General features: G+C 41.4%; 1 protein-coding gene across 1 annotated transcript; it reads right to left on the bottom strand.

Annotated features, from left to right (window-relative positions):
* Positions 1 to 19,545: 19,545 nt before the first annotated feature.
* SMC3 (structural maintenance of chromosomes 3) lies at positions 19,546 to 48,043 on the bottom strand. Its single transcript, XM_016212144.2, has 29 exons — positions 47,905 to 48,043; positions 46,861 to 46,936; positions 44,756 to 44,794; positions 42,959 to 43,026; positions 41,141 to 41,212; positions 40,699 to 40,778; positions 40,374 to 40,452; positions 38,333 to 38,450; positions 37,210 to 37,385; positions 36,612 to 36,692; positions 36,227 to 36,391; positions 35,816 to 35,937; positions 34,589 to 34,802; positions 33,502 to 33,605; positions 32,993 to 33,092; positions 32,428 to 32,588; positions 31,923 to 32,064; positions 30,377 to 30,527; positions 28,105 to 28,257; positions 26,752 to 26,903; positions 25,602 to 25,760; positions 24,683 to 24,790; positions 24,065 to 24,173; positions 23,297 to 23,544; positions 22,997 to 23,209; positions 22,299 to 22,490; positions 21,978 to 22,155; positions 20,535 to 20,641; positions 19,546 to 19,958 (listed from the first exon to the last, which is right to left on the bottom strand). The coding sequence occupies exons 1-29, from the start codon at positions 47,917 to 47,919 to the stop codon at positions 19,887 to 19,889; spliced, it is 3,654 nt and encodes a 1,217-aa protein (XP_016067630.1). The 5' UTR covers positions 47,920 to 48,043; the 3' UTR covers positions 19,546 to 19,886.
* Positions 48,044 to 72,089: the final 24,046 nt, after the last annotated feature.

Raw genomic sequence — 72,089 nt, 5'->3', positions numbered from 1 at the left:
TCAGGAATGCACAGCCAGACAGGCCTCAGGGGCCCCTCACCCTGCCTCCCCCCGCGAGGACTTGAGCTCAGTTCCAGCCCCAGGGCCACCAGGGGAGGCGAGGATAGGATGCTTGGACCAAGCAAGAGGCAGAAGACTAGGGTCCATGGGCCAGGGGGAAGGACTCCGATGGCCATAACCCTCCACAGCTCCTGCTGGTCCAGCCTCCAGAAGCATCTCCTTTCACATTAAAACGCTGGCCACGCTGGTCTAATTCTTCCCTGGAAAAACACCTTCCGCATTCGCCCGCCTGTGTCTCCTCTTACCCCCCTCTGTTGAGTGTCCTTTTACCTCTATGTCCTGCCTGTCTGAGCCCACTTCCAACCCCGGGGCACACTGCTGATCTGTGCAGCCCACCTGGCAGCTAACTGCTCATCGGTAAATCACATGGTTTTTCTTCTATTGATTAGAGAGAGAGAGAGAGAGAAACTCGATTTGTTGTTCCACTTGTTTATGCAACATTGATTGATTCTTGTATGTCCTTGACCAGGGATGGAACCTGCAACCTTGGCATATCAGGACGATGCTCTAACCAACTGAGCTACCCAGCCAGGGCTCACATGTATTTTTTTTTTTAAGTTGATAATGTGATCTCTTTTTAATGTCTTGTGATTTAATTTGTCATGTGTCATGTCTTGTTCTCCTAACTATCAGGAAAGCCTGGGCTGCAGAGACTAGACATGCCTTTCTTAGTAGCCCTTTTATCATCAAACTCTGAGATTTTGTCACAGTAGAATGTACATTTATTTACTTATTTATTTGATTAGTTCTGCCATCGGTTGGTTTATAGCAGTATCATAAGATTCAGACGGACCTGAGTTCAAATTCTAACTCTTTTGCTTAACAGCTGTGTGACAATAGATAGTAACCTGACCGCTGTGTGCCTCTGTTTCCTCACCTGTTAAATGGGGTTCATGGGTTGTGAGAGCCACAATGCTGTAAGTTTGGCACATAGTATGTCTTCAGAATTCATCTGTGAATGAACAGTTTATGTAAGTGCTTAGCACCACGCCTGCCAGTTGGGTTCCCTGTGAAGCAGACTCTGAAACAGAGACAGGGTTTGTTAGAGGCTGCTCCTGGGATCCACACGTGGGGAAGAGAAGGGAAGGAAACAGCACTGAGCAGAGACAGCAGGTGGGCTATGACGAAAGTCGGGACGGAGGCCTCAGCCAACCTCGAGGAAATGCTGGAGCTGGGGTGACCCTCCAGAAGCGGGAAATGGCTCTTAGCATTCCCACTTTTCCATCCCCCCGGGCCCAGCCTAAGAGGAAAGTGCATGTGCCTCGCTTAACGGTCCTAACGAAGTCCTTGTTACATTTGTTCGGCTCAGACTTGATCGAGTACCTGTTCACGAACCAGTCTATGGCCGTAAAATGTGCTAATCTCATTGGCTGAGCCAGAGTCATATCCTCACCCCGGGTGCCAGAGGTGACAGTAACTCCACCTGAAGCATGCACATGGAAAACTGGAGAGTCTGGGACTCCCCGAGTGGAAAATCCAAGGGTGCCAAGAATGAATGGATGCCAGACGGTAAAAGCCTGACAAATGTCTATCCCCGACCGAAGGATGTTAACACGCAAACAGCCCCCGGCAGGGCAGGTGCATGAAGGACGCAGTAATGTGGAAAGCGACACGCCTCCGGGTGTCCGACACAGGGGAGGTATTAAACAATGTTTGCTGGAAAAAAATTAATATGCCAAGTGAACATGGGAAACACGCATCCACGAGGGGATCCTCAAGCTGAGTTTTACCCTGGGCTGTTGGACTGTCTGTTCCTTGAGCTGGAGGCTGGCTTCATGGATTTACTCACGTTGTAGACATTCAACAAGCTACACGTGTAAGATCTGTGTCTCTTCCTGCATGTATTTACGCTTGAATGAAAAGTTTCCTAAAAAGTAAAAGCAAGAAAAAGGAAGTCTTACGTGCTCTAAGGCATTCGTCTTACCCAGAAATCTCACGTGTTCTAGATCTTTATCTCTGATATAGGTGGCAAATATTTCCACTAGTTCATTATTTTTCTTTTAAATTTGCTTACTATATTTTTTTGCTATGGAAATGTTGCTTTATTTTTATGTAGAGCAATACATCAGTCTTCTCTTTTGTTGCATGTAGATTTTGAGTCAGACTTAGAATAAGTTCCCCGACACTGAAATTATTTTTTAAATTAGCCTGTTTTCTTCTAGGACCCGTATGATTTTATTTTTACGCGTAGACCTCTGATCCATTTGGAGTTTATTCTGGTGCACAGTGTGAGGCACGGACCCAATTTTATCTTTCTCCAAATGGCCGTCCAGTTGCCCCAACACCACTTATTAAAAGAACTAGCTTTTCCTCAGTGATTTCAGATAGTATCTTTATCATAGGCTAAATCTCCATATCCACTTAGGTCTATTTCTGGACCTTCTATTTTATTCTAATAGTCTCTATTCATTTACCAGTTTTAATTATAGATCCCTTATAATATTATTTATTATTTGACAAGCCTACTCTCTTCTCACAACCCTTCCTTTTGGATTTTTTTTTTTTATAACTATTCTTGCATGCTAATTTTTCTATATGAGTTCCAGAATCAACTCCTCCAGGAAAAAAAAAGAAGTGTTATTTTTATTAGGATCATGTTAAAATTATATATGAACTTGAGGAGAATTAGATCTTTATGATCTTGAGTTGTCCCATCAAAGAACATGGGGTGTCTTTTGCATAGGTCAAGTCTCCGTTTATGCCTTTTGGGGGAGTTTTAAAGTATTCCTCAGAGAGGCTTTGATGACATTTGTGGTAGCAAATAAATTATCATACTTAACATGGGAAAAGGAATTTAGTGAGCTAGACAACATTTTTAGCATGTAGCAATTAAAAATGACAATCATGAAAGTTATGTGGAAACAAAAATAATTTTGTGAGAATGTGAAGAGATGGACATGTTAAATTCCTGTTGATCTCACCTAGAAAACGAGGCTATGAACATCCACTATATTGGTCTGTTCTGGCGATTAAATGAGGCAAAATAGGTAAAATATTTAGCATAGTGTCTACTGTGAACATGTCTCTGATAAATGGCAGTCATTGGGTTCTCATCATTTACAGTAATAGTAAGTGAAAGAAAAAAACAGCATGAGAATAATTCCTTTAGGGCTGAGTATGTCTAATAAAACAATAGACTTCTTTTAATATAGCCAAATACTGTTATTTTATCTATAACTTCAAAAACTTTGTGATTAACTCACCTGGGTTTGTTACCAGCTCTCTGAGCCTCATTCAGAAAGTTGAAAAAATATATCACGTCCTACTTGCTTTATGGGGTTTCAGCGAATTAAATGAATTTCCAAATGTCACAGAGCCTTGAACGCAGTTACCTACCTCTTCCAGTTCTTTCTCGCGTGCCTTAATTTCCCCCTCTGGCGTCCTTGCGAAGGGTGACTGGCCACGAGGGAGACCCTGAACAGAACGGAAGGGTCAGTAACTCACGTGAAAATCCCTGTGGGTCTGGCGGGGACCTCAGGAGGCGGGGGCCAGGGCTGGAGGGGAGCTGCTGAGCAATGCCAAGGACAGTGACCCACCCATGGCAAGAACCTTGGAATGACTGGGAAGTGGAGACAAACCCACAGCCCCAGCTTCCACCTCTTCTCCCTGAGCCTCCAGTGCCCAGCACTACCCCGGCCCCCCGCCTGCGCCCCATTATTACTACCAGCTGTTTGGATCTGAGTGACAAGAGCCTTTGACTCTGTGCCCCTCAGGCTGACAAAGACATAGGTCTTGCCTAGTTAATTAGTCAGTTGTCGCATGTTAGGAGTTAAGAGAGGCCCAGCAGCTGATCGGCACCAGGAAGGTTAGTCCTGCTACTGGGTTTGTCGCTTTCTGACTCCAGAAATCCCACCCGTTCCGGCTGCTGTGTGTTCTGCTTGCTCCCTCTGAGAGCACACTGACAGAAACCGGATTAAGGGACCACTCACACTTAATGTAAACAGCCACATGGATGTGGAGCCTTTTTCTTTTAAAAGTCCCGCAGCCTCCTTTGCACCTGTTGGCAGAATATCAGCTTTCTCTGCTTCATTCATTCATGCTGCACGGGGGAGTCAATTATAGTTTCAATTACAAAGTCAACAACATTTGGGAAGCCCCACCAGGCACTTTCCCTTAATCCTCAGGAAAACTCTGCAAGGTAGGTGTTATTGTGCCCGTCTTTTGGACAGGAGAACTGGGTCTCAGAGAAGTTCAGGAACCTGAACAAGGTCGCACAGCAGAACCAGGATTCAAAACGAGGCCTCTGGCCAGAGGACAGGCCGGCTCTTTCTAGCACAGACACAGAGCTCTAGACTTGCAAGAGTCTCCGTAAATTCATACTCTAAGGCACTACTGTTGCTCCAAGCACGTAAGGACAATAGGTCACACACTTTCAATATTAATCTTGTCTCAAAAGCGCAATGAACGTCTCCATGGACGACTCAGAAGGAACCAGAAAACCAAAGTTCTTAAGCACACAAAGAAATCTAGCCCTAAGAGCAAAAGCTACTATAATAAAATCAAACAATGGGAAGGGGAATTTAATACACATTAAGCTAAAATAATAGGGTTGTCGCCCTGGCTGGTGTGGCTTAATGGTTAGAGAGTCAGCCCACGCAGTGAAGGGTCTCAGGTTGATTCCCAGTCAAGGGCATGTACCTGGGTTTGGGGTTTGCTCCCTGGCCTTGGTCAGGGCGCATCCCAGAAGCAACCAGTCTCTCTCTGTCTCTCTCTCTCTCCCTTCCACTCTGGGGAAAAAAAAAAACCCTCTGGTGAGGATTAAAATAAATAAATAGTAGGGTTGTCTACCGAAAAATTTTAAGTGATATGTTTAGATTGCATTTTTCTTGTTGTATCTTATCAAGTGGTGCCTGGTTTCAATTTGTCCCATTAACAGTGATGTTTATTTTGATCACTTGACTAAAATGGCACCTGCCAGGCTTCTCTACTGTAGTCACTCCTCCCCCCCCCTTGTAACTGAGAAGAATTCTGTGGGGAGGCCATGAGATTGCTATTGCATTTATGCAAACTACAGTCAACAGTGTATGCCACTGAGATAAAGGCAAAGGAGGGGGCATATTTCATAAAACTCAGGAAATAAGAGCCACAGCTGTGGTAGTGGTTTGGATCTGAGGAATGAGAGAGGGGGAGAAGCATCCTGTGGATGGAGGTGAGCTATGGCACACAGGAGAGCAGTCAGGGCAGATTCAAAGTTCGGTCTGTGGGTAGGTTCTCACTCCCCAAACTGGGAGTCATTACTTTTATTTTGAATTTATTTACAATTTCATATTTAAATAGGTAGCATATTTATATGGTATGAAAATATTAAAAATATACAGAATATTTTATTTGGAAATTAAACAACACACTTATAAATAATCCATGAGCCAGAGTAGAAATCACAGGGAAATTAGAACATATTTGGGACAGAATGAAGATAAAAGCACCATGTATCCTCATTTGTGGGATGCAGCTAAAGTGGTGTTTAGAGGGATATTTATAGCTTTAAACACTCACATTAGAAAAAAAGAGAGATCTAAAATCAATGATCTAAGCTTTCATCTTAAGAACCTACTGAAAGAAGAGCAGATTAAATTCAAGGTAAATAAATGGAAGTAAGGAAATAAATAGAAGGCAGAAATCCAAGAAATAAGAAATGGACAAATGGATAAAAATCAATTAAACCAAAAGCTACTACTTTGAAAGGGTCAATAAAATTGACAAAAACGTAGAGGGCTGGAGCATGCACAAAGTGTGATTTGGTTTATTTGAAACTCTAGGAAAGGCAAGTCTAGTTTATGGTGTCAGAAAGCTGATCAGTGGTTTTCTGGGACCAGGGTTTAGAGGATTGACTACAAAGGGGAGAACTCTGAGGATAAGAAAATGTATTAATTTTGCTGAGGTAAAAAAACCTTTGAGTAAAATTGCTAATCATAGGATGGTTTATGTTTAGTTAAATGAGACCATCAGATCTTTTCTAGAGTCGTTATACCAGTTACACTCTCACCAGCAATATATGAACCTTTCAGGTGCTCTCCCTTCTCACCAACACTGGGTATTGTGAGTCTTTTGCATTTTAGTTGTACAGGGTGAGGGGTGTAGTGGTAACTTCTTAAATGATTTTTTAAAATATAATTTTTATTGATTTCAGGAGAGAGGAAGGAGGAGGGAGAGAAACATCAATCAGCTGCCTCTCACAGGCCCCCTACTGGGGATCGAGAAACCCAGGCAAGTGCCTGGACCCGGAACCTCTGACTTTCACCTTCCTGTGCACAGAATGACGCTCCAACCAACTGAGCCACACCGGCCAGGGTCCTAATACACATTCTCTGAAGACTTTTCAATGTGTATTGGCTTTTGTGACGTGCCTGTTGAAGTTTTTTGCTCATTTTTAAATGAAAATTGGGTTGTCTTTTTCTGAGTATTTTGTAGGATTCTCTGTATGTTGAAAATGAGTTATTTGTTGGACATAAATGTCAGTATATCTTAAATTCGGATTATTCTTTCCATATGCTTACGATCCTTCCTTCTTTTCCTGAGAATAGTCTTGACTATTTTTAAATTAGGTTTCAGTCTTTTTCTTATAAATGACTAGAAACACTTATATACTACAGAGATTGGCCTTTTCCCTTTAATATTAATAGCAATTTTCCCTCTAGCTTCTCATTTATCTGGCTTTGCTTATGGTGTATTTTTGGCAATGCGGGTTTTTTCTTGTTGTTGTGTGTGTGTGTGTGTGTGTGTGTGTGAATGCAATTGAATTTATTAATCTTTCCTTGTATGATATATGGTCATTTTTAAGTTCAATTTCCCCCATTAGACACCAGAAAGCGATTATTCCAAGCAAGATGCTGCCGTGTTGGACTGAGCCTGGGAAGGACCTGAGCTGGTGGGAAGGGACAGAGATTCCATTTCTTTCTCTGCTACTTACGGCCCTGCATCCCCGGGCAAGTTCCCTCACCTCGCCCGGGCTCAGTCAGTTTCCTTATCAGCAAGACAGGGATGAGGCCCGGCTTCGGGAGCTGTCAGAAGTGAGGGGACAGCGTATGGAAAGCACTTGGTACACGCCTAGCCAGAGCACAGACCCTCCACACGACCAACTCCTCCTCTCCCTCCACATGATGTGTGTGCAGGTGTGTGAAACAGGTGTGAACGTATGTGTGTGCCTGGGAGTGGGAGGAGGCAGGGCCGCCTGTGGGACACAGCATGCAGTTGGCTCAATTACTCATAGCCTCAAAATAAAAAAGTTGCTTCAAGCATTTACAGGCCCCAGGATGGCTATAAATCCCGCAGCCCTGGCCCCAGGCCAGACCACTCCTCGCTCCCCCTGCCCCCTCCTCCGCCGGTGGCCGGATCCTTGCCGCCTTACTCTCTCCCCCAGTGGCTTGGCTTGTGGATGCCCAGGTCCTGGGATGCAACAGAGCATCAGGGGTTCCGGGGTGGTCCCAAGCACAGTCCAGGCCCCCAGAGGGCTGCTGGGCTTTTGGGGGACCCCCCTCTGGACTGTTTGCCTGCTCTGAGGACCTCTCCAGGTAAGATTGATCAGTCTAGAACCAGTGAGTATGGAGATGCACAGCCTGTCCCAGCCTTGGGTGCAAATCCCAAGTCCCTCCCACACTGGAGCTCACAGAGCAGGTGGGTGCACTTTAGGCCCCAGCTTTTCTGAGCAGGGGCTGGAATTCACGTTTCTTTACACCCTTCCTGTGCAGCTTCAGGGTGGCCTGGCAATTTAACAGACTCCTGCTGTGAATCTGTTTCTAAATAGACCAGACACCTCCTGCCTGCTAGGCTTTGTAAAGCTGTTTTCCTGTGACTTTGCTAAAGATGAGAGGCATAGACACCTCTGGAAAGTCAGTATGAAGCCTCTCGGCTTCCCCAGAAGTTCCAGTTAGCCCCACAGTGGGACTGATCCTGGGGTAAGATTCCCTAGGCAGCAGGTCCAACCTCCTTCTCATTCCACTGATCAGGCAGGTGGTGCTGACAAGGGACAGGACTTTCCTGAGGTCACCCCCATTAGAAGCAGGTCCAGGCTGAGGTCTGGAACCCAGGAATACCCTCGTGCCTACCTCTGTGTCCCCAGCATCCGATCTAAGATCTCAAGTGATGCTGTAGTAGAGACTCAAAGTGATGCTGAGTGGGACTCAAATCTACGACTCTACTCCCCCAAGATGCCACTGAAAAAGTTCTAAACAAAGAATTACTTTGGGCCTGGCTGGGAAGCTCATATGGTTGGAGCATCGCCCCGATGTGCCAAGGTTGTGGGTTTGAGACCCAGTCAGGGAGCATACGAGAATCAACCAGTGGGTGCATGAATGGGTGGAACAGCGGGTCGGTGCTTCTCTCTCTCTTTCTCTCTCTCTCTCTAAAACAATGGATAGATTTAATTAAAAAAGAAATAAAAAAAGAAATACTTTGTAAGATCCTACTTGAGGGTGACTGTCGTAAAGATGGCTACTGAATCTGAGCTCTTCCTCCCACCCAAAGGTGGGGCCCATCCCCTCACTTTGGAACTGAGCTAGGCTTTGTGACTTGCTCGACAAATTGTATGATGTGGAACTGATGCCTGGGACTCTCACAGCTAGTTTCTCCTGATGTCATACTGGATATGGGGATGAAGCCACCTTGGACCCTCCAGGTCAGCCCACCTGCCAGAGTCCCACTTAGGTGGCCACCATCAATGCCACGTGGAGCAGAGAATCACCTAGCTGAGCCCTGCTCAAATTCTTGACCCACGAAATCATGAGATATAATACATTGGTGGCTGCCTTAACCTGCTGAGTTTTGGTGTTATTTGTTGCACGGTAATAGATAACTGTACAGTAACTGTTCATCTTGAACATACCAGAAAACAGAGTAGCTGGCTGTTGAGTCTTTTCTAAAGCAGGTACATCCCCCATCCCCCCCCCCCCCCCCCACTGAATTTTATACACTTTTTGCATGGATTTCTTTCAAGCTTCTCTTAAATCTATTCCTGGCCCCAAATATTACAAATGTGACTTGGATGCCAACTGGCACAAAATATTAAACCTAATTCTTATGGAGCAACCACTGTATGCTATCCACTCTGTTTTCATTTAATTCTAGAACCACGTTTTAAGATAGTTTCATGTAGTGTCTCCATTTTGCAGGAGAACCAGTGGAGACAGAGGTTAACAAATTTGCCCAAGACCACACAACTAGCAAAAGGCAGGGCTGGGATTCAAACCCCTGCTTTTCTCTCCATGTGCCGCCTCCCTGGGTGGATGGAGCTTCCCTGGGGCCCTCCCCACATAGGAGACAACACACTGGACAGGTTGTGTTGGTATCACTAGGGACTCTGGGTAGATGTTGGGGTGAGGGTCCCAGCGCCCCAGGAGAGCTGCCTCAGGATGATGAATGAGCACAAACCACAGGCCCAGCCTTCCTCCACCTGCCTGAGCCCCCTCCTCAGGCCCCTGCCACAGCTGTCACCATCACAGCCTCTGATCCGATTACAGACCCGAGCCCCCGGCCGCCTCCTCCTCCTTCCAGGGCGCAGGAAGGCAGAGTCCATCCTGCCTGGGAACAGTGCTGAGGCTGGAGGACGGATCTGTCAAAGGCCCTGCCAGCTGCCATCATCCCTGTGGCCCCCACCCTCGGAGCTCATTCCCTGGGGCCTTAGGCGGCTGGTGCTGAGGAAGGACAGGAATGAGGGCCCTGTGCTGGGGACGTGTGGAATCCTGCAGTTGGCTTTGTTTAGACGTGGACTACGCGCAGGCCTGGGCCCTGCACCTGCTGCAGGAGGAAGTCACCTCCTCCCACCCAGAGCATGTCCTTGTGTACACTCACACATGCACACACACACGTCAGAGGAAGTCACTTCTATCACCCATTCAGTGGCTTCCCAACGCACTATTGGCTCAGGAATCCCAGGCCTAGATTAACTCTGGGCTTCACTGTTTATTAATTTGATGACTCTGAACCTGCTCCTAATCTAACCTTCAGTTTCCTCATCTGTTAAATGGGTTCATCACAGCACCTGACTCAGGTTTTCATATCTCAGGTACTCACCAAACACTTGTTGAATAAAACCAGAGCCACCCCCCCCATTCTATCCATTCACCCCCTGTGGTGCAGGTCGCTGACCCCCAAGCTCCCCCACACCTCCCTTCCCTCCACTGCCACACCTACCCAGCTGGGCTTAATCTGAGTTGCCCTTTCTTAGGTCTCCCCATTCCAAACCTGAAAGCTACTGTCCCCATGCTTCTGAGGGCTGGAGCAGGTGGTCAGACAAGCTTCAGGTGTTTAGGAAACGTATCCAATACTTGGAAATAAGGCAACAAGCCTCCTGGATGCTCTCTTGAAGCCACACTAGGATACTGTCCCACAGGCGCCTAAGGGTCACCTGACTCTCTAAGGAAAGGTCATTTTGTTTCATCCGCTATTTTTTACTGATTAGGGCCCAGGCTCTGTAAAATTAGATGTTAACTTCAAAGAAGTGGAGGATTGGGAAGTTGGAAATGATTCTTAGAGGCTAGAAAGGTGGGGAAGCGCACCTGTGTCCTGAGAAGAAGGTGATCTTAGGATGCTGGTGGTACTGCTTGTGTGTTAGGGGGTGAGAGATGAGGGGGTAGACAGAACTACAGAGGACTGATTGCCGAACACTAGTGGTGAAGTCAAGCGATAACAGAGAGCCAGGAGCTCATTGGTCTCTTCTTAAACCTGAGAGGAGGCAGATGAGAAAATGTGGTCTCCATCAAAACCGTCTCAGGGATGAGAGATTTCACAGGAAATTCTTTTTTTTGGGGGGGGGGGGTTGTCAAGGAAAGTTCCAAAAGGCTTAGAGATAGAAGTTTTTGGAGGAGGTGGGGCAAGTTCTGAAGACGGGAGGCTGCAAGGACCTGCTGAGGTCCAGGAATGAGGGCGGCGGGGGCAGGAAGCCGCCCGGAAGGGCAGCTGAGTCATGAGGCCTGTGACAGGCGAGGCAGGCCCAGGGCTTCCTGCCAGAGCAGGGCCTGGTGCAGACTCAGAGTCAGGGATGCCTCAGGCCTGTGTTCTGGCCCAGGAGCAAGAGCCACTGGGGCTTTCCTGGTGACGGGACTCGCTGGCTGGGCTAGAGGAGATGACCACGGAGCTTGTCACTCTCATTTTGTCTCTTGGTTTCCAACAAAATCTCCCTAGAAACCACAGATGTACAGGGAAGGTATCCGGGCTGCAGGGAGCAGCTGCCAGGCCCCCCAGCTGCACACATTGTAACACCAGGGCCGCGATCAGGCCCCAGATCCCACTGTCAGAACTGCGGGCGGGATGGGCCCTCAGCAGGAGCCTCCAGGTCCCTTCTACTGAGGGCGCCTTGAGTGAAGCCGGGAAGTTTAGAACCACTCTCCCCTCAAGACAGGAATCTGCATAAAGCCCCCCCCAAAAAAAACCAGGGGCAGTGCTGCACTCCTGTGGCTGGCCAGGATGGAGGCCACCCTGGTTCGGTCACCTCTGTGAACCCAGCCCTCTAGCTCCAGCCCCTTACGTCTGAAGTTCTGCCAGTCATGGCCCCAGCCCCTTGTCCAGCTGCTGCCCGCTGCTTACCTCTGTTCAGATGAAAATTTCTCTTTCTCTTTGGATAAAAGCAAAGCCCGAAAGTCTGGTGCTTTCCTTTGCACAGATGCCTCAGAGAGGATTTCTCCCAGGTTCACCGAAGGCCAGAGGGTTCACTCTTTGAGGCCGGTAGATTTTCCTAGTTAATAGGTATTAACATGTGGCCCTCCTGGCCACATGATTTACATCTTCAGAGGGGAAGGCTGGAGAAATTGCATCTTCAACAACCACTCCAAGTGAATTTGATGGTAGGCGAGGCCTGGGTAACGGAGGTGTGGATTAGAACCCCTCCGGTTTGCTAATGAGATAGTATATGGGGTCCTGCATCTGCTTCTAGACAAAGTTCTGGCTAAATTACTACAGATGCATCCCTAGGTGGAACCAATGGGGCCCTACAGGGCGCAGCTTCTCTGTAGCACCCACTCCCCCTTCTCTGTGGGGGAACCTAGTCAAAGACAACCAAGGCCAGGGCACAAAGAGCGTCTGGGGGAGGAGGCAGCCTGGGGTGGTGCAGGAGACGGCCCATGGGGGTGGAAGTGCACTGATGGGGGGCCAGACCTGCGCTGGAGCCTGGCTGCCACTCCTTAGGGCTGCGAGGCTGGGGTGGGCGGGGGGCCTCCCCAAGGCTCATTCTCTTTCTTTGGAAAAGGAGAACAGTTTGCCCGCTGGGGCTGCTATGAGGCTTGTCTGCTATAAGGCACATCAGTCAATCGCTCAGCACAGGGCCTGGCACAGAGTAAGTGCTCAGTAAGTACCAGCTGCTGTTATCAATCATTCACTCAACAAACCCTCGTTGGGTAAAAAAGGCAGAAACAAACCACAAAACCAAAGCTAGACAGATAGGGCCCCAACGCTCCTAGTGCTTACAGGGTAGAGAGTCTTCAGGGGATTTTACTGGAAGGTAAAGAAAAGGAGACTGAGGTTTTTGTTTTTAAAGTGACAGAGGAAAAGAACTGCTGGAGGAGCACAGGTTTGATTCAGAAGACGAGAGCCCTGCCCTTGCCCCTGCTTTAGGTTCAGTTGGCAGGACCCCTTGTACTATCTGGTTTGCAAACCGGAGAGGCCCCAGGAAAGGGAGGTGACTTCCTGAGACCTCAGAGGCTTCAACCTGAGGACTGATAAAATTGTCACCCTCCCTCTGCCCCTGCATGATTGTGTCTGATCGCTTGGCGACCTAGAACTATTCTTAGCTCTATCAATTTCCATACCCTCCTCCACCTCAAATGCCTCAAGTTACTACTTTAAAGCCCTCCTGTACCTGAGACTACAGAGCGCAGAGCAGGTCAATGGATTTGAGGACCAAACGAGAGGAGGGACGGTGGGGGATGGGCGCCGACGCACAGCCCTGCTCTTCAGGACTGGGGATGACTGAGAACTGAGCCCAGGCTCTCCTCCAGAAAGCTGAGCTCTTTCTGCAAGTGCTCCATGCACAACCTTTGCCTTTTTAAAAATAGGGAGCAGAGAATAGGCAGGGGGAGGTGAGAGGAGCTGAAGGTTGACCGCTAGAAAATTCCAGACCCAAAAGCGCTCAGCCAGCACCCTACTCCGCCAAGATGCATGTGAATCAGACGTGGAGAGCAAGAAGGAGCTCCTGGGCTTGGAAGGGCAGCTTCTCCTGGGGTACCGCCTGGAAGAGCCTACACGATCCAGATCCTGTTCCAGCAGAGCCTTCTGCTTCGGTGGCCTGGCATCCCGGGGGCGGAGCGGGCTGATGAGACTGCAGGAAAGAACGAAGCTCCGCACAGACACCTCGGATTTGTAGACGACCCTGAAATCCACTGGTCGGAGGTGCCCGCGCCCTGCATTGCGGCTGGTAGATCCGCAAGTTTGGCACCAAGTTCCTTCTGAGTTTTAAAAAGGCAGCCAGGAGGTCTGGCAAAGCAGGAGAGGCCAGGGTTCCACTGTCAGCGCCACCACTTCCTAGCAAAGTTACTGCACCCTCTGGAAGCTCAGTTTCCTCTTCTGCAGACTCGGGTTAGCACCAACCACCTCCAACTCGCTGCCCTGAGTGAGATGATGAAAGGTGCTGTTTGGTGCTTAGTAGGCAGGTAACAACCATTAGGTCGCTCACACAAGGCTGACCTGCTTAAACCAGGCACAGGCAGGAAAAGGGCCTGCCCTGAAGGGAAACCAGCAGCGACGTTGCAGGAAAGGGCTGCCATTTTGTTAACAGGATCCCACTAAACAGCTGCTGCAGGGCTTCCTAAATAATTCAACCTGGTGCGAGTAATAGGTGCCTCGGCTAAAAGCATCCATCCAGTTTACAACCGAGCTGCAAGCAGTTAACACTTAGCTCATAAACTCCCGCACCAGAGAAATCCCAGGAATATCACACATCCAATGCCCCTGGAGCTCTAAAGGAGGGCCTAGGGAGGGAGGAAGCCCGCTGCAAAGAGGGCTGAGAAGCGGAGGGAGCCTGGGCACGGGCCGAGGGCCCCCTCTAGCGGGGCGGCGACGAACGCAGCGCTTGAGGTTGAGGCTGTTGGAGAAACCACAGGGCACAGACCAAGCAGGAGGGGCGTCCGCCTGACCAGCGTCCGCAGTCCTTTCCGGTCCTGAGGTGGCGCGACAGGTTCCTGCCTGCCGCCCTCTGCTAGCAAAAGCGTGTGCCTTGCTCGTGGTTCTGTGCTGCGTTGTGCCCTTGGGACCCTCATCCCAAGCGATTTGGTTTTGCACCCATGTCCTCCAACTTCAATTTTCTACCGTGGTTTTTCTCTCTCACTTATATATACTTCCATGTTTCCAGTCTTTATAACCTTTATTTTTGTTGTTATTATTCTTTTTTATTGATCTGAGAGAGACAGGAGAGAGGGGGAAACATCATGTGAGAGAGAATCACCGATCAGTTGCCTCCTGCACACACCCAGATCGGGGATCGAACCCGAGACCTTCTGGTGCACAGGATGACACTCTGACCAACTGAACCACACAGGTCAGGGCTTTATAACCATCATTATTATTGTTATTATTACTAATCCTCTGTGAGAGAGAAACATTGATCAGTTGCCTCCCATTCTTGGCCTAACTGAGGACTGAACCCATAACCTAGTTATGTGCCCTGACTGGGAATCAACCCACAACCTTTCGGTGCACAGGGTGACGCTGGAGTCACCCGGCCAGGGCTATAACCATTATTTTTAGTGGCTGAATAATTTTAGACTTAATTTATGAGGCTAGAGCAGGACTTGGTGTCACCGTACACTCGAATGTTTTATATAATCAACATACCAGTCAGTGTCTGAACCACACAGAATCCGTAAAAGATAACATCCAAATGCCAACGCTCTCTTTGCAGTGGACTTACACCCACTGATGCAAGGACTTGAGAGAGTAAATATATCCATGTTCTCCCTGCAAACCTAATCTCTGCTGCCTCATCTCCCCGCGCAGTTACTGGCTGCCACAAGGGCTCTTACACCCAGGAGACTCTCTGTCTCTAGGAAGGGGAGCCTGAGTGCCACATGGTGGCAGATTTATGGAGCAACACTGGCATCTTCCAGGCAGAAGACTGGCAGCCAGTCCCCCTAGGACATTGAGACAAGTGATCAGAGTGCACCAAAATAGGTGAGGTCTCAAGAACAAGGGGGGAGGGTGGGGAGGGAAGAGGTAAAGAGAACGAAAGACAGTGACTCGCCCATAAACTCTGTTGCTCTAACAGAGGATCAATCAGCACGGTACAAACATAACAACATCTCCCCCATTTTCATAAACCAGGACGAACAAAGAGCCAGTGCGTCGGAGGGTCTCCTCTCCTTAGGCAGGAAGTCCGGGGTTTCTTTCTGGCTCCGTCGGTCACTAAGCTCTGTGTGCTCATTCAGTGATCTGGGTCTCTTACCTGGGCATTAACTGGGCTTCAAATGTCCTCAACTATAAAATAAAAGTATGAAACTAAAAAATCTTGTCTCTCTGGATCCTATGTGTAAGGTCCTGGTATGTTTTAGCCCTGAGTGTGTTACCCCCCCCCCAAAAAAAGCTGTGTTTAAGAGGAAATACTTTACAAAAATCTGAGCTCCTGCCAAACTAAGGTCCCTTCTAGAGATGTAACTGAACCACCTCCTTTATAAAGAATTCTTAATGTGACTAAAAGCAAGGCCATACCACACGTCTAGGCAACAGGCCATTGAAATAGATTGTCATTATTTTTTGCAGAGGAAAAGAGCGAGCTACTTGTTCCTCCCAAAAGAAGTATAAAACCCAGGGAACAAGAGTATCCCTATTGCTTAATCTTCACACAAAACTAGAGGATAATTTCTACCTAATTACGTATAATTTAAAAAGGAAAAAAAACCTTCAAGGAAGGAAGGAAAGACACTCCTAGTTTCTTGGTAGTAGGTTAACATATTGCTGTCACTAGTTTTTTAAACATTTAATTTTTTATTCTCCGTATTACAGATGTCCCCCATTTGCCCCTCTGCACCCGCCCCGGGCCCACCCCAGGCCTTCCCCGCGCTGGTGTCCGGGCAGTTTTAACGGCATCGGGCGCGTTTTCCATTCCCCTTCCCCTGCGGAATCTGCTGACCTGGCTCCTCACCCGGTCCAGGAGGACGCGCCTGCGTAAAGGGGCGGCAGGTGAGGAACGATGCCGTGGCTGCTACAGGCGTTCCTTGGCGGCCAATACCCTCTGCACCTCTGGGCACGCGGCCCAGCCGCACCATGCCGCTCCCGGTGTCAGGCGACCCAGCGCTGGGTGGCAGCGGGGTCTTAACCCGTTTCCCTCTCCTCAGCACCGGTACTCTCCCTTGGGGGAAGCTGAGCGGAAGGGCCAGGCCTCTACCTCGAGAGCAGTCTGAGAGACACTCCACTGGAGCACTGACTGAATGTTCTCATCACCCCGTACACTGAACGGCTGCGGGTGCGATTCCCATCAGGGCACGTGCTTGGGTTCTGGGTTCCGTCCCCAGCTGGGGCGAGCATGGGAGGCAGTCCATAGATGTTTCTCTCTTCTTTCCTCTCTCTAAAATCAATTTAAAAAACAAAAACGCCCGGCCGGGCGTGGCTCAGCGGTTGAGCGTCCACCTGGGATCCAGGCGATCGGGGTTCGATTCCCAGTCAGGGCACATGCCCGGGTTGCGGGCTAGGAAGCCAATCAATGACTCTCTCATCATTGATGTTTCTATCTCTCTCTCCCTCTCCCTTCCTCTCTCTGAAATCAATAAAGATATATTTTTTAAAAAAATTTAAAAATAAAAAAACCCCAAAAAACCCCAAACAAATAATAGAATTTAAACATGGGCAAAATGTTTGAATAGACATCTCACCAAATGAGATATACAAATGACCAATAAACACACAAAAAGGTGCTTACCATCATTAGCTATGGGGAAAATGCAAATTAAAACCACAATGAGATACCACTCAGAATGGCTAGAACAAAACAAGACTAACACGTGTTGGTGAGAATGTGGAAAAGTCCTAACTGTCATATATTACTGGTGGAAATGTAAAATGATGCAGCTCCTTTGGGAAAGTCTGGCAGTTCCCCAAAATGTTAAACAGAGTTACCATATGACCCAGTTATAACCCTAGGCGTGTGCCCCCACCAAATGAAAACATGTATCCACACAGAAACTTGTTCACGAATGTTCGAAGCAGCATCTATAATACCCAAACGGTGGGGACAACCCAGTCACCTCATGGGTGGATAAGCAAGCCGCGGTGTATGTTCATACAACAGGGTATTAGCAACGGGTGAGGTACCATCAGCGCCACAACATGAATGAACCTTGAGAACACACTAAGAGAAAGAAACCAGTCTCAGATTCTCCATGGTGTATGATTCCGCTTAAACGAAATGTCCAGACCCGGCAAATCCACACTAGGAAACAGGAAGTGGACCTGTGGTCGCCAGGGAATGAGGCGACAGGGAGATGTAGTGACTGCTGACAGCTACAGGGTTTCTTCGTGGGGTAACACAAATGTTCTGACACTAAGACTGTAGAAATGGTTGCACAATTCTGTGAATATATTTAAAAGCACAAGCACTGAATTGCACAATTTTAATGGGTGTTTTTTATGGTGTGTGAATTAACTCAGCAAAGCAATTTATTTTTTTAACAGAATCATCTAACTTTTCATTCTAACCCGGAGAAACTTGTTTGAGCCACCTTGTAAGGACACTTGAAGTGTATTTATTAATAAAGACAACCAACACTCCGCTTACCTTTTATTAGCAGTTATTTTAGGCTGAGTTTATTCCGGGGCCATAAGTTTTTCTCTCTTCGGTTTCACCCTTTTCTTCTGTGCAACCTCTTCTGGTTTAGGAACAATCTGCTCTTTGTCTTTTTTTCATTAAAGCTATTTAAAATTTTTTACTTATTGACAGATTTTAGAGAGAGGAGAGGAAACAATGACTTGTTGCTCCACTCACTTTTGCATTCACTGGTTGCTTCTTGTATGTGCCAACTGGGGATTGAACCCGCAACCCCGAGGTATCAAAGCCAATGCTCTAACCAACTGAGCTACCCGGCCAGGGTTTCTGCTCTTTCTCAGGAAGGATCATCTTAATGTGGCAGGAGAGTTCATGTGTGGGTTAATCTGCCCATGAGCTCTGTAAGTTCTGTACATCTTGGGAGCTTTGGTCACCTGGGTGTGCTCAGTGACCAGGGAATCTACATCTAAACTCTTAAGTTCAGCATTGCTCTCTGCATTTTTAAGCATGTGCAGCAAAAATTCAGTAGTTTTTGGGCCACCAACCCTGCATCCAGCCCCATTTGGCCTTGGCATACCTACCAACTCCACCATTGTAATGAAGGAATGGCACATATTGCTTCTGTAAAGTGACATCCTTCAGATACCTGGTGGCTCTTTGGATATGCATACCCTTGATGGCCTGGGCAGTTTCATGAATGTTCTTAAAAGTGAACATGAAGACCTTGAATGATTTGCATGGTTTTGTGGGGTTTTCTGGGTGAAGTGAACCATTTTCAGAAGTTACCTCAGGTCCACTTACGGGAAGAGAGCTCAATAAAACAATTTTAAAACAAAAAACAAAGACCTCATCTGAGAAAGAAAACAATGTTTCAATAACAATGTTTTCCCACACTATAGGGTATCCCAAAAAAATGCATACACACTTTTAACAGCTGATAGGTAACTCACTTAATTTTCACTCCTTTTTAGGTTTAACTGATTTAAAATAATGGATGAAGCCAGACTAAGCTTTGAATTAAAAAAATTTATCCAAAAGTGCCACTAGACCTTTTTTTATGGGGATAAAGATAAAGCTTACAGGACAAAACCAGCAACAGCTGACGAATTGAGGGCACATAAACACCAAACAAAATGACTCTTGATGTTTGCGATTCCATTCATTGCTTCGAGTTATCAGCAGTGCCTGGGCCAGAGTGGTCATCAGTTTGAAAATAGGCATTGACAACAAAATCATTCATTTCTGTAGACTCTTTTAAAATTTTTAAATAAACCGTATTTTATATATCCTGACTTTATAATCAAAGTGCATATACATTTTTGGGGGGGATACCCTGTATTTACTTATCCAGAAAAACAAGGAAATTTTATGGCTCAATTTTTTGGCTGTACTGTTCCCAGTCACTCTTAAAACCACCTTCCAAATTCAATTAAATACATTGCTAACTTATGTTAAAAAATTTTAAAGGACTATTATATTGAGTTTAAGCCAGGGGCTCTAACCCTCATTGAGTCAGAAGCACCTGGGGCAACTTAGAATTAACAACGACCAGGACACCATCCCCTGAAGATTTTGATCCAATTGGTATACGGACAGACTCTCCCACAATTCTTACAAGCTTCCCCCATGGATTTAAGCATGCAGCCAGGATTGGGAGCCACCGATGTAATTCAACAGAATACAAAACCGTATTTCTAAAATCTTTTAGGTGAAGGCAGACCTTTTCTTAGGCAAAATAAAACAGAGATTTAAGAAAAGTTTGTTTTTAATTGTACAACTATAAATGAAAAACCACATAAAACACAAAATTAGTCATAAAACCAACTTTTTAATTGAAGCTATAAAAAAAGAGGCAATATCATTGATAAAATAATTAGGAGACGATATTTAGTATGTTTCAAAAGATTTAAAACAGGAACAGGACACTTTACAAAAAGTTGTGTGGGAAATAAAATCCTTAAACTATACATAGAAATGTAACATTACAGAGTATCTTATAAAATACAATGACAGAAATATAAAAGGACTGTGTGTGCTCTAAGTCTGAAAACTATTAATGACCAGATATTTAGGTTTAAATGTACAGTTCCTGGGTATGAGAATCATAATAGTATACACATCTTCCAAACCAGTGGGCAATAGTTTCCAATTAACCATGAGTGGTATCATCTTCTACAAAGTCTTTGGCCATCTCTGCTGTGATCACATCGATATGACTAACCTGAAGAAAAAATGTCAAAAATAAAATCTGTTAAATCTAAAGAACTGTATCGGTGTTCCCACTGTAGAGGATCATAGTTAAAACATACAGCCTACCACCTATAAATTTTACATATCAAGTCAAATGATTCTAAAGCACTGACTGATTAGACATTTATAATGGTGTTTCTTCAACGTGTAAGTTTAAAAATATTCTGCCTTTTAAAGCTCTGAAGACATGGACAAGTACTTATGCCTAAATTTAAAGCTCAAAACACGAAGAAAAATTGTGTGGTCCAGCCAAATATAAGACAATGTACATAACTGCTAAAGACTTCATTAAGTAAGCACCAAACAGACGAGATTGGAAGATACTGTCTCTTGATGCCAATGAACATAAAATCAGTGCAATGAATGCCACAAAAAACCTGCTAAACCTCATAGGTATTTGAAGTAAAAGCTTTTTCTTTACCAAGACATCATCAGATAAGCAACAATTTTCTAAATTCTTTCATGACTTACGTAACACAAAATAAAAATTCAACAAATATAATGGATTAAATATTACATGAACTTAAATTTCATGTAAAAGTATTACCTTATTTCTGAACTTTACACCATAGAATTTATCAGCTGACTCAAGCAGTTCAGGCCTAAATGTAGTTGTAATAAATTGAGCATGTACAGCAAGTTCCATAATCATATCTGTTAAAAAAAAAAAAAAAAAAAGTAGTTTTAGTAATTTAATAAGACCCTTTTCTCAGATCTTAAAATTTGAAAAGTAACATTTACTCTTACTTAAAATTCAAAACAGCCTGTGACTCTACTTTTCATGTATATATATCTACAAAAATTATCACCTTAATTTTTAAAATTAGAAATCTTTAACCCCAATATCTTAAAAGTTACAGAATATAAAGCAGCAGCAACTTCTAACACAGCATTAGAAATAATGTGAGAGCAAGATATTTTCTCACATAAAAAACAAAAACAACCTTTCCTCTGCTACCCCTCCCAAAGATCTTTTTTTTTTTAATTGACCTTATTGGGTTTTTAAAAATATGTTTTTATTGATTTCACAGAGAGGAAGGGAGAGGGAGGGAGATAGAAACATCAATAATGAGAGAGGGTCATTGATCAGCTGCCTCCACACCCCCTGCTGGGGATCAAGTCTGCAACCCGGGTATGTGCCCTGACTGGGAATCGAACCTCTATCTCCTGGATCCTAGGTTGATGCTCAACCACTGAGCCACGCTGGCTGGGCTGGGTTGTTGTTGTTTCTTTAAATTTATGTTGATTTTTTTTGAGAGAGAGAGAGAGAGAGAGAAACATCACTTTGTTGTTCCACTCATGCATGCACTCACTGGTTCTCTGGTATGTGCCCTGACCAGGAATCAAACCGGCAACCCTGGGGCATCAGGCCAAAGCTCTAACCAATGGAGCTAGATGGCCAGGGCTTCCCAAAGGCCTTTTGAACTTACTAAAGATCAAATACAGATTCTTTAAACAGAGAATCAACATTGTTTATGGCCGTTACTACTCAAATACTGAAATATAAGTTTTAAAATGAGAGACTTCTACACAAAAGTTTAACTAAAGTAGGATTTTCTTTTTTATTGACTGTTAGAGAAGGGGTGGAAGAGAAAGAGACATACACACACACACAGACATCAATCGGATGCTTCGCACATGCACCCCAAGACTGGAGATTGAACTACAACCTAGGTATGTGCCCTGACTGGGAACTGAATCTACCGCCTTTTGGTGTATGGGACAACACTCCAATCAACTGAGCCACAGAGGCTACGGCAGCAGTATTTCCAATTGATTCAAAGAATTCTATCTTTCTCACAGAGCTAAACTTTGCAAAGCAGTCTAATACTAAAAATTTTAAAACCTATTAAGAGAGAAGTTTTCTTTACTAAATACATATCCTGTCTAGAAACCCCAAATATCTCAGGCAACGAGAAATCACTATAAAAGAGGTAAGCTATCATTTTAAAGCACCTTCTCATTGTTAAGTACAAAACCAAAACTGTACCTGACACAGCCTTTCTGTGCTGAGCATCCAGAGCCTGGTCAATCTCATCAAACAAGTAAAAAGGGGCTGGGTCACATTTCTGAATGGCAAAAATCAGAGCAAGAGCTACCAAGGATTTCTGTCCACCTGAAAGCTGCTGCATTTCTCGCATTTCACCTTGTTTTCCTGTAAATGACACCTAAGAAAACATTTGAGTCAATATCCTAAAGGGATAGTCACAATCACCTCTTCAAATTAAATTGGATCAATTAAGATATGCCAACTATTCTACAAATTCTACTGAGATAATCAATGAGGAAAACTGGGTGAAAAGGTATTTACCCTAATTCCAACTCCAGTGAACTGGTCCACTGATGGGACACTACTCTGTGACCCAGAACCCCTCTCGCTTTCACCACTCCCTTCGCCTTCATCCTGAGACTGACTGCCCTCCACGTCTCCTTTCTTCATCACCAACGTAGCTTTGCCACCAGGTACCAGCTTCTGGAATACTTCACTGAAGTTCTTGGATACCTTAAAATAAATAAATAGATAGATAAGGTTGGGTGTCAATTTGAATATAAATTTTGCTTAGATGGAATTATACGTTATTACTTAAAACAAAGAAAAGTATTTAAAAGCAATCAGAAGTATTTTTTTAAATATGTATTTTAATTATTATTTTGAGAGAGAGAGGAAAGAGAGGGAGGGGGAAAGGGCAAGAAAGAAAGAGGGAGAGAAAAATGTTGACTGTCATTCCATTGATTTATGCATCCTGGGCATGTGGGAACGATGCTCTAACCAACTGAGCTACCTGGTCTGGGTCAGAAGTTTGTTTTTTAAGAACAAGAATAACAGATTGAATCCTTTTAAGAACTGTGTAAAACACTCTAGTTACTATGTTAGCAACTTATATGCCGTATTTATTCACATGTATTAGATCCAGTGGAAAAAAGGTTTAAAATCTTTATAAACTGAACAATGAACTGAATGCTAGCTGAAGCTTTTGTCTTGTGTATTTACTACAAAAAAACACATACCTGTTTAAAAGTTAACTGAATAGCTTCATATTTTCGAAGTTCAAGTACATTCATCAGCTCCATGATTGATTTGTAGCCCCTATCCAATTCTTCTTGTCGCTTTATTAACTTTTCTTTTTGCTCAGAGAAATTTACAAACTGATCTAAAGCTTTTTTGTTAACATGGCTATACTTCTTCAATTCTGTGTTGCACTGTTCAAGTTTTCGAAACAACTGTAAGGAGGGAAAAAAAGGTACGCATAAATTCACATACAGGAAAATTTGCAATGAGATTTCAAATTTAAAACCGACAAGATTTACCTGTTTGAGGCTCAGAGTTTGGTATTTTTCAAATGCTTCCTGAGGAAGTGATCCAAGTTCTCGAATTTTCTTCATACACTCTTCTTTCTTCTTCAGCAGCATGCCTTGTCGATTTGTCATCTTTTCTAGTTCTTTAGTATCATGATTTATAGCATCCATGTGTTCTTTTTCCATATTTTTCCAGCGCTCCATACTCTTCTGAAGTTCCTTAATTCCAGCTTCTGTTTTATCAATAGAATTGTCCAAGTCTAAAATGGGGTAAAAAAACAAATTAGGCCATAGTACCTATTTTATAGCCAGCGTTATTTGACCAAAGATTTTATATTAATGGTCAAAACTATCAAAATAAATAGGCTTTTTCAGTGTTTAAATTTTACTGTGAAAAGTCATAAAACAATTAAGGACAAAATTAGGAGTTTACGTGAGAATCACAAGTATAGTTTTTATTATTCAATGTTTATGTTTATAAAAAACTAAAAAAATAATTTTCTCAGAAACTAGGTGACAAGAGACTTGATTCAGCTATTTCATACTTTTCTCAACAAAATTAATAATTTAGTCTCAAACATTTCAATGAAACAAAGATTAGTATTTATAATCAATACCCTAAACTCTGTTCACTATAGTTTATGATGATGGAAAACACACAATCATTACTAGATGCTTTTGCCTATTTGGATATTTCGTTTTGTAGTAGACAATGTTATAAAATGAATAAACTAAATTTAACTAAATACCTAAAAAAAAATTTACTAAATAATAATTCACCTTCTGATCGTGCCATAGTATCTTTTACTCTTTTATTGATGGCTTCCAGTTCTGACGTTGTAGCAGTGAGAACAGTACCCCCTTCTGTCTCCCTCAGTTCATTCAGTTCCTGCAATACAAAAGGACTAACTATGAGCATTAAGCCACAAAATATGAATTTTGTTAGTTTCAAAATATTGTGACTACCAAGTTTCTATAGCTGCTATGTTTGCACAAGCATTCAAGAAAACAAAAAAATATACTTCATATAATTGCAAATACTTAAAGTACCATTACAGAGGGGAAAAAGTATTAATATAATTACTAAAAATTTTCTCAGCATCTGCGTACTACTGATAAAATATTAACAACTTTTGCTGAGTACCTAGATAGGTGCCAGGATAATCATACAAAACATTATTACTATTTGCTTACTTTACACAGGAAGAACCTGACGCTTAGAAATATTAAATGACTTAGCCAAATCATACACCAGGTGGCAGTGCTAGGACTCCAACTCAAGGCAGGTGGCCAGACTGCAGGTCTTTCCGTCCCCAAAGTCCATGCTCTCAATGAGAGACTCTTATATGCACTTTCAAATGGTTATGATCATCAAGGAACTCCCACAAGAGAACATACCTGCTCTACTTGGTCCAAGCGTTTTCTCAAATTCTCATTGAGGTAAGTCTCTACTCGAGTAATAATGCCTTCTAATTTAATTCTTTCATTCAGCAACTGTCTGTTTTCCTAAAAGAAAAGAAAATCATTTGTCTAGGTAAGCATGTACATTTCACACACAGGAATGCTGTTAATTTGCTGTCCTCTCCATTACTTGTGTTCAAATGAGGTGAAATGGAATTTTATATCCTTCCAGAAAGCCCTATATTTTCTTCATTTTCTCTCTTCAGAATGCTAAGTTTTTGTACCTGGTTCTTTTTATAAGCATGCTACCAAAAATAGTTTTTTTCCTGTTTTTCATTTTTTTAAATGTTTTTATTGATTTTAGAGAGAGGGGCAAAGAGAAGGACAGAGACAGGAACATCAGAGAGAAACATGGACTGGCTGAGTCCTCCACACCCTGGCAGGGACAAGCCTGCAACCCAGGCCTGTGCCCTGACCTGGAGTCAAACTGGTGAACTCTGGGTTCATGGGTTGACACTCAACCACTGAGCAACACAGGCTTTTCATTTTTTGGACTTAGTGTTGTTTCATCTGTTTCAATAATGTTATTAAAATGTTTAATCAAAATAATATTAAATATGTAAAGGTGGTCAGATCAATAAACACAGCAAAGCTAATAAACCCAACCTTACTAATGATAAATGTTCATTGAGTAAGACAGAATAAACTGAAAATTTCTTGTATAACTCTAACATATACAGAATGGCTTAGAAAAACTTACTAAAATCTTATTTTATTTACTCTTATGGATATTATAAGTCCAAGTGTCATTTTTACATTTTCTCAATAATCTTTTTGCATTTTTTTATTAACAAGAAAGACACTTTCACCGTAGCCAGTTATCAACAATATTTTTGTTCCTATCAATTGTACTTGCCTGCTGAAGTTGACGAATTTCATCATTCAGTGCATCTACTCTCTTCTGATCTTCCAGACTAAGTTGAGAAAGCAAATCAGTTCCCAGTTCTGCTTTCAATGACTCTCTGGTGGACTCCATAGCATGCAAACTTGCCTCCAAACTTTGTAAGCTTCGTTGCTATAAGACAGATTATTCTCTTATTAGTAAAGGTATTAGTGACTGTATCACTTATAACAGTAAAAAATTGGTAACAATCTATATTTGATATTAAAGTGAGCTAAACAATTATATAAACTCAACTATTAGGTATCCATTAAACTTGATAATTAGAACAATGCAGCAACAATATTCTTGATGCAATACTATGGGGCTGTGTAGAATATCATATCCCATGATCAAACTATATAAAAATCTTCATACATATTCGTAAGAACCAAAAATAGTTACTAAAATATATTAGGGTAAAATAACTGTGGGCAATTTTTAGGAAAACAACAAAAACAAAACAGCCTGGCCAAGCGTGGCTCAGCGGTTAAGCATCAACCTAGGATCCAGGAGACCGTGGTTCGATTCCTGGTCAGGGCACATGCCTAAGTTTTGGGCTTGATCCCCAGTGGAGGGGCCTGCAGGAGGCAGCCGATCAATGATGGCTCTCATCACTGATGTTTCTCTCTCTCCTGTCCTCTCTCTGAAATTAATAAAGATATATTTAAAACAAAACAAAACTGTTGTTTTAGTACTACTGACGTACCAATTAAGTTTTATCAAACGGCTTCACATTTATAAGACCAATATGTATTATCACTTGTAATAGCAGTAAGTTTGCCTTCTACTCATTTTAATACTGTGAAGAAAATGCAAATAAAATAAACTCTATAAGTAGTACTTTACAGACAAAAATGGTTACTGACAAATTACTATCAGATAGTACTATTATGCCACAGTTCAAAAATGACTATTTAATGAAGTTGAAAAGTCTGAATGTGGGCTACAAAAGGAGACTGTGGGTACCCTTGGGTATAAGTGTGGTATAATAAATGGAGATATCCAAAAAAGCATGGGGCTAAACAAAAATGGAACACATGAAATCCAAGGATAACCTGTATAACATGGTCCACCCAATTCTATATAATTAAAACATCTATAAAAAAAAGGCATACTTACGAACCTTCGGCATAAAGGTTTTTTCTGACTGCTGCCTCTTCTCTTTTAGCATCTTCATTTCTGATAATATGCTATCTCGAGAGGCTTTAAATTTCCTTTGCTGGGTCTCTATCTGCTGCATTTGGTTCATCAACTGGTCAATTTCATTATTAATCCATATACAAGGCTAAGGAAAATTTTCTCCAAGTTGTAAATACATCTTATGTTCTAAACTCTCCAGTTCTTACAAACACATTTTGTATCCCCTTCCTTTTCTTTACCCTTAAGTAAAAGTTATTTCCTCAAATTTATGGACCATAACAAATGTTAAATTAAATGGCTCTCTAGAAATGTTATAGGGAAGTGAGTCACGTGGGACTGTTTGGACTCACTGAAAAGTTAGTCACAGTGACAGGAGTGAGCCAAAGTGGGGCTGCTGTTAGCTCACTGAAAAGCCAAGAGAAAAGGGGGCCTTGGAGACAGGTTCAGGGAGTTAGCCTGGAACCAAGTGCTGTTGCCCATTGCTCCCCTGGTTTTACGTCTCATGGGGACCCTTAGACTTTAGGAGATGCACATCTGAGCCCTGGCCAGTGTGGCTGTTGGTTGGGCATCATCCCATGCACCAAAAGGTCGCCAGTTCAATTCTGGGTCAGGACACATGCCCAGGTTTTGGGTTTGATCCCTGGTCAGGGTATGTGCGGGAGTCAACTCATTGATGTTTCTCTTATATTGAAGTTTCTCTCTCCCTTCCTCTCACTCTAAAAATCAATAAAAATATATTTTAGAGATGCACACCTGGGAGGGAAGAAAAGTATAGGTGTGTTGGAGGGTGTGTGTGCATGTGTACGCTGAACTAGCCACTCTTAATGGAACACCATTTTTACGGATTTTGATAGCCATTTCCTCCACTAATACTAAATCTGAACCAAATGACCTCAAGATAGTAAAATCTAATAGACATTTTCAACCCTTACATATTAAACTTCTATGGAGTATGTAGCATTTCTGATACCCCCACCTCACCTTCTTCCGTGAAACACCATCATGGTTTTCCTTCTACAATTTTCTGACTAATCTTCCTCAGTTCCCTTATAACCTTAAATTGTACTGTTTGAGTTCTTTTCTTAGAAGTAGACTCACTACTATTAGCTATTTGACAGCAAAGTAAAGGATCAATGCTAACTAAAATAGCTGTTACTGTAGTTCGCCCGTCTTCAGGAGTTAGAGAGAAACAATATAAGCTTCTGTGCTCAAAGTCAAAGTAAAACACATGGAATTTTTTCTCTGTATATGAGAAGACACATCTAACATGCAAAAGATCATATATTCTAACCAAAATGCAGTTCTTTCTCCACAGTAACACAAGACAAAAAGATATTTTCAATATTTCTGCGCAGGTTTTCATTGAGCTTTGCTTCAAGCTCACCTAGTTCTTCTTCTGCTTTTCTAACATCTTTTTGTAATTCAAGTCTAGACTTCCTTGTGTCATAATAACCTCCAGTTAGAGCACCCCGATGACTAACTTGGTCACCTATAAACAAAACATAAGAAAGGTAGTAATTCTTTATAACAACTTTACTCAATGGTATACTGACTTATAATCAAACAACTAATCTAAAGGCTTTACTTATTTAATGAGAATTAAAAAGAATTTAGGCTACTCTGAAAAAATTTTGCTTTCCAATATTAAAATTTCCATTTAAAACTGTACCTTCTCGGTGAGCCTGAGCATCTACCAAAGAGAAGAAAGTGCTCAAGAATAATGGAGAATGTGAGTAGGACACAGAACTAGCTTGGAATTCCCACTGGCCATATTTGGGAAAATTTGATAAAAAATGGTGACAATGTAGTAACACACTGAGTAAAAAAAGAATCCATCAACCACAGTGATGCTTGAAAGGGCTTTCTTTACAGAAGAGCAACAGCTAATAGCGACAGCTAATAAATACAGAAGCACTATGAGTAACCACTTTGAAACCCCAGTGTATTAACTGAATCAGGCAAGGATCAGCAAAGGATGCTAAATCATTGGTAAATAAGTGGTGGGGGACCTGGCTGGTGTGGCTCAGTAGGTGAGCATCATCCCATGAACCAAGAGGTTGCTGGTTCGATTCCCAGTCAGGGCATATGTCTGGGTTGCCCGCTCAATCCCCAGTAGGGAGCGTGCAGGAGGCAGCTGATAGATGTTTCTCTCATCCATGTTTCTATCTTTCTATCCCTCTCCCTTCCTCTCTCTCTAAAATCAAAAGCATAGCTTTTTTTAAAAAGTGGTGGGGGAACATGATATTCAGTATTCTCAAAGGACATTCCCACATAACATTAATTACAAAAGGGAAAAGGTTTACAACTGAGAGATTTGCTAGCATCAACCTTAGCATCACTAACAGTGGGACACATTATGTGATACAATATCTACATATCACTTATGCCAAGAATTTTTAACCTGAATCTAATGAGGAAGCAAGAAGACAAACCCAGCGAGTGGGACATTCTTTGAGAAAGTCAGTTTCTGGGGGTAAGAAGGAGAAGGAGACACTATCCTATATAGAAAGAATCTAAAGGGAAGACACTGCCTGCATCCCTGATTTGGATCCTGGGTAGAAAAATATTTTGAATATGGTAATCACTTCATAAGTATATAAATGTCCAATCACTATGTTGTACACCGGAAACTAATATAGTATTATATGTCAACTATACTTTAATTAATTAAAATTTTAAAAAATACTTTGAGGCAATTGAGAAAATTTGAATATAGATGCTTTTTTGGTTTTATTAGGTTCATATTAAATTTCTTAGGTGTAACAATGATGATATGGTTATAACAGAGAATGTCCTGTTCTTAGGAAATACATGCTTAACTTTTAGAGATCAAGTGTCAATGTTTTAAAACTTATTCTTAGATGGTACAAAACAATAAAAAATTATACATTTACAGACAGAGCTGGAGGGTGGTTTATCCTCTTTCATCAATACGTAAATTATAAAGAGAGGGGGGGAAAAAGTGAGGGCAGGTGAACCTCTGTATCAGGGGTTCTTAACCTGGATTCCACAGATAAAATTCAGATCCTTAACTTGAGAGGGGGAAAATTACATCTTCATTTTTATGCTAACCTCAAATGAAATTTATTAATTCCTTCCATAACAAATGAGACAAGAACCACAGTAGTATTATCAGTACTTCTGACTTTGTTACCAAGAGAAATAACAAGTACTTTCTATCAAATAACACTTGTCACAAATTTCAAACTAATGTTTACATGCAGCAGCGATTCAAAATTATGTATTAGACCCACTGCTAAACCTTGTTTTTGAATACTTTAAGAATTACTATGTCATGTTTTTTAAAATGTAATAACCATGCCAATACACCAACATAATTGGTTTCTTTATGATCCAAAGTATTTTGGTTTATGCATTTAAAAACATAGAAAAAGGGTCCATAAGCTTCATTCACCAAAGAACAAGAGAGTCCATGGTGCAAAAAAGATTAAGAATCCCTATTATAGGCCAAATGATTATACTTAAGAGACTTCAACTAACTATAAAGTGTAGATCCATAAACCAACTATTTAAAAAATAAGAAATAATTGGACATGAACTTTCAAATACTCTTAAAACTAAAATGGCAAATAAATTCCATTACAAACCTTCCAGGGTAATGCAGTCCATAGTGAAAGCACGGGCCAGCTGGGTTGAAACTTCCATGCTACGACAAATCAGTGTTTTTCCAAACACATGTTTGAAGGCTTTGTCAAATCTGGGATTGTACCTCAATTTACTTATCATAGGAATAGCATCCTAAAAATGAATATTTTTTGTCAGCAAGCAGAGAGATCACTACAGTTAATTAAAGCATGGTGGCAGAATTATAAATTACGTCTTTATGAAACAGAAATAAACACAAATGACTTCATATTTCAAAACTATTGGTTTTAATACTGAAGAAGTTAGAAAAATCATTCCACTTAAATAGCCTGGAAATTGAGCTCATGTAATCATCTAGGTTTTCAATAGTAGAGCACAGTGATAAAGGGCTGAGTGAAAAAGCTGCCTAACTTCTCTATATAAGTTTCTTCATTTATAAAATTGTAATAACAACACCTTTCTCATAATGTTATTAAGACTAGACAAACTAATATATGTGAAACACTTAGGACAACATCTGTCACACAGAAGGGCAAAATAAATGTAAACAAATAGTATTTCCTCAAAATGCTTTAATTTTATATCTATCTTAGTCAGAAAAATGTATTTTCAGGTAAAATTTCCCCCTTGTTAGAATTTTAAAATTAGGATATAAACCCTACATATAAAAAAATGCAATATGTTAAGTTTAAATGAATAATTATAAAGAGAACACCAATATAACTAGCAAGCAGGACAAGAAACAGACACTGCTGAAATCTAGAAGCCATGACTGTGTCCCTTTCTAATCACACAGTGGTTACCTCCAGCAGGTGACCACCGTTGCAACTTTTATGATAATCACTTCCTTGCACTTATTTCTAGTGCTATCATCTAAGTTTAGTTTTGTTCAGGTAGTGTAAAGGCGACCACACTACATGCATTCTTTTGTGTCTTGCTTCATTCACATGTCACATTGTGACTCAATTTCTCCTCCCCAAAACTTCAGAGATAATTTGTAAATCTAAAAGGAAAAAAAGCTGGGCCTTTTGAGTAGCTTATAAGATTTTCATTGTTCCTCTGAAATTGTTGATCTTTCTCATAAGGTTTCAGCTCTGACCTTAAGAGGACAGTAAAATAGATGCTACTACCATGAACATTCTGAAACCAATACCTCAAAGCAATTTTTTTTACCCAAAAATGGTGTCTGAGAAATATTTAATCCGTTTAAAATTATACCAGCTAGTAACAAAAGCAACATTATACTTTCAAGCCTATCATCTTGCTAGATAGTTTAAATTTAATTTATAAGCCATTTAAAAAAGTATATTCAGAAAACTTAAAAATACTCATTTTAATGACAGTTCCTCCAACTACCTAATCTTGTTTCATGTTGTAGCTGTGACCTGTCATCCCCACCCAGCACCAAGTATTCTGTATGGGGAAGAAGTCGTATTTATCTCACAGACAAAGGGATCCCAATGTACAGTACCTGTGCACTAAGCAAGTGTTAAACATGAGGAAAAGTAACTTATTGAAAGAAAAAAAGACCTTAAGAGACCAACTCACGTTAGTTTCAGGATAGGCAGTATCCCTTACATCTAACTTGTTAAGGGGCAGAAAAGTGACCTCTCCAGGTAGATTCATTTTATTAAACTCCATCAAAATCTTCGTGCTGACTTCGTCTGAATCAACAATATGATAAAATAACCTACATGTAAACAAAACAAGACACATTTTTATTGCTAGACTTTTTTTTAATCGCTAGACTTTAAAGTGTTATAAACATTTAAACAATTCACTTCCTTTCTATGCAACCCAATTTATATGGGGGATGGGAAGAACTACTTAGAAAAATTCAAACTGGGGAGGGGCAAAAAGGGGAAAGTTCTAGCTTCTACATTAGAAACAAACACTTGGCACCTACATATTTAATTAGAAAATTAAATAAGTAATTGAGGATACAAGAAGATAATGGGAGACATACTGTACTAAAACTACAAAAAGTTGTTTCTCAGGTTACTCTTATTCTCTCTTTCCTTTAAAACTCAAGATATCGAACAAGTAATCTCACCTGTTCCCAGCAGTGACTTCCACACACGTGTAGAAAGCAGGCTCACATTCGAAGTTATTCATCACTATGCCATGGTAGCCATTCTGAACATGCTGGTTTATTCCTTTTCGACGAAAGTGGTCTAATACTTTGTTTATGCTGTCTATTCCATTTAAAATGGCCTGTTTAGAAGTGAAAAACATTAAAATAAGTTACCAATGGGAATCTTGCTGGTAAAAAATAAAGCCCTTACTCTATGTTAAAAAATATGCCAGAGATTAAACTAAAAACACCCTCCCCAACAATACATGTCCCCAGGAAATATGTCAACTACATGCAACAACTTATATTATGGGTCCTGTTCTATGACACTAACATTAAAAATGAAACCTTCATCTAAAAATCAAAAGTACTATCATTAATAGCATGTTTAAACAATACCTACCATTTCATACTTATAGGACAAGTGATTTATACTCTACTCTTATTTCCTGGAACCAATGACCCACAGCTTGAAAACTAATACATTTTTGTGTGATAGCAACTGACTCAATGTAAACTGAGGTAATGAAAAGAATCTGCCCACCTTTCCTGTTGCCGCTCTAAGAAGTTGCTGTTTCTTTTCAAGATCTTCTCTTTTAGCAGCAAGTGCTTGCTGTTCTGCATTCTCCTCTCTCCACAAGTAACTAACCAATAAAAATTAGAATGTCTTTAATTTCAAAAGCATTAAGGTGCACTAACAGTACACAACTTATTTGAATAATTTATAACTTAAAGACCATTTAACAGTCTGTAACTAGTATTTCTCAAAGACAATGAAGGCATAGCCTGGATGGGAATGGCTCAGTAGTTGAGCATTAACCTAGGATCCAGGAGATCGGGGTTTGATTTCCGGTCAGGGCACATGCTCGAGTTGCAGGCTCAATCCCCGGGTGGGGGGGGGGGGGGAGGTTGCAGGAGGCAGCCGATCAATGACTCTCTCATTGCTGATGTTTCTATCTCTCTCTCTGCTTCTCCTTTCCTCTCTCTCTGAAGTCAATAGGGATATATTTAATAATAAAAAAAAAATGAAGGCATATTTTAGTCTATACTAACTTTCTTTCACTTTGTAATTCATCTTTCTTGTTTTTTACTTCATAGTATTTTCTGTCCAGTTCTTCTACTCGAGCTTTGACTTCATTAAGGTCCTGATCCAGTTTCTATGGATATAAAAATAATTCAAATTTAAAATCCAATTTCATGCAAGCTAATCCAAAGTAACGGGAAGATCAGTTATTGCCAGAGAATGGGTGAAAGGGGCAGCAGGAGTGGGAAGAAGGAACAAACACGGGTATGAGGGTTCCTTCTGGGCATGCATACATACACACACTCCCCATCCCCACCCTACACCTGTCCTACACATTCCCTTCTCACTTCCATCATCCTCTAATCACCTATACTATACAGTCACACATATGACTTCAGAAAGCATTTTTCTCCCTTTCTCATTTTAAATAATGTTAGATCTTTCTTACTCCGAAAGTGATTTTATCTTCTACTTCAATTTTTAAGGAAATGCTAGCTAAACATGCATAGTAAATGTTTAATTCATTTGGAAAATGTTATAAAATCACCATTGCTTTAACCGACAAAAATACATTCTGCAGTAAGTTATTAAATTGACAGAAAATTACTATAAAGTTATGTTTTAGATTTGTATATGTTAAAATTAAGGGTAGTTAAGGTATATACTACCAATTCATAAAAACATATTTCAAAATATACTCAGTCTACAAGGAAAATTACTGATATAAAAAAGAAAAATCTTTTTAAAAAAACCACCACAATGGCTGTTGTGGCCAGCTGGTTGGAGCATCGTCCCGTACACCAAAAGGTGGCAGGTTCAGTTCCCAGCCAGAGCACATAACCAGGTTGCAGGCCAGATCCCTGGTCAGGGCATGTGAGGAAGGCAGCCGATAGATATTTCTCTCTCTCCTCCTTCCTCTCTAAAAAAATCAATAAAAATAAAATTTAAAAAAGAACTACCATATGTATAATATTACACTGTGCTGGTCTTTTCTAAATTAGTACCTATCTTGGATATTTTAAGAGTATGGAGACTTAAAAATAAAACTTAAATAAGTAAAACTACATATTTATCTCTTTAGAAAGATTTTTACAAAAGAGCTATAAAGGTTCTTACATTATACTGCTCCAAATTTTTCTCTTTATTTGCCTCAGTATCCTCCAAATCTTTATGTATAGCAGCAATCTGTCTTTTCTTATCATTAATAGCTTGATCTAAAGACTTGAGCTCCTTTTTAATCCACTTATCCCTTTCTTCTTTTGATGTAAACTGGCTTCCTCGACCCTGCTTTGCATAAAGATCCGTTCTTTCCTGGGTAGCTTGTGCCAATCTATACAAGATAGAAGAGAATGGATTGAAAAATAGAACAGGATTTAAGCAAGTTTAACTGCCATCAATACAAAAAGAGTACATAGAGAAAATAGCCATTTAAAAAATTCCATTAAAAAAGATAATATAAAAAGCAACTGCTGTCTAATAAAAAACTCCCTGAATTAGTAACATAGAATATCAATTTTACTTCAAAATCAGTTTAAGTCAGATAAAATAGTCCATACCCTAAGAATTTCAGACAGAAAATGTCTTCACTCCAGGTTTGCATCAGTCGGTAAATCTAGACAGTTCCAATAACCCATTTTCAGAAATTTAAAAAAAAAACACTCACTCCAACTACATTTAACTATATAAACACTGGAACTCCTTACAATAAAAGACACTATAGAAGTTAAAAGGCAAGGGAAAACATTCAAAACACATAAAGCAAATATTAATGCCTGTATTACATAAAACAACCCTATACAAAAGAAAAAAATTTTTAAAGGGCAAAGGACATAAACAGTCAAAATTCACTGAAATGAATATAAGTGGCATATAAATATGATAATGCACTAAACTGTAAAATCAGCAAACACTGGCAAGTACAATCTACAGATATATACCAAAATGTCTAGGTGTTAAAATATGGAGTAAAAAAAAAAAAAAAGTGGCAGAACATAAGGTAAGATGTCATTTGGGTGAAAACAAAAAAACATATGAATGTTTTAAAAAGACCTGACAACATCTAGCTATGCTACCGTAGGCAAGTTATTTAACCTACAGAGCCTAAAGTTTGTCGAATTTAAAGTGGGGATAATGTGGATCTCTTAGAGCCTCTGAATAGAAAGAACATAGGCAATATGTGTATAATAATGCTCCACCCACAGTATTTGCTTAACATTGGCTATTACTCTGTAATGGGCATTCAACTTTTGCCTTTAGTACTGTGCCTTCTTAACCCATAAGTATTTAGGCTCTATAGAAAAACAACATAGAAAGGTAATGGTGTTGGTGAAAAAATTCCCAGACCTAGCAATTCCTCGCTCTTCTTTCTCTTTTACACTGTTGAATTTAGGTTCTGTTTCTGCAAGTTCTTTCTGCTTTTCTTCTATTTTTTCAAGCAGCTTCTGCCTCTCTTTTAATAAGCGTTTCTGTAAATAAAGCAAGATAAGTAAAAATGCAATGTGCTTAAAAATTTTTGTTTAATTTGTAAGTCTAGCATAAAAAGAATTCATGAGAAAACTGATCCTGCAACACAGAACTAATTTTTAAATTAAAGAAACGAAGAGATAGTATTGAGTTGCTACATGAGTGCAATCATTTTAATGTGCCAAATCTTTAACAAATATTCAAGTGGGCACCCATCACAGAAGGGACTTAGTTCTGCAATTCCTACTCACCTGAACAGTTATATCTTTCATTTTTAGCATTTTAACTTACCCTTTGTTCACTATTGCCTGCCAATTCATCTTGTAAATCCTTGGCTTTAAGCTCCAACTTAGTCCTCTGCTTAATTTGTTCTTGTCTTTCAGCACTGAGCTGCTCCTTTTCCTCTTTCATAGCTGAAATTTTTGTTTTCAGTTCTCTAACTTGGCGCTCAATATCCTATTCAAAAGTTTCGAACAGAAATGAATCAGGCAATTAAAACAGTAGAATTATGACACCATTAGTTTTCTCCCTTCTTTTTCTTTCATTTACACTTTCAGCACTATGCGTTTCCAATACTCAATCCCAGTGACACCCCGTTACCATTCCTAATTCTGGTACAAAGGTTCTACTATGGTCAAAAAATATGAGTTAGCCTAGGTGTAGTTTGTAATCTTACCTCCATTTTATCTCTTGCATCCTGCTGGGCATCTCTTAATTGTCTGGACTTTTCACCACTAGTTTCTCGCTTAGCAGATAGCTAGGGAAAAACACACACACACAAAATAAACAAGCTATGACTTCTAACTTATTTTGTATTTGTTTAATATTTCAAAACATCTAATAAAATTTTTAGATACCTGCTAAAATAATCATTCACTTTAAAAATTTTACAAAAAAATTAGTGGTTTTCTTTAAATAAAAAAATTCCCTAAAACAAATTTTTGTACAAAATGTCAGCAATAGTAATTACAAAATACATTTTTAAAAGCTAAGAAAAAATTCATAAAGCTTTAAAGGTGGCTTCCTCTCATTCTGGTTTGTCTGACACCACCAACTGATTGTCAGACCCAACTACTAACTATACAACATGGGCCTACATATTTTTCTTGGAATAAACGAAAAGAAAAAATTTGTTAATAAATAAATTCATTAAGGAATTTTCAAATTTAAGTTTCTATTTAAAAATCATTGAAAAGTATAAATAAAGCATGAGTTTAACATGTCCATTATAATAAAATTCATCGAAATTTAAGTGGCAAAGGTAAATATTTTACCTCATCAAGTTTAGCACGAGTCTCGTTAAGTTCCTGATTATAAATGGTATACTCCAGGGCTCGTCTCATTTTATCCCACTTTTGATACTGAGCTAGTTCTTCCTTTTCTTCCTCTAAGGTATGTAATCTCTCTTCAATGTATTTTAACAACTCATTGATTTTTTCCCGTTTGCCCTCTTAAAAAAAATAAAAATGGGAGAGGGATGAAGAAGTTGAATAAATTTTTATGCACTATCACTTCTCAAATATACCATGAGTTAATCTTAAGAACTATAGCATTATTTATTTGATATTATGGAGTAACCAAATCTAAGATAATAAAATGGTAATTAAGATGCTTTACTATCAAAAGCAACAGAGAACAAACTTACACACAATGACACTGGTTCTTATACACATGTGGTAAGGGCCTCAGTTTAAGCTTCCTTTAAAAGCCAGTACACCTTCCCACAACATTAAAAAAAACAAAAAACCTACTAATATCATTGGTGTTATTGATTCTCAATTTTACAATAATAGCATTATCAACAGCTGCTACATATTGAATGCATTCTATATTCCAATTATGCTAATTACTTTGCTTCTCTATTCACCACTACAAAACATGAAAAGGACTTTGTAAATTGGGGAAGCTTTGGACCAGAAAGATCAAGTCTCAAGTGACAATGTCGGTTAAATTATTAGTCAGGTTTTGAATCCACGACTGTCTGATTCCAAGTTATGACAGGACACAGCACTTGAAAAGCAAAGTAGGGTTTCCGTAATAAATGTACTAACGATGAGTCTAAGTTCGAAGTTTTACATTTACTTGCTCCTGACCAACTTTGTTTTGAGGAATACATCCAAATTTGTTATCCTCACACACCATGATGAGGACACTAGAGGCACAAAGTAGCTGACCTAAAAAGGCATTATTACCTCACAGTAACAATTCTTTATTAAAAAAAAAATTACTGGAAATCTTAAACCTTAAACTGCTTAAAACTAATTTTATCTCCATTCAACATATAGGCAAATTATCATACAATATACTCCCAAGAACAGGCATAACTCCTTTCCACTATAACACAATGAAAAATAATTCACAACAAATAGAAATAAGGTAGAATCACATTTATTTTACCTGTTTCTTTCATTAAAGAGATGCTTTCTTCTTTTCGTTCATCATATACTCTAGTACCAGCTACTTCTCTTAACAGCTTTAGTCTCTGAGAATCTGGTGCTGTTGCCATCTGGTTGATCTAAAAATTTTAGAAAAATAATTACAGCACTACAGACTGCTCTTTAAGAACTCTACCTTGAAAGGGTAGTCACATGATAAGCTGAGTATGAGTTCACTAATATAATCTATACAGTACATACATACACCTACATATCTTAAACTTAAGTGAAATTTATCCCAAAAGATGCAAATAGAATTGATACATTCATAAGTCTAATTTATGGATAAAACTCTCCAAGTTACAAATGACAGAATATCCCACTACCATTTTTTCTTAGTCAATATGATAAGGTATAAAAGATGAGACTCATTCTAAAAAAACAAAGTATTTTTAAAAGGGGAAATCATCACTCACTATGTGTTTTTAAAAAGCTATAATGATACTATTAAAGGTATCACAAAAATGGTATGCTTAAAATATAGATAAAAACAATTGTCTCACAGGGGTAGTGTGCATTAAATAAAATAAGCAAAAACATCTTTAATATTTCATTTACAAATATATGGCAAACAAAATACATGACACAAAGTGGTAAAATCTAATTGCCATGCAACTTTATATAATAAGCATGAGTTTTACATATTCTTCAAAATAAAATTAAGCAATAAAGGTAGAAAATGCTATCACTGCATTAAAAATTCAACTGACAGTTACTTTAACACTTTTACATAAAAGAGAAGCAGCGCTGAGCTAAGAAAAAATGGTCAAAACTATATACAACAAAAAAAGTATATACAACAAAAAAATCACCTTTTAAGTCCTTATCATTGGGTACCCCAAGTAAGCATGCTCATTCATTAAATTTACTCACTTAAAAAATATTTAATGAATGCTTACAACATATATGCCACTCTGCTGGGTACTGGGAAAAGAACTGAACAAAACAGAAAAGGTCTTGCCCTCATGGAACTTACATTCTAGTGGAAAAAGACAGGAAATAAGCATACCATCACAAGTACAATACAATTGCTATGAAGAAAATCAAAACAGAATAAAGAAATAAAGCATATAGAGCAGGGGTGAAGGCAATGCTTTTGTAGATGACGTGGTCACAGATGGGTTATATGAAATACACGAGGAGAAATAAAAAGATGTCAAGGGGTCCATGTTGTATGCAGGGAAGACTCAGATAACTGGTGTTTCAAACCAGCCTTCTTTAAAAAAATTTCTTATATAACGATCTTTTCAAAAACCTGTTCTCTGGTATCACATTTCCCAAAGGTGAAACACCATATTCTTCCTAATCACTTCTGAATGCTAACTTTCCAACACATATCTAAATAAGCCTCCAATATGGTATAAGTAGACATTTATAAAGAATTTCCCCCTAATCCAAACAAACACTATAGAAAATTTAACGCCATTACAGGTACATTTTAAGAAAAACAAATTATCCTAGATATAGTTTAAAATATATGAGGAAATAGAGCAATCAGCTAAGTAAATAGAAACTAAAAACTATAAAGAATACAATCTCTATAAGGAAAAGAATATGGTGGATTTCTGGTAATGTAAGCTTTTAGCATTTTAATTCTGTGATACACTGAGTAACAGAAAATTAATTTTAGGAAGTAATTTTTTCAAATGTGATTTTTATAATATTTCTACAATATTCATAATTTATAATTATCATGACTTCCACAAACCAAAAATGTCTTCTAGTACAATGCACCTTTGTGAGTAATACAGGTCACTAAGGAAAAATGATCTACTTAAACAACTCTGCTGAAATACTTCCATCCCATTATGCAAAGGGTTACTTTGTATTTTATGGCCACATAAAAGGTAAAACTAACTTCAATACAAAATAAACCAATGAAAACAAGACATAAGGCACATTTTCGTTTCAACTTAACCACTAGAATAAATAAGCCAATTTATCATTCAATAAATATACTCAGAAAGCAAATTCTATTTAAAAAGGACATACAATTTTTTTACCTTTCCTTGTTTAACAATATAATAAGGATTACTTCGAGAAAAACCAGCACTTTCAAGGAGATTCATCACATCATTTTTCCTGTTGATAAAGATTAAAAAATTCAGATTAATAACAATCCAACAATAACCGAAAAATGAATACACTGACTTTCAGGTTAAAAAGCGTGAGGGAGTACAGAACAGTCATTAAACCATCTGTTGTACCAGCCTCAGAGAATCTTCTGATTTGTTGAACATGAGACAAATATACCTCATATATAAGGCAAGTAAAAGAAGACTTTTACTCTGTTGTAAAGAAATTACAAATGTAAAGAAAAATGCTTACGTGACCATTTTCTTGTCTAAGAAATATTGATCCTTTTTGGCACCAATAACTCTTCGAAGTGAAACTTCCTCTTTATCAATCTAAGAAAAAAAGTAAAAGCCCAAAGTTAATTCGATACTAAAAGTGAAAAACTTTTTAGTTAATAAGGTCATTTTAGAGTCCCTAACCATAACAATTATTATGAAATTTCAATCTCACCAAAGATATGCTATACTCAATTCTTATGATAAAGACATTTTTTCACAACAGCTTGCACGTTCCATTTATAAGAATGTTCATTATAATTTTAAGACAAAATTAGTACGTAAACTGTCTATTTTTGCATAAACTAAATTATAATAGCTTACATAAAGCTATAAATCAATGTTTTAAAGCATGAAAAAATCATCAGCTGCAACAGTAAAATTCTCAACATTACTAAAAAGAAAAAGCAGTTACTCACTGGCAGCCGGTTGTCTGAATTGTCAAAAATAATCTCCACAAAAGCAGAAATAACACGAGGGCCAGTCCCCTCCTAAAACATGAGATAGATAAATTTTTAATTTAAGTGGTACTATCAAATTCTTTAAACACATTTCAAGTTTAGTGCAGGGTAATAAGCCTGATTCAATGCACAAAAATTCCTTCCAGACTAGTATACAGAATCTCTTGCCAAAACAGCAAAGACACTGGATTAGGATGATGATGATGATATTTTTCAACCATTCTGAATGATAATGTAAGAGATGTCAATGTTAGGTCCTTATTAGAGCACAAGACCCCAGACACTAAATTTTACCTATTTACTAATATCTAAAACATTTTGAGGCATTTCTTTTATAGACTCATCTTAATGGTGGAAATAAACACTAACAAATCATATAATTAGTGGAACTCTGGTTTTTAAACATTTAATTTGAGACAGTCTATGTAGTTTTAAATCTGCTAAAAATACACATATTTAATTTAATGTGTCACATTTAGACCAATTTTATGACCCAATCACTTACATACCAAATGCAGGTAATTTCCACATTCTGGACACTGGTATTATGTTCAATACAATGTGTTATGTTCAACACAATGTAGAATATCTAAAAAGATTGTTTTTTTAATGCCAACCTGAGAAACCTAAACAAAGATTTTTCTATAAGGAATTAGTCCTGATTACCTAGCTGAAAATTCAAATGGGGGGAGAGAGCAGAGAGATAATAGTTAAAAAACAAACACCTTCCTAGGTGAGAGAGACATTATTGAGGTATACGGAGGAATCTTCCTTTCTGGTCTTTAAATTAATTATAAGCCATACTCAAACCAAAAAGATAAATTATACTATTTTATTATAGTTTTTATAATTTTTTATCCTAAAATTACTTTAGTTCATTATTCATAATAATCTAATGAAAAATTATAATAATTCTCTTTACATATACTTCTTTCATATTAGAAAATATTACCATTTAAGTAAAAATATGGCTAAAAATAGTAACAAATTATATGTTGCTTAGTTTGCAATGGTTGCTTCTCCATGCTCCCATTTAACTTCTGGTTCTGAGTCTAAGAGTTCCTCATCCCCAATCTCAAACTCTTTTTTCTCCTCAGAAAACCTTCTCGAGTCTTACCAGACAATACCCTTAATAAAGAAATTTATATTTATGTGGAAGACATACCCGTCTTTGGCAAATCCTACAATTTTCTTATCATTATATAAAAATTAGGGCTTTTTCCTGTGTTAATACAGCAGACTAAATTTTACAGCAGAATAACATACTTAAGAGACCATATCCTATTCACAAAGGATCTGAAACTTGAGCAAATGATTTATCAGGATTGACAATGCATTTTTAAAAATATATACAGCTGCCCTGGCTGGTGTGGCTCAGCTGGCTGGAGCATCATCCAGTGCACTGAAAGGTTGCAGGATCAATCCCGGTCAGGGCACATTCATTCGGGAGGTGGCTGGCTGATGTTCCTTACATCAATGTTTCTCTCTCTAAAATCAGGGAGGATTAAAAAAATAAATAAAAATACATACAGATGAGCCTTGAACAAGACAGGTTTGAACTGTAAGGGTCCACTTATACTCGGGTATTTTAAGTTGATTTGCACAGTTCAAACCCATGTTGTTTAAGGATCTGTTGGTGGTTGGGAATCTGCATATTTGGAGGGCTGACTGTAGTTACATGCAGATTTTCTACTGAAGGCAGCGGATGCCACTGTCTCTTCAGTTGTTCAAGGACCAACTATAATACCAATAATGTCTTAAAGTAGCGTCACTTACATGCAATAAAGCCAATCGCTGTTCCGGTCGAAGGTGACTAAACTCATCACTGAGAACAAATTGAATTGCTAGAAATACAAAAACATAACTATTAGTCCAGTCTAAAAAAGAATTTATGCCTTAATAATAATTTCCCATGTCTTCATAGAATACAGTGTATCACGTAATGAACAATGCAGATAAAGTGGATTACTTATTTCATATAAACAAAAATAATGCAAAAATTTACCTGTACTTCAGACTAATCAGCAAGAAAATGATGATATAAGAAAAATATTAAGAAGCTTTCACTGAAACATTTATGGTAAGAAAATAAAAAGAAAATACAAAGGTACAGGAAAAGACAAGCAGAACTAACGTCTACCTCTTAATCAAAGTATTCACTGACTTGTTAACACTATATTTGTTTTTACCCACTAGATATAAATGATATAAATTATTAACAAAATAGGATATAGTCCTACAATATCCTTAATTGGATACTTTGTCAAAAGAAATAGAACTAAGTAAAAATATAGGGAAATGCCCTGGCTGGTGTGGTTCAGTTGGCTGGGTGTGGTCCCGTGCACTGAAAGATTGCTGAGCACAGGAGGCAGCCAATTGATGTTTTGCTCTCACGCTGATGTTTCTCTCCCTTCCTCTCTCTCTAAAAACCAATTAAAAATATATATATATATGTGTAAATATTTTAGATTCCCATCTTCTACTCAACTGCTTGCAATGCCCTTATCTTCAGTAAAAAGGAGCCACTCCTACTGCAATGTAGAGGGCTTAACTGGACCACCCTGACCTAGAAATGGAAGTCTTTACCCAGCTGTTCTGTTCCATCCACCCAAAAGACCTTTTACATTCTAAGAGTGAGTGTGTGTGTGTGAATGGGGATGAAGGTGAGGACAGGCTGTCTTTTATAATCACCTTGGGGGATGAGAGAGAAATGAATTCAAAACTGCGCTCATCCCCCGGCAGATTATGAAATATTCACTTCCATTCCAAGCCACTCTCTTACTATCCCCAAATTACAACCACTGATAGGATATAGAGTACCCTTTAGATTTATAAGCATAGGATAGAACCTTTCCTCTTCTAAACCCCCCTTTTCCTCAAGCACTACTCAACTAAGAGGTTCAAAATTTTTTCAACTCACTTCTTGCACAGTCCAATTCTGTTAACAAGATTTTTCTCCCCAGAAGATTTCAGTCGTTACTATACTAAAATGCATTTTATCTTTAAAGATAATTTTCAGAGCTCTATTTATTACCTTCAAACTGACAAGTCTGTTGAGTCTACGAAGTTTTTATACTATACCCTCCATCCTTTATAAAAATAATTGGCTTAGAAAACATTTTTAAAAAGATGAAACAGAAAGATAAGCCATTTTCCAAAATCAATATTAACTCTTCTACTGCATTTATATATATTTACATATATATACACATATATAAACACATGTGCATTGACATTTATATACTTCACTCAAGTTTAAAAAGAACTTCCATACATATTATCTGATGTGATTCTCACAACCCATTTAAGATAGGCAGGGCAAATATCTCTGTTCTTAAGGTGAAAAAAGTAATTTGAAAGGTTAAGTGTTTTGCCCAGTCTCACACATCTCATTAATGACTAGATATACAGTAGAACTCAGATCCTTACACACTTAGCTCTCTAATCTACAACACTGTATGAAGTATTTCTTGAGTTTCATGCAGGAATAATCTCAGAAGACCAATTTTTCAAATAAACTATCTTAAGATACCTAGGTCTTAATATATTTAGAATTCAAAAAACAATACCTACCATAAAAAAAGTTACTTTTTCCAGATCCATTTCTGCCCACTATAAAATTTCAAAAAGTACATGTTATTTGTATAAAAACCAATAAGATTAAAAATTTAATGAAAATATTAGAAAATTTATAAATCCAAGTTTCTAGCATAACATCTTAATATTTGATATTAAACACAACAGAACAGTGAACAAAAGAAATCAATAAACAAAACAGCTTTAATCACCAAATGAGTGCAATTTTTGTATAGACTTCAGATATTTGTTTCCTTAAAGAAATTCATTTTATTGTTGATTCTTTTGCTCTTTCCTAATAGGTTAAAATTAATAAAAATAACTAAATATACTACCTGGCTTTCATAATTTATAATCATTACAATGGACAGTAATTCTATTTTAATTGTATATAATAAAGTATTTAACAATTTAAAGATTCACATATTGCTAACATTTAAATACTTAAAGAATCATTTTAAATTCTCAAACTATTTGCATGTTCAACTATTTATAATCAGCCCTATATATAATGTAGTTTCACAGACTCACAAAAGTATAGACAACTGTAGGGCATTGTTTTTACTACCCATATTCAGAAATAAGCAATCCTATACAAAAAAGGGTATCAAATGTTTCTAATTTAATGAACTCATTTGAGTTTTGTTTAGCAAAATTTTCATTAAGAGTCTTAATCTTGACCAAGATATGCTGAACAATTTTGCCCCAAAGTTATCACCTTTAATGCAATGTAAATCCTAAAGAGATCACTTTTGTTATGCCAGAAAGTAATGAAGTGCTTTTAAAAAGAGGCATATAAAAGACACAGAAGCCAGCCTGAGGTGGCTTCCACTGGCTAAATCTAGGACAACATGAATACCAAAATAATTAGATGAATTAGAAATTAGTGCTGGGGGGAATAATCCATGAGTCCATACTGATAATAAAAAGATAAACAGTTAAATGGGAACGACTGGTAAATGTGAAAGGAATGCTGGAAGTGGGAAAAAAAAAATCATCATTTTGTAACCATCAGAAAAAATGCAAGAATTATTAATGCACACAAAATGTAGGGAGAAATTCTGATAAAGAGCACCATATTTCCATGTTCCAAAAATACCTCATCATTCCATATTATTTATTAGTTGCAAAGGAAAAACACTAACTATACAGTGGAAAAACTGGATACTACCTTGACTGGGTGATCAAAAGTAACATGAAGAAGAGGTAGATGACACATTATTTATATAATATTTTTCAAAAACAATGTTACAAAAGACAAAGAGATGCTGTAGAAATGACCCACATTAAAGGAGCCTAAAGAGACATGACAACTAAATGCAATACCTGATCCTAAATTAGATCCTTTACTGAAGGCGGCAAAATGCTATAAAGAACATTTCTGGGTCAATCAATGTAACTGGAAAATGAACAGCAGATTACTGCATTGATGTTCAACTTACTGAAGCTGATAAACGTACTGTGATTATGTAAGAGAACATCCCTGTTCTTAGAAAGTACACACTGAAGTCTGAGGTAATGTTTCATGGTTTACATAACTGACATCTATCCTTTAAAAATTCAGAGCATCAAGAAACACTTCTGCTGGCTCCAGCAGCAAAATGGAACATTATCGCCCCACCGGCGTGGCTCAGCGGTGGAGCATCGACCTGTGATCCAGGAGATCAAGGTTCGATTCCCGCTCAGGGCACGTGCCGGGGTTATGAGGGGTCAGAACAACCTAATTCGTGAATAAAGAATGGTCATCTTTGAAACAAGGCAACAGTAAGCATTTTAATTAGAAAATGACATATTGAGAACAGAATTGCTCAAACACTGAATTTAGTGCCATTCGCTATAAACTTAAAGCTACTAAAACACACACAGGACGGGACTGTACCCAAGTAAAGTAACATATGACTGTCTTACTCAAGTACTTCAAATGTGTAAAATAAGCAATTCATCAGTGCAGACAGAAGACAAAGAAGTTATGTCACATAGAAAAAACACACATACATTCATGTATATTCAAAGATAATTCTTATCTCCTTAAGCCTAGACACAGGCCAAATTTAAATGGCTGTATGGACAGAAACCTGATCTCATAAACCACGAGCACTTACCAATAACATTATGTTTTGAACTGAAGGGATCTACAATTGTCTGATCTCTGTAACTCCGAAAACCCTGGATAATAACCTAATAAACCAGTAAAAGAGAGATATTTTTCAGAACACACACAAAGAAATAACTTCTAAACATTCCCTTTTGCACTTTCTGGTTTCTCATTTAGTGCAAGATGAAAACTGTCAATTCCACGTAGGAAAAATTCACTTCGGAAAGTGGTGATCAAAAACCGTGCAAGAACACACAGCCCGTTGATCGGTAACCACGGCCAGTGTTTTCTTTTTTCTTAAGGAGTTACCACCTGTCAAGGGAGGCCTCAAATCAAGTACACCGTATAAGGCTTGCTAAACATTACGGGGCCGGGGGAAAAGTATCAAGTAGGCCGACAGCTCTCGCGACTCCCGGGGAAACGCGGGACGGCCCAAAAGAGCAGCCGCCGCAGGAAAGGAGCGCTCAGAGCCCCGCATTTCCAACAGCGACGCTTCCCCCAAGGGCCGCGGGCCCGCCCGGCTCCGCCGACTCGAGCGCGGGAAGCGCATTTTGACAGCAGTAAACAATGAGGAGGCGCAGCGCGTCCTGCCAGAGGGAAGTGCGGGCAGTCGGGGGGAAAAGGGCCCTCGGGTAAGCCGACACCCCAGCCTGCGCCCCCAGGGGCGCCCCCCGGCCGGGGACGCGCATCTCCACACCCGCCCCCGCGAAAGGCCCGCGCCGGGTTCCCCGCTCGGGACCACGCCGTCCCCGGCCCACCCGGGAAGGCCCGATCTCTCCACGGGGCCCGCCCCGCCGGCCCCTCCGCACCTCTCGGAGGTCCTTCCTCCTTCACACCAGCACCCTGCAGAGGCCCGGGCCGCAGACGGGCGCCCCCAAGCTCAGCGATCCCCGCGCTCCCGGGGCGGGGCCTCTCCCCTCCCCCAGCCCCCATCCAGCCCGGGTCCGCTCGGCGGCGAGAGGTGAGAGGCCGCAGGTCGTGCCGCGACACCCCCGCCTCAAGGAGCGGTCCTCACGGGCCCGTGAGCGGGGGAGGGACGCACAGGCCTCACCTGCTTTATGTACATGGTTCCGCGACCCCAGCCGGGGAGAAGGGCTGCCCCTCGGGAAAGAACAGCGCGGCCGCGGGTCAGGTGAGGCGCCGACGGGACCCCTCCCCCTAAGCGCCTCTCACTCCCGCCAGCCAAACAAAATGGCGTCGCCCGGGGAGGCGGAGTCCGCGCCTCCGACGGAACCACCCTCGTTTTCCCAACGAAGCGTAGGGGGAGACAGGTTCGGGTCCGCTATTTCTTTTCTGAAAAAGGCAGCTTCCACCGCGTCCTTTGGTGGATTTAATTCGATTCTTCGTTTTCTATTTGTAGCTGAAGCTTCCCTGAGACGTAGTCGGAAGCGTCGTTCACAAGGGCCTTGATCGTGGCGTTGGCCCGTGTTCCCTCCGAGCGCGGCGACAATGGTTGCGTCCACAAGGGGGGAAGCTTGGGCGCCAAAGCCGAGCGGAGCCCGAGGGCCAGTAGCAGCGCGGGCCGGCGGCCACGTGGTCTCGGGCTGTTTAAAAATGCGGACCTGTGGCGGGCGTCGTCCGCGAACCCACGGGATGAACCCACGGAGTGAACCCGCGGAGTGAACCCGCGGGATGAACCCACGGAGTGAACCCACAGAGTGAACCCGCGGGATGAACCCACAGAATGAACCCACGGGATGAACCCGCGGAGTGAACCCACGCAGTGAGCCCACGCAGTGAGCCCACGGAACGCCGTGGCCCCCTGGAATGCAGTGCGCCGAAGCCTCGCAGCTCCATGCTTCTCTCTCGGGACTTTTATAAGCTCCGGACCAGCCACTCTCAGGACAGCCCGGGCGGGGACTTGATGCGCGAAGATTTGTTTTAATAACACGATGATTAACACCGCGGGAGCTGTTAGTGCTCGGCCATTTGCCATAAATCTAGACAGACTTGAACAGTTGCAACAAATAGGTGGCTATGATCGATACCCTCCTGGGGGGGGGCATTACTTGATTGGAAATTAGATCTCTGGGCCACACAAGTCATTTCGTCCTTACTCTCCCCGCCCTTGCCTGTCGCTGGGGGCAGTTCAGCCTAATAATTTCCAGATGGAACTCTTTTTAATGGCCCCCTAACTTAACCCCTGTTAGCGCCCTTTGGTGCTGGCAGAGTCCTTAAGCCCCCGTCCAGGCCTGCCCCGCACGCCCCCTGCTGGAGGCGCAGCGCGCAGCCAGGGCACGCGCCCCGACAGGGTTTGAATCCAGGGACGGGGCTCAGCCCACTGAGCCACACCGGCCAGGGCGGCTGTGCCTGTTCTTAAGAGCATGTGTCAGTACCTCCTGTAGCATGTATTGGCGCCCTTTTTTATTGCTGAGTCCTATTTCATTATATGCATAGACCACATTTTTGTTTATCCATCAGATGAGGGACATTTAGGTTATTTCTACTTTCTGTGAATAATAAACAGGCCCAAGATTCTCCAGTTCCTTGGCCTGTAGTCCAAAGTTAAATTTCTTTTCTTTTTTTTTTTTTTTCAGAGAGAGAGAGAGAAACATGGATGTGAGACACACATCAATAGGTTGCCTCCCACACATGCCCCAGACAGGGGCCAGGGATGGAGCCTGCAACCGATGCACATGCCCTTGGCGGTAATCAAACCCAGGACACTAACCACGGAGCCAAACCAGTTAAGGCCAAAGTTAAATTTCTTTTTTCAGGTTGAAACTCAGCTAGAAAAAAGTAATTATTGACTTAAAACCCATTTAACACAGACATTGTATCATCTGATTTTTTTGGTGGGGGGAGGTGTGCTAAAAAACAAACATGCAAACAATACTTCATTCACTTTTCTCAAAAGCAACTCCACATTTTATACTTTTACCATATATTTTTAGCTGTTTGGTGCCTTTCCAAAGAGGCAATTCTAAAGACCGTGAAATCTCTCAACATTTAAAAACTCAGCACACTTAAGATTTGTTTTTATACCACTAAACACCCATCAAAATGCCTGAAATTAAAAATACTGACAACACTAAGTCTTGGCAAGGTCTTGGAGGAACTGAAACTCATATACGATTGTGATAGAAGTATAACGTGATACAACCACTTTGCAAAGAATTTTCTTTCTCGTAAAACTAAATATACATCTACCCTATGACCTAAGCCCAAGATGAACACATATGTCCCCAATGACTTGTACATGAATGTTCATAACAGCTTTATTTACAATGGTCCCAAACTGGAAACAACCCAAATATCTATCAACAGATGACTCAATCAATAAATTGAGGTATATCTTTACATTGACTACTGATACATGCAATGACATAAATGAGTCTCAAAAATATTATACTGGTGAATCTTACAGATATACAAATGTATGTATTCCAAATGAGTACACACTGTATATATCTGTGTATATGACATTCTAGGACAGAAACAAATCTATGATGGAAAAAAATCAGATAAGTGATTGTTTCAGGAAGGATGAGAGGGAACTGGGAAGGAACATAAAGGAATTTTCTGGGAGGTGATGGTAACGTTTTTTATAGGGATTTGGGTTCCAAGGTTTATGCATTTATCAAAATTCTGACTATTCGCTTAAGAATTTTGCATTTCGTTACATGTGAATTTTACATCAAACGAAAGAACGGAAGTAAATATAGAATAGTAGTTAATGAGAGGTAAGTGTAGGCCACGCGACGATTTCATCTCAGCCTCAGGGGTTGCTGAATGCTCACATACTGCTCACATGACAATTACTTTGGTATAATATGCAACGTGAACATGCTGAAGATATGAGGAAAAATTGTTTCAGCTTCATGGATGCCAAACACAACTAGCTCTGAGCTGTTTACGCTGCCAAGGAATATGGTTTGAGTTTAAGGCAGGTGCAGCAATGCTCTCTAACGGGGCAGCTGCACTGACAGAAAACCATTCTGAAGCTATTTCCCAAATTAAAGATGTTGCATGAGAATGTAAATCAACACACTGCTTCCTTCTTTAAGAAAATTCTGCAATGGAAAAATGTTAGCTGAACTAAACAGTATCTCTCTAGCTACATAGAAAAAATTGTGAATGATGCAAGAAGTCATGTATTAAATTTGAGATGCTTCTTTTTCTTAGGTGATAACCGGAAAGCCGACTGTAAACAACTGTTGTTGCATGCCGAGATACGATGCCTACTGAAGGAGAAAGTTCTATTAGGAATGTCTGAATCTGAAAGGAACTTTAAGCATTCCTAGAAAGTAAAAAAAACAAAACACCCACCCACCTTTACAAGGTCACAACCTTTTAACAGTGTGATTTGGACAAAAGACTTGCTTATTTGAGTGATATTTTTGGCATTTTTAAATCATCTTTCTACTTCTAAGCAAGGAAAGAATGCAATCTGCTCTTCAATGGTAGGTAAGATCAAAGAGCCAAAAGTGGAAGTTAGAAGCTTTAGAAGAACAGACTTTCCATAGATTGTGATAACATGCTTCTTGATATTGCACATCTGCGAAACAGTACGGCCAATGCCTTACAGATTTTACAGGATTGTTTACATGTTATTTCCATCAAAAGAAGATCCGTGCATGGCAAATGCACAGGTCCAGAAACCATTGCTTTCACTGAAAGATGATTTGCTTTATATAACCTTACAGGGTAAATTGGTAGGCAGGCAATATTGATGGAGAACTGAAGATGAACTTTGAAAATTTGAGTTGCTTCATTTTGGATACAAAAAAAACCATGAAAATCCTGAGCTTCCTGAAATTGCTTTAAAATTTCTCCTTCCATTCCATCAACAAACCTCTGGGAGGCGGGCTTTTCCGCTAGAACTCGTATTAAAACAAGACAGAAGCAGTTTCTACGTGCATGGTACCTGCTGAGGAGCATTCTGTGCTGTTCTGCCTGGATTAGATGGGCAAACAAGCCACAAACGTGCATCTGTCTATTACATACCCTTAATGGTCATATACATGGTGTTCATTCGAAGTGAGGAAACACTACATTTTACTTAGGGTTTTTTATGTTTAGTTATGATTGAAGAATAACAAAATTATAAGAATAGTAGCAATTCTCTGTATTAATCACCTGTAATATGTACATTCAATGAACAACACAGATTTTGCAGTTATTTCCTGTTATGTTTGTTCTGATTATATTTATTGGTATGCAACCACCACACTGCTGTTTGTGTTCATGAGTTTCAGTTTTAAGGATTCATTTTTATAATATTTTACAAATGGATTGGTTTGCAACAGATTTAAAAAAATTTGAAAATTGGTCATTCACTACTGTTATAATGTCAACTTCTATAAGGTGAAGATAAACTGCCAACTTTGGATCGATCACAATTTTGGATGGTGTGAAGACCAGTGAGCTAGGAAAAAAAGGGGCCACTTTATTCCAGCAGAAAAGGTGAACATTGTTCTGAGTTTCACTTCTTCATCTTTCCCACGAGAGGGCAGACAAGAAGTAGGGATAATTGTCAGGTGCATAGTAAAGCCAAAGTCGCTCTTAAACCAAGAGATTGAAGCACGCAGGAAAAAATAAAACAGAGCAAGATCCAAAAGTGGACATTTATTGAACACCGATACTGACCTGTACCACATTAAGACTCACTAAAGAGTTCAAAACCCATTATCTATGTATTTGTAGCTAAAATGCAAGGTGGTCGTTGAAAGTGGGACAACACAGGCTAAAGAGTCAGTTTTGCAAAATGAACAGGGTTCTGGAGACTGGTTGCATGACAACGTGAATATACATAACACTACTGAACTGTACATTTTTAAATGGTTAGAAGATGGTGAATTTCATATTATGTGTATTTGAGAGAGAGAGAAGGAGAGAGGGAGAGGGAGAGAAAGGAGAGATTCTTAAGGCCAGAACTCCCAGGTGGGCTGTGCAGGAACCATGTACACTAACAACTCCAGATCGCAAGATGCAGAGAGGAAAAGTGGAGACCCTGGCCAGCATATCACAAGGGTTCTTGAGCTTTACTTTGGGGCACACGGCACACACACATATACACACACGTGTACTTTTTTCTGGGGGACTACTAGAAATCTGAGCTCGTCATTCTACCCCCGTTTTCTGGCTGATAACTTTAGGGAGCTCCTTCTCACAGCTCAGTTCATCCATTCAACATTTACTGAGTACCTGCTTTGTTCTAGGCACCTTGTAAGACTCTGGGGCACAGCTGTGAATGAGACAGACAGCTTCTGCTTTCAGAATGTTTAGAGAATATATTTCTTTCTGTTTGAGGCCCTGAAGATCCTGGAGACTTTTCATTTCAGGTCAGCATTGTCTTTGAACATTGACAAGTGGGCCACTTGGACCTGCCATCTCACATGTGTTGTCTTGAAAAGATAGGGAGACAAGGAAGCAAGAGGGAGAGAAACTGCAGAGTCACAGAGCCAACCAGGGTTGCCTTGACAACAAGATCAGGGAAATTAGCCAAGCCCTTGAGGTACCAGGGCTGGACTCTGAGCCTTGCCTAATTGTCCACGGAAGGATGTCACCTTTTGACTCCAATAGAACTTCACTGAAGTGAGTCTTTGAAATCCAAAGGAAGAAGGGCCCACGCATTGAGGAACTCATCCCACGTCTACTCCAGCCTTGTTCCGATCCTGTAGGGACACAGGATGTTCTCACTCCAAAGGCTGTCTGAGACCGCTGGAGGCAGCGGAGGGTATGGGTAAGAGTTTGGCTTGAGAATCAAACAAGCCTCAGTCAAAACTCAGGCTGGGCCTCATGGTAGCCGTGTAACCTTGAACAATACCTGTATGTCTGAGCCCCAGTTTCACCGTTTCTAAAGTGGAAATAATAATAGGAGCACCTCAGAGGGTGCTGTGAAGATGAAATTAGGAGGTAACACATGTGAAGTTCTTAGCACAGTGCCTGGCATGCAATCAGCCCACAATTAATGCTGCCTTTTTATAAATAAGCAGAACTGGAGCTCAGAGATCACCTCACCTAACTCCTTCATTCTATGGATGACAGAACTGAGGCCCAGCAGCCTACCAACAGTGGAAAAATCATGAATTTGGGAGTTAGACCTAGTTTTGAGTCCTGGAGCTACCAGTAGACTTTAGAAACTTCATGTAAGCTCCTCATTTGTGAAAAGGGACATTAAAGTTGTTCTGAGGACCTGGCACCAAGGCCCTGCCCTGTAATAGTTGCCCAATAAAATGTTCCTTTGTTTTCTTTTTGGTTGTCTGGAGTCATCCTTAGTCCTGGCTTTATTATTATTTGTAAAATTTTATCTATTGATTTGAGAGAGAGAGGAAGGGAGATAGATAAACATCAGTCGCTGTGCCACTTATTTATGCATTCACTGGTTGATTCTTGTATGTGCCCTGACGGGGAATCAAACCCTCAACCTTGGCGCACTGGGACGATGCGCTGCCCAGCTGAGCTACCTGGCTAGGGGGATCCCAACTTTAAACATGCAGGCCTCAGGAAATTCATGCTGACCTTCATGATACAAACATGAAAGTCAAACAGATCGCAGCTCAAATCCAGTTCTTGACCTTGGGCAAGTCACTTACCTTTTTCTGCTGCAGTTTACTTGCCTGTAAAATGAGAATAATAGGAGCACCTGCCTTATGGTGCTGGCATGAGGATCACACCCTTTTGAAGTGTCCCATAAAGGTTTAATATTATGTCCTGCAACCATGGCGCTGATCTACAAGAGAGCCTCAGGTAGATAAGTAGTAATGCCCATATTCACTCATTCATTCATTCATTCATTCATTCATTCATTCATTCATTCATTTTTCATTTATTTGTGTGTCAGGCTAATACCAAAGCTAGGGTTCACAGAATTAGACAAGGCTCCTGCTCTTGAATTGCTCACAGACTAGAAGAGACTTAAGCAATGGCTTATGACTGTGGTTGAAGGGTTTGGAGGAGAGGCTGGGCCCCCAATGGTTAATAGTATAGGATTTACAGTCAGACAGCCAAGGTTTGACCTCAGCCCTGCTGTTCTGTGATCTTGTGCAAGTTACTCAACCTCTCTGAGCCTCTATAAAATAGGGGTTACCACTCCCCGTAATAAGCGCCCTGTACACACTTGTCCAAACAATAGAAACCTCACGTTTCTATTGTTTGGACAAATCCACACAAATGAGTACAAATGACATCAGTAGCATTCAGGGAAGAGGTCAGAGCCCCAGAGGAAGAATTAGGGAATCTCAGGAGAAATCCAGTGCAGTTCCTATACCTCAGTCCTACATTTCACATTTTAAAATATTACCACCAGCCAAACCTAGAAGGGGCCCTGGAGAGCTTTTTGCTGAAGACTCACAGTTTGCAGGTGAGAAAACCAGGCCAGGAAGGGAGAGTGGTTTGCCTAGGCGAGGGGTCAGAATAATGACCCCAAATATGTCCAAGTCCTAATCCCCCAAACCTATGTCTGTGTGGCCTTACATGGCAAAAGGCACTTCACCAATGTGATTAAGCTAAGAATTTTGAGATGGGGAGATTATCCTGAATTATTTGGGGGAGCCCAATGTAATCACAGGGGTCCTTGAAGGGGAAGGAGGCAGGAGAGTCAGAGACGCAGCTATGATGATAGAAGCAGAGGTTGGAGCGACGTGGGGCCAGAGACAAGGAATGCATGTGTGAGCAGGAGCCCCTGCTCTCTCCATTCCCCTTCCCCCCAGGGGTGCCCCGCCTTTGATCTGAACCCTCGTTTCCTGCTATTTATCCCAGGAACCCAATTTGCTACTTTCAGCTTTGATAAAATGCCCTCCTCCCCACCCCTGCCTTTAGAGACAAAGCCAGAGCCTCGCTCGGAAGTGGAAACCAGGAGTGTCAACAGAAAATGATGATATTAGCTAACTGTGGCAATCTCCTCAGGAAAGAACTCACCCTAGGGGAGATTTGTGAACAAGGCTGATGAGATTTGAGACTTGTAGCCAATAGCAGATAAGCAGTCATCTAACTAATTATCACGGTTCCTCTGTGAGACAACACTCGGTGGCTGTGATGAAAAATTGGCAGGAGGTAATAGAGGTTGTGTTTCCAGAACAAGATGGCAGAAAAGACCTTGTGAGGCTGGAAGACCAAATTTATGTATTTGGACAGAACTATTTCTAGAGTGGAGGAGAGAAAGTGATCCGGTTACGACTGCTGGAGAGAGAAAAAAAAATGATGAAACCTAGGGTTCACCTGCCATCAAGATCACTGACATTGCTGGACTTGGCAGACGGGCTCATAAACTGTAAAGGAGGTTTGGGAAGGCTGTTTGTCAGTACAGACCAACAATTCTTCTTCAGGGGTAGTAATAAAAGATGCTCACTTCAGCATGGTTTATAATGGTGAAAATGTCAACAATATGAGATTTGTTAAATAAATGATGGTATGGCCAGATGGCAGGACACTATGCCACATTTTTTCTTTTAAAAAATGATGCTGTAGAAGACCATTTAAAGACATGAGATGATGCTAATACTCATAAGTGAAAAGAGCAGGCGTAAGACCACATGGGAGTAGGATTCCATTTTTGCTTTAAAAAATAATAATATATAAAAAGCCTGGAAGGACAAATATTACAGTGCTACCAACAATTCCTTCTGGATTATAGAATTAGGGGGAGGGCATTAATGTTTTTACTTGTGGTTTAATAATATTTTCCATGGTCAATAATTAATATGCATTTGCTTGCAAATGGAAGTTATCTATAAAACATAGTTCAAAGGAAGTGACCACTTGGAGATACCTAGTTTGTGCCCGGATCTTCCCATATATTATCTCATTTACATTTTAAAACAGTATGAGTTAGGTGGTGGTGTGCCCATTATACTTACAGAGAAACTGACACAGAGGCTTTAAGTAACTTACTCAAGGTCACATAGATAATAAGTGCTGGAATCACAATTTCAAGCCACAAATCCTTCTGATTCTAAGGTCACCCTTTTTCTACATCACTTGCCTCCCTTTAAAGAATGCCCAGGTCCCTCTGAGCTCTTTCTGTTCTGAGCAACCTTCTGCTTCTGTAGTAGCCTTGGCTTGCCTTATCCTCGGGAGAGAGAACTATACTGCTGCTGGACTCAAGGAATTGCCTTATAAACGAATACATTCATTTCCTGTTCCATTATTCCCACTTTTGTTGATTACTTAGAATAAATTGGTCCCTCCAGACACAATTAGGGCTGGAGGAACTGGAGGGTCAAGGCCCAGGACCCATGCTGGCACGCTCTGGCTTCCCTGCCTGGTTTCCTGCCCAGCCTCCTTCACTCTAACTTCCAGTGGGTCATTTAAAATAAGCTGTGGCTTCTGTAAACACCAGAAGCTGGGTGATCCTCCAGCATGAGTTCACCCAGGCAGGGCACTGAGAGATAAATGCTCAGTTTCCATCGTGCAAGTTGAAAGGAGAGGAGCGTGCCTAAATGGACTGTTTCCGAACCACTTAGCATGGTGCGTGGCTGGGGAAGACATTCAGTCAATATAGAATGTATCCGCGGTTCCAGGAAGTCAGCCAGGTCACTGTCCCTGCCAGCAGCTGCCTTCTCCCTCCTCTTAGGTCAAACATTGCCCAAGTGGCAGAGCACTGAGCAAACTGTTAGTATTTTCTGAAGACCGGCACCATGTCTGTCCTGTTATCTGAAATGACTAAAGGGGATGTGACAAAGAACAACTATCGACTGCCTCCCTGGGATCAGCGTTCTGCTCTTTCTGATATTCATTCATTCATTCATTCATTCATTCATTCATTCATTCATTCATTCATTCGAAAATATACGACTTGCTGAATGTCTGCTGTGAGCTAGGTCTTGTACTGGATGCCAAAGAGAATGAACAGGTGACAAGGATGCCATAGGATTTTTTTTTTTTTTCTGGGTGTATGAGGTTTGTTTGTTTTTTAAAAAAATATGTTTGTATTGATTTCGGAGGGAGGAAGGGAGGGGCAGAGAGAAACATCAATGATGAGAGTCATTGATCACCACCTTCTGCACACCCCTTACTGGGGATCCAGCCTGAAACCCGGGCATGTGCCTTGACGGAGAATCAAACCGTGACCTCCTGGTTCATACGTCCATGCTCAACCACTGAACCACACTGTCTGGGCTCTGTGAGGTTTTTCTTTTTCCCCTTAATCCTTTCACCTTTTATACCCAGTGCCCTAATCCCCCTCCCTTCTGACAGCTGTCAGTCTGTTCTCTGTATCTATGAGTCTATTTCTATTTTGTTTGTTAGTTAATTTTGTTCATTAGATTCCACATACAAGTGAAATCATATGGCACTTGTCTTTCTCTGAATGGCTTATTTCACTTAGCAGAATACTCTCCAGCCTGGCCGGCATGGCTCAGCGGTTGAGCATCGACCTATGATCCAGGAGATCTAAGTTTGATTCCTGGTCAGGGCACAATCCCAGGTTTCAGGCTCGATCCCCAGTTGGGGGCGTGCAGGAGGCAGCTGATCAATGACTCCCTCTCACCATTGATGTTTCTATTTCTCTCCCTCTCCCTTCCTCTCTCTGAAATTAATAAAAAAATATATTTTAATAATAATAATAATATTCTCCAGATCCATCCATGCTGTCACAAAAAGTAAGATTTCCTTCTTTTTAATGGCTGAGTAGTATTCCATTGTGTGAATGCACCACAGCTTTTTTATCCACTCATCTTCTGATGGGTTCTTGTCCTGCTCTTATAAATCTTGACTATTGTAAATAATGCTGCAATGAACAAAGGGATGCATGTATTATTTTGAATCAGTGTTTTGGGTTTCTCCTGACATATTCCCAGAAGTGGAATCGCTGGATCATTTTTTGAGGAAACTCCATACTGCTTTCCACAGTGGCTGCACCAACCTGCATTCCATCATTGACAGTGCACAGGGTCCCCTTTTCTCCACATCCTGGCCAACACTTGTTTGTTGGTTTGTTGACGGTAGTCATTCTGAAAGGTGTGAGGTAATATCTCGTTGTGGTTTTAATTTGCATTCCTCTGATGATTAGGGATGTTGAGCATCTTTTCATGTCTATTGGCATCTGTATGTCCTCTTTGGAGAAGTGTTTATTCAGTCCTTTGCCCATTTTTTAATTGGACTGTTTGTTTTTTTGGTGTTGAGTTTTATAAGTCCTTTATACATATTGGATATTAACCCCTTATCAGATGTAGCATTGGTGAATATGTTCTCCTGTTTAGTGGGCTGTCTTTTCATTTTGTTGATTGTTCCCTTTGCTGTGCGAAACCTTTTTAGGTGGGGGCTGGGCAAGAAGTACCATCATCTTTAGAGGCTTAAGACTTCTAAAGGCCTTACACCATCCAGACGGTCCCAGATTCTGCTCTCTGCACTTACCCAGAGGAAGTCTCCTCCTCCAGACAGCCCCTCAAATATCTGATGACTTCTACTATTCTCACACTCAACATTTGTTTCAGTTTGTCAACCTCCAGGAAGCCCTTTCTGAGCAACTGGGAGAGAATTGGGGTTTCCCCCAAGACACAGAGCCCGGTCTGTATTTATTTGTCTTTCCACTGGGTGTGCTGACCCATGTGCATGGAGACAACAATACCCCCTGAGTGGGTGCCCACGAGGTCAGTGACTACTCCTTTACTTCATGGCTCATGTTTGAACACCCACCTACTTGTCCCCATCAGCTTTACATCACCAGTCTGAAGGGATGGGGATTGTCCCTTTGTCTCCTTACACAGCCCTGGGACAACCAGGATCTCCCCCAGGCTCTCCACAGCAGCGTTGTGGAATGGGTCTGAATCAAAGAGCTGGAGCCCCTCAGCCTGGCAGGATGAGGGCATGGAAGGGGTGACTAAACCTTCCTAGCAGCCCAGGGGTCATAGATATCATGGCTCTTATTACTAAACAGGGCATGGCAGAGCGAGGGCCCCAGAGCACAGGGGACCTTGAATGGAAGAGGAAGTGGTCACTGTGATTCAACCACAAAGCTTTTCCCTGAGTGTCATCTGTTAAGAGTGACACAGCTTTTGGGGAAAGTCACTGTGCTGAGGTGAGGGCGTGGGTGGGTGGGGGATGTTCAAGTTACAGGATAGTGACACCACAGAAACTGGGCAGTGACACCAGGAAGGAGAGCAGCCTCTGAGGGCAGCAATCCCAGCCATGTGGGAAAATGCTTACTAGGGCTACCATTTAACTGGTTCCTTTACTCCTCTGAGCCTCTATTTCCTTATCAATATAATGGGAGTAATAATAGAGTCCACTAACAAGGTTGTTGTAAAAATCAAATAAGGTGTTATATGTTTATCACTTAGGATTGGTATAAGGCAGGTAATAATAAACAATAGCTATTATTATTATTTTATATTTATTATGATCACAGATTCTCAGAAGTGGAAATCTTAGCCTGAATAATCTATAGATGTCAAGAAGGGCAGCGATGTTCCCAAAATCTCACATAACTAACCAGAGCCACAGCTGTGCCCAGAACCAAGGTCACCTGCTTTTCAGTCCCTTTCTCCCTCTCTTCCCTGTCCCCTCTTTGTTCTCCATCACCCACTTTTCACTGGGCCTTGTTACGTGCCAACCATTTTACGTGTGTGATTGCAGTTCATTCTCATAGAAGGTAGGCAAAACTGTTCCATCTTTCTGAAGCCATATCATTCAGAATGCTTCCAACCATCTTCTCATCAATTTCTTTAAAATTCTGCCCTCAACCTCTCCACTCCAGAAAGTCCCCCTGGATTAAATCTCCCCCAGGACTCTAATTTCTCTCAAACAGTGAGTCCTCTCAGTTATTAGCCAACAGCCTGATCTAGCAAATGCTTCTGCAACAATCGACGATTAACACAAACATATGGGAAAGGGGATAATGTCCTTCAAACGTGGGTCTTCGAATCATCCAACTTGTAAACTTGTGAAAAGATATTAAAAATACTTTTATAGTAAAAATTAAATAGTAACAGCCATCTTTATTTGAGTATTTATTGTATGCCAGGCTCTCTTCTGAGCGATTCAGATGGAATATCTTTAAATATGCATTTATAATATTCTCAGCAAGTGAGGAGAATTCCTCAGTAGCTTTCATGCCCCCAAGGTTTTCCCTGGTTTCCAGCAGCTTACTCAAGGCAGCAGGAGCTGTGGGCAGCTTCTGCCCTTGGAGGAGGTTCAGTCACAGATGAGGCCACAGAGTACCAGGATGGGGCACAAGGACTGGAACAGGGCAAAGATCTGAGGTACATCTGGGAACAATCAGCCAAACACATTCATCACGGTTTTAAACATATTTCTGAGAGAAGACCTATCCACTCTGGTTTGTGTCTCATTCCTCCAGTTCAGGGGCAGCCTGAGGGTAGGCCACCAGGTCTATGGTATGAAGTCCAAAATCTTTAGGGGACATTCTCAGCCTGGTGGGTTCTGCATCCCTCACCCCCAACTGCCCCGCCCATGATCTCTGAGACCTGGCTCCTGACCCTGAGTCTCCTGCATCAATGAACTTTACTGCCATTTCCCCCAATAAACTGGTAGTGTCATTCAGCTGGATTTCTGTGCATTTCCTTTCCTGTCTCAAACACTCCCCCTCACCCCTTGTTTGCTGCCTAAGGACCTCCATGGAGAATTTAAAAAAATATTCCCTTTGGGCCTGTCTCCTCTGATAAGACTGTGGGCTCCTCAAAATAGGGGCTGGGTTTTAATCTTAATAAAACTTTATTTACAAAATCAGGCTACAGGCCTATGGGCCATAGTTTGCTGATTTGATTTTTGTAAAATATGGCATTAAAATATTATTTATCTTGGTCACTGAGTTTTTTTGGCACACACCCCCCCCCCTTTAGTTTTTGTATTCAAAGCAAGTGCCTCACTCTCCTCACACTATTCCCTGCCTTATTTGTATTTCCAGAGCCCAGCATATGTCCTGGAAGTGTGTGGGTTCAGTTCTCATAGTTGAATAAATAAATGGAGGAATGAATGAAGTGGAAAGGGCATCAGACTGGGCATTGAGAACTCTGAGGTCCAGACTCTGCCACTACATGACCCAGGTATATTCCTTTACCCTGCAGATCTTAGTTTTCTCATCTGTGAAATGCACAGAGCCTGTTGGATAATCTCGCAGGGTTCTTTCTGCAAACCCTCATAGATAAAGTTCTGAATCGACCATGAAAAGATGGTTGCCCTGGAGGTTCAGTAACTTGCCCTGGAGGTTCTCACAGGTCAATGGATTTAGTAAATCTCTGAGTCTTAGGTCTTTCCTCTGGAAAATGGGGTGATATTTACCCAGGGCTCTAGTGAGGCTCTAGTGAGAGAAGGCAAGCATTCTGCATTGTATTACTCCAAGCCCTCTCAAATCCCAAACTCCAAGACTTGCTTTCATACTTCTTGTAAACCAGTTGACAAAAATACTAACATCAGACCCTTGTCCTGGGCTGTGGGGAGCAGCTGAGTGCCATGATTTAAACTCTGCCTGGGAACTTAATATGTGTCCTTGGGCAAGTTGCGTAATGAATGGGATGGCAGCTAAGGGTTCTCCCATCTCGTAGCGTTGTGAGATCGCCATTGCAAATGCATCGAAAACTGAGTACACCGCTCTCCGGAAGCCATATGAGACTCCTGCCACACTGAAGTTTCATGTCCTTCACTCCCTCCATCCCATCTGCTCTCAGAAAAGGAACAGAAACCACTTACTGACATGGGAAGTGATTACTGCCAGAGGAAACTTAACTTTTAAATTGGCATCAAAGCCTTAAAGTAAAGGAAGTGAGGTGGGATTTCAGGGGCTGGGGAGCAGGAGTAGGATTGGGGGTCAGAGAGCCTCTCTCGGTCATTGAAATCGCAGCCAATAAGCAATGTCGTGGATAGCACTTTCACAAGCTCCAGCCAATCTCATTTGGTCATTTCTTATAGAAACCTGAACTAGAGCAATTCACTTCTCCATGGGCCTCAGCTCCCTTCTGCATGAAATGAGAGAATTGGACCAGAAGCCCTCTGAGTCCCCTGCCTCTCTCAGGTTCTGATGGTGATTAGGAAGGGGGCGGGTGACAGAGGAAACGATGATTTCATTTCCCTTTGCCCTCCTCAGATGCTCTGGTTACTTCATTCCCACATGGTGGCTGGGGCAGAGCGTGGCTGCCCAGTGGAGGCCCTGGGCAGGCCCAGGATGGATTCAGGACCACGTGGGTGTCCTGGTCCAGGACACTGCGGGGTAAAGGTTAGCGCTCCTCCCGTGGGTCCTATCCAAGCTGGTCAGGCTGGGGCACATCCTCTGCTAGCCCGCCCCACCCTCGGAGCCCTGGGTGCCCGTTGCACAATCGCTGCCGGGGGAATGCAGCCAGGGCAGTTCCCAAGGGACTCCCAGCTCAGGGTGGGACCCTCTCCTTGGCAGGGCGATCAGAATCACACTCGGCAAAATATTAATTATTGTTGCTTCCAAAGCCCCACCACTGGAGGGTGCCTGGCCCTGCCCAGGAAGTCCAAATAATCAGCATCACTGGCATTTTAGTCACCCCAGGTGGGGAGCTTGGTCACTTGAGCTACATCCTGAAACCCAGCCCGGACCTGCAAACACCAGACGCTGGTGGGGACTGGGAAGGGGTGGTGGGGGTGGAAGGGGTGGAGGGGGTGGCAGGGGCAGGGGAGAGTAAGGGAGAGGGAGAGGAGACTATGAAACTCTCCAAGAAGAAAGAAAGAAGAAAAACTTACTAAGAGAATTTTTACGTGATTCTTTCTGTTTTCTAGAAGAGGTTGAGAGGTGTAAGAAAATCGCGCCAAGTTCCAAGCTGGCAAGAGGCAGAACTGGAGGGCACTTTCCACTGCACTAATGGCAGGAAATTTCACAGGCGGGATAAAGCACCCCAGTTTAATCTGTGGTTGAGCACAATGGGCATGTGAGAAGGCACTGAGCAGACCAGCGGTGTCAGGGAGCTTGACGGTGGGACTACGGGACTCTCATACTCTTGGTGGCAGTAAAAATGTCCCATCAAAACACCGTGAGGTGGTGTGCATGCAGGAGGCATGTGCCCCGAACCTGCATCAGATCTGTGGGAATTTTAGGAAACAGCCTCTTGAACAAGCATTCCTTGGAACAAACTGCTTAATTGATGTCGATTCAGCATCAATTGGGATTCTGAAGAAGCATTCCAGAATCAGAAGTGTATTTCTTTTTAAACACTCATAATTTATAAATGCATACCGCTCCCTCTCCTCTGCCCCCTCCCAGATAGCGGAAACAACACTGGGGGGATGATTCTATCCTGGCCACAGGATATTTTGCAGCTCTTCAGAATGATGATTGCAAAGAGTCTTTAATAACACAAGGAAGTGCAAATGCTATAAGGTAGGATGCACAACTTACACACAGGATGGTCATAGCTGTTTGGAAGAAAAAAGAGGAAAAATGAAAGAACCAAAACCGATGTACAGTGAACAGGTGGGCAGGAAAAACCACAATGCTGACGGCGGTTTTCTGTGGGTGGAAGGTGACTTCTTTTCCTCCTTCCAAGTTTTCAGTATTTTTCAACTTTTCTATCTATAGCATATGTTCCTTTATGTGCAGTACATGGCCGATGCATAAAAATATATTTGACATTTAAAATACTATTCGTATTTTACTTTCAAAGAAAGTGGCTAATAACAGTAGTAGTAATTACAACAGGAATGGTAAACTAACATTTACCGAGCGTTTACTGCGTGTCTGGCACGGTGCTAAGTCCTTTACTGGCTTTTTTTTTTTTTTTTTTTTAAATCCTCATAGCAACCCTGTGAGGTGGACATTATTAATGTGTCTATTTCACAACGGCTCTGAGATGTTAGGGCATGTCCTGGATATTGAGCTTTTGGCTTTCCAGGATCCAAAGCTCCCTGGAGAGCGTGCAGGACTTGCCCTTGTGTGTCAGCTCGGAGGAAGGGAGCACCGACCTCCTGCCACTGAGGTCCAGGGTCAAATCCTCCCTGTCCTAGCTTCCTGGCGACGGATGTGGATACACGATAAAGGCCCAGACAGTTGGAGTGCTGGAGGGTTAGAGCTTGAACTCTGTTTGCTGTGCTATCTGGCTGCAGTGTCCTGATTAGATGCTTCCTGGCCAAGGGGTGGTTTTGTGCCTCTTGCTGCTCTGGGCTGTGAGGACTGCTACCTTCACATCTGCTCCTGTCCTAAGACTGTCTGTCCCCTCTTGAACCTCTGCCAATTCTATTGCATTTGATTCCCTTCGTGGTTTTTGATAGTCGGGTCCATCTCCGGGGCTTGTTACCAAGAGCTCTGACTGCTTTCGGTGATTCTCCAGCTGTCCCAGAGCAAACGGGAAGCAGGACTCCAATCCAGATGTGTGCATCCAGAGCCCAAGCATCTAACCGGCGCTCTGTGCCACCCCTTCCCCGGAGAATGATAAACAGTCCTGACCTTCTAGAAAATAACCAGAAACAGTATCCCGAAAATTTTCTCAGAAATTAGGGGCCCCCCACCCACCCTACCACCGTGGGAGCTGGGCAGGCCATTTTGTGAAGGGCAGGAGCCAGGTCAGGGAGGAGCCAGCCCCAGCCTCCAGTGACTTCGGTGCAATGGGATCTGGGGAGGCAGGAAGCAGAGGCGGCTCAGGCCTCACTGGCACTTCCTGACTGGTGCCAGAGGACTGACTCAGCAGGGCCTCCTCCCCCTGGAAGCCTGCTTTGCCCTCTGGAGTCTGGGAGAGAAGCCCCTGGCTTGACCCCCATGGTACCTTGTACTCCTCACTCCCATGCCACCCCCACGCACATGAACTTCTAGAGGACAGAACTGGGTCTTTCCCCCCTGAATCCCTCATGCCTGGCACATTGATATTATTGGCATGAATGAGAGAATAAATGAATGAAGGGCTCTCCTTACCCCCACGCAAAGCAATGGGAAATCCTAAGCCCTGGGACTTTTCTAAGGCATCTTGGCAAAATTGAACAACTATGGGCTTTGGAGTTGACAAACCTTGCGTCAAGCCCTGGCTCCCTTACTTACAAGGAAAGTTTTCCCTAACCTCTCTGAACCTCAGCTTCCTCCTCTGCAGTATGGGGATTGTGTTTAATTCTCACACCGGGCAAGTGGGAAGACAGCAAAGGTGGTTGGCACACAGTAGGCCCTCACTGCACCCTAACTTGCTTCTTTCTCCCAACACTTCATTCTTACTCATTTCCTTCTCCCTGCCCCTCACTTGAGTAAATGTTCAACAACAGGGAAAGGTTAAATAAACCGTGGCACATCAATAAGATAAAGCGTTAGGCAGGCAATACGAATGTTGTTTAACCAGTAATTTTTAACGGAATAGGAAATGCTCATGCATTCTTGTGAAACAACAGCAACAAAAAGGCAGAATTATTCATACAGCATGAGCCCAGCCATGTAAAATGAGTGTGCATATGCATGCTTGCAGGCGCAACAGGCAATACTGGAAAGATACGCAAGGAACTCAACTGTTTCCCCCTTGGGTGGCAATAGAAAGGTGGGATGGCCTTTGACTTTTCACTTTGTAACCTGTCGTATTTTATGTATATAAAATAATAAAATCATATAAAATATTATAATGTGTATAAATTTTTGCCAGGATTATGTATTGATATTTAAATAAAAATTAAAAACCCAGAACAAATAGAAAGGAAATCTAACAAGATTTCAACAGTGGTTATTTGGGAAATGGGGAAATTATAGGATTAAGAAAAGAATTCTCTGTTTTATATTTTCTTATATTTTTTAAGTGTTCTGTAATAAGCTCATAGTTCTTCTATAATCAGAAATAAGGCAAACATCACTTCAAGTGGCTCCCCTGGGGTAGGGGAGGAGGGAGAAAGAGCAGGTGACTGTGCCCAAAGGGCCAAGGGAGCACAAGGTGGAGCTGGGCAGAAGCAGTTGTATTTTTGGAGCCATGTGGTTCCTGCTGAGTCAACTAACTAGTTATTTGGCCCCAGCCTGCCCGTGGAGGCCGGAAAAGCTCCCACTCCTGCCCTGGTTCCCTCTTAGTCATCTGGAAAAGAGGGTAAGGGTGGGGGAAGGAGGTCAGTTAGGAGTCTCCATCTGCCCCTGGAGCCTTCTAGGCAGAGAAGTCCCGGGAAGCAGTCTAGATCTATGCACGCTATCACCTGGCATTGACACCTTGGGGACAAGTAGCATCTGGGAGTGAGCAGGAAGGGTTGGGGGAGGCCCACCGGGAAAATGCTCCTCTGGCCTTTGGCAGGCAGCACCATCCTCTTTGGAAGCTGCTGTGAGAATTAATTACCGTTTGTCCAGTGCTTTCAGATTCCCCAGATGAAAGACACGGCAGAAGGAGTGTCATGATGAATATGTGTTTACGGTATTGACTTTCCTCCCCAACACCCGTCACAACGATGGCGTGCCCCTCCTCTAACCTCCCACAACCCTGACATCCTGGCCTCAATGCACAGAAGTTGAGCACCAGCATCAGTTGCTGCCGAAGAGGAGGAGGGACGGGCGGGGGACAGCTGATCCCCCATTATCCTGCATATCAGAAGGGTAAACTGAGGCGCTCCCATTCCCACAGGTTAAAAGGAGGAAATATGACAAAGCCTAGGAAAGTACAGAAGGAAGCCTTGGAGAGAGGGGCTGCGGATTACTCTAGGCCAGAGCCCAGGACCCTGCTCCTCTTGTGGATTGAGGGATGGGAGGAATTCCTGAGCTCTCAGGCCATGCATTGCCGAGCAGATTCATCCCCAGATGCACAAGGCAGATGGAGTTTATTCCAGCTTCTAACTCCCCTGGCGAACAGACTAGATTCTTTGTTGATTGCTTCTGAACACTTGCCCACAGCTGAATTTCTGTCATCTCCTGGCTCCACGAATTTGGATGGGAAACTCTTGGGTTTTCTAAATTCTTCTCATTCTCTTTCCTTCTCCATTTTATACAAGAAGATAATTGATCTGTAAAGCTGCGTAATGTGTTTCTGGGCAGGTGTACAGAGCAAATCCAATGGAGAGAGGATCATATAGGGGCCAGGCCCTCCCTCAAGGAGACTACTTTCTTACTGGAGAGTCGAGTCCTTGCCTATGAGACATTGAAACAATCCTAAGGGCAGGGAGGCAGAGAAAAGTCCTGAGCCCCAGAAAGAACAGGACAGTTGTGGACTGGAGAACTCAGGAGACTTTCCTAGGACCCAAGTATGGAGCTGCAAAGGGACAGAGCCTAAGTGGACTCAGTGAAGAGCCCTTTGAGGCCAGAAGGGAAGGTTCATGTGAGGACAGAGGCAGGCAGACAAGCAGGCCTGGTGAGATCGCGAAGGCCTTTGAACTGCAAGCTGAAGAATTGGGATTTTGTCCAGAGGACAATGGAAACCCACCAATGTTTCTGAGCCAGAAAATGGCACAGTGCAGAGTTTGAGAGGTTAAAATATTTCCTCCAGGAGGTGAATCTCAGCATCTCTGAGTCAGCAGCCCTACCATGAAATTCACCATCTTCCTCCTCAGTCCAGCCCCTGACTTGCATTTCAGCTAATGGCACGGAAGCACAAACGTCACCTCCCCCGTTGCTCTTCCACACACTACCCAGTGTTGTTTTCTTTATAGCGTTTATCGCCTTTGGAAAGGATCTGGTTTATGTACTTGTTTACTTCCTTTCTCTCTGTTGCCCCATAGAATGTAAGAAAATGGGGTAGATGGGGGTTTGTTATCTGTTTTGTTTGCTGTTTCATCTGTAGCACCTACGACAGTATTGGGCTGGTGGCAGATGCTCCATGTGTTTTCGTGGAATGAATGAGTAGATGGATTGATAAATAGATTAGTGGCCCCACTATTTTCTCAGCCCCCCTGGCCCCAAACCCCTTGGTGATTTTTTTACTCTTCCTTCCCCCTCCCCTGCAGAATCCAATTATTCATTCCCTGCCTATGGATATTATCTCCGCATCCCTCCATGCCCTCCAGCTCCCCCTTTGCATTTATACCTCTAACCTAGAAAACTCTAAGCTTTTTGAAGGCAGAGGCTCTTCCTCGCCATTTCCCCCACGGGGCTGGGCACATGGCCTTGGTAATGACAATTCCCACCGATGCGTCTTTACAGTTTTCCAAGAGCTTTTCACAGGATCCTGGTATACCCAGGGCAGGTCCAGGACTCAAACCTTAGTCCTCAACTCTAAACAACACACTTACTCTATTGTTGTTCTGATTTATGATGAATGAGTGAATAACTGAATGAATGGATGAATGCTGGAAGTGCTCAACATAGATTGTAGAGGGAAATGTCAGTCAATATTGGCACAAAAGGAGAGAAAAGAAGAGGAGAGTGATTGAATGGGGGTGGGGACCTGGTGGATAGCCAACAGCTGGGGCTGGAGAGGGCTGACTCCCCAGAGGTTAGATTACTCTGTCCCATGTGTCATGTACCCCCGCCTGCATTGTTTGTGTATTAAGACAGAAGGACAGGAAGCCAACCTGGAAGAAGACACCAAAGTTAAAGGGGCAGGGAGACTCTGAATCCAAAGGAAACATTATTTATTGGTTTGTGAGCTATTGTGTTTGTAAGCAATAAGTATGAAAAATATAAGCAATTCCATTGAACAAAAATTGCAAAGGGCAAAAATGTATAAAGAAAAAATAAAATGAAAATCACCAGTTATTTCTCCATCCAGAAAAAGTCATTCTAACATTTTGATACACACATTCTTTCAGACTACATAAATATAAACATTAATATAAATATAAGTCTATATCTAAAGAAACACACATATGTGGTGTGTCTTTTAATAAAATGGGATACATACCGTTTTGTAACCTACTTAATAAAATCTCACAAAGGAGATTTTATAAGCCCAAAGGGTGGTTTGAAAAGATAACCTTTGGAATAAACAGGAAGCCAGAGAAGATAAATGAGCATAAACTGAGCAGCTAAGCTCTGTGGTTTTGATAAATATTATTAAAGTAAATAAATCTTAGGTATTCTGCCAGTTTAGGTAATTATTAGCTCTCTATCAGCAAGGTCACTAATTCATAGACTCACAGGATGTTGGTACTTGAAGGACCCTTTGAGATGATCTGATTCAATTCCCTTATCTTAGGTATTGAGAAACTACAAGCCCGGAGATATTAACTAATGTGCCTAAAGGGACATGACTGGTGAGCCACAGAGCTGGAATGAGAAGAGAGTGCCCCGACTCCCAGTCCAGTGCTCCTGCCACTAAACCACAGACATCAACACTGTATGTGCTCTTCTACCACAGGCACTGACGTGCAGAATGAAACAGGGGGAGATGAGGCCCCAAACCCAGTGGTTCTCCAGGTGTAACATCAATGGAGGTTTGGGGAGACGTAGAACAACAATAGTTGAGAGTGGTTGGCTCTGATGGTAGGCCACTGAGAACCAAACCTTGGTTCCTTATTGACCTTGCTGTATGACTTTGGGCAATTTCCTTAGACCTTCTTGCCTCCATTTCCTCACCTGTAAAAAGGGTAGCAGTATCTACCTTACCAGATTGCAGCGAGAATTAAGAGATAATGCACACAAAGGGCTTAGCAAGGCGTTTGGCATATAGAAAGGGCTCAATTAATGTGAGCCATGATGATCACTAATGCTCTGGCATGAAGGTCAATGTTCTTGTAAACATTAAAAAGAGCTCAAGGGAATATCGCAGCCATTCTCGGCTGCAGGCATCTGTAAGAAAAGGAGCTTATAAAGAAGCCCAGCTGTGAAGTTCTGTAAGCCTTGTCCACTAAGAGAGCAGTAACTAAGAGAGACCATTACCCAAAGGAGGGCATGTGGCCTGAAGTGGGGCTGTAGGCAGCTGGGGACTCAGCGACTGTCAGGTATTCTTTTTATTTTATTTTATTAAGTTTATTGGGGTGACATTGGTTAATAGGGTCATATAGGTTTCAAGTACACTTCTATGATACATGATCTGTATATTACCTTGTGTGCCCACTACCCAAATGTCCGATATTCTAACTAGAAGTAACCCCCAAGATGCTGAAGTGAGGCCATCCTCATACATTCTGCGCTAACCAGTTATTATGCAAATCAAGGAACTAGAAAAATGTTTCCCTTATTTTTCAACCTATTTAAAAGAGAATCAATTGTTTAAAACAAAAATAATAACAAGTTATTACAAGGTTTATAACTTATGTAGAACTAAATTCATTACAAGGTACAAAGATTAGGAAGGGGACATGCAAATATATCAGCACAAGTTCTTTTACTGTACACAAAGCAGGATGTAATAGTACCACTTGCACACAGTGATAAGTAAAAGATTTATATTTAACCATAGCACAACCATTAACAACAACAAGGTAAGTATAACCAAAAGGCAACAGTGGAGAAAATATATAATTATAAAAATTACTCAACTTATCCAAAAGAAGTCAAGATAAGAGGGAAAAAGGCACAAAGAACAGAGGGGGCAAATAAAACACAAATAGCAAAATAGTAGATTTAAACTCAACAAAATTCATGATTACATCAAAGGTAATTTAAAATACAGAGATAGATTGGATAAGAAAATCAAGACCCTACTATATTCTGTGTACAAGAAAAAAACTTTATATATACAGATAGGTTAAAAGTACAATATAAAGATATAGCATGTAAACACTAATAAAAAACAAAGCTAGAGTAGCAATATTAATATCAGGCAATCTAGACAACAGAACAAGGAATACTACCAGAGACAAAGAGGGACATTTCATAGTGATAAAAGGGTCAATTCATCAAGAGGACACATCAAGCCTAAACCCTGCTGCCCTAACAGAACTTAGAACACAGGAAGCAAAAACCGATAGAACTGAAAGATAGGCAAATTCCAATTTTAGTTGAAGCCTTCAACACTTCTTTGTCAGTAATTGATAGAAGGTAGACAGAAAATCAGTAAGGATATGGATGACCTGAACAACATTATCAATCAACTCGACCTAACTGACATTTCATAACAGTCTACCCTAAAGCAGTAGAACAGACTTTTATTTTCCAAGTGCACATAAAACATTCACCAAGATAGAATACATTTGGGGCATAAAGTCAGTCCGAATATATTTAAAGAATTGAGACCATGCAAAGTATGTTGCCTGACCACAGAATTAAACTAGAAAGCGATAGTAGGATGACATACAGAAAATTTCTGGGATATTGGAAATTAATCAAACAGATCAAAAAGAAATTACAAGAGAAATTAGAATATATTTTGAATTGAATGAAAATGAAAACACAACCTATCAAAATCTGTAGGATGCTTAGAGGAAAATTCATAGCTTTAAATGCTTATATTAGAAAAGAAGAAAGTATAACATCAATGACACACTTTACCTTAAGACACTATTAAAAAAAAAAAAAAAGGAGCAACTTGAACCCAAAGTAAACAGGAGGAAAGAAAAACAAAGATA

The sequence above is a fragment of the Miniopterus natalensis genome, chromosome 14, assembly GCF_054644295.1.
Source record: "Miniopterus natalensis isolate mMinNat1 chromosome 14, mMinNat1.hap1, whole genome shotgun sequence".
NCBI classification, from domain to species: Eukaryota; Metazoa; Chordata; class Mammalia; order Chiroptera; family Miniopteridae; genus Miniopterus; species Miniopterus natalensis.
The sequence above is the reverse complement of the archived record's forward strand: the minus strand, read 5'-3'. Positions and strand labels throughout refer to the sequence as shown.

Excerpts from the sequence above, each read along its gene's own strand:
- SMC3 (XM_016212144.2), bottom strand. Across the intron at positions 26,904-28,104 it reads CCTGCGCAGAAATATTGAAA|GGATTAATAATGAAATTGAC; the intron begins ATATCTTTTTGT and ends AGCCTTGTATAT. Across the intron at positions 20,642-21,977 it reads GCACAGAAAGGCTGTGTCAG|ATATGATTATGGAACTTGCT; the intron begins GTACAGTTTTGG and ends TTTTTTTAACAG.